Source organism: Canis lupus, chromosome 23 (assembly GCF_011100685.1).
Source record: "Canis lupus familiaris isolate Mischka breed German Shepherd chromosome 23, alternate assembly UU_Cfam_GSD_1.0, whole genome shotgun sequence".
Lineage (NCBI taxonomy): Eukaryota > Metazoa > Chordata > Mammalia > Carnivora > Canidae > Canis > Canis lupus.
In genome coordinates this window covers 23,083,911-23,155,999 of record NC_049244.1, presented here as the reverse complement: position 1 = coordinate 23,155,999, position 72,089 = coordinate 23,083,911, and positions in this window count along the sequence as shown.

The window sequence follows — 72,089 nt, the reverse complement described above, 5'->3', positions numbered from 1 at the left end:
CAGAGAGGAAATGGGGTAGGAGCTTGAAGGGGATGGTGAGAAGTTCTTACTCATATTTTTGTTACTCTCTCAGAACATGCTTTTTGTGACCTCTAAGCTAAACCAGTTGTAGGCTATGTTGTAATCAAGGATGGCTGACATACTTGGATTGAGAAATCTATTTGACTGACTGATGGAAGACTGAACTTGTTTTTGGATAGAGATTGGGGAGAGAAACAGAAGACTATAGAAAATTCATTTGCTGAATTTTGGGTCTCTTTCTCTTAACCAAGTGAGGCAAATTTTCCAATGTGTTTGGGTCCATAGTTTAGCATAAGTGAAAAGGCCAGAAGGCACTATGGCAGCATTTCTGAAGTCCCCACTACCACTTAATGCCCAGATAATATTGAAAACTTTTGGCCATCGTGTTGCTTTTGGCTCAGTCCAATGGTGTAAACAATGGCTGTAGAGTGTGGCTGCCTTCTCTTAGTTTCAGTGTGGCACCAATTCCATGTGTATTGAGAGAGTGACATGAGTTAGATATCGGAATCCACACCTCTTCACCTACACACAGGCAAGAGGAAATGACTGAATATACTCAATCACTTTTGAAGCTCTCAGCTAGATCAAGAATTAAAAACAAAGTTTTCAGAGATCTGAGGAGACTGGAAAAGAAGTTTCTTTGAGAGCTGTTGTTAAGTCTATATTCACACTGTGCCTTGAGGACAGAATGGCCCTGTTACCTTATAATCATCTGCCTAATGAAGGGCCCTCAAGGATTCACTGAAAGCATGGACAGCTGCATGTCCAGTTACGAGACTTACATCTCAAAAAACAGATTGTAACATGGGATATGACTGTAACCTGAATCTCTAGCAGATGTGGGCTTTTATGGAGGATCCAAAAGATTGTTGTTATGTTACAATTGTCCTGCCTACTCAGAGTGTGTTTGGGCTAAAGATATTTATATGTTTCTGAGGACCATGGGGGCAGTGTGGGGGAGAGAGAGAACTATAAAGAACTGCATTAAGTTCTGTCAAATAGAATAGCTTTATTAGGGGTAAGGAGACGTCAGCGGAGAGAGGAAGGAGATATACCACTGGATGCCCATTAAGGGAGGAGAAGGAGCTAAAGAGATACAATAAAAGAAAGACCTTATCTAGAAAACTCTTTTCCTAGTTCCATCGTTGAGCGCCTTTTCTTGCATTTTCCTAACTCTAGGCAAAGGACTATTGAAAATAGCGATGCCCAGGTCATGTTCCTACTGGAGTTTTGCCATGTAGAGGCAAGGTAGATTACCCCTACTGAATTTTTCAGAAATTGTGAGAGATAAAAGTTGGTTTTTGCCACATTCCATCTGTCTTGCTTGCTTGACACCAATATTTTCTGAATGAAATGGGGTTGAATTTGGTGCAATTCAGTTAAACATGAATTGAATGCCTTTAATGCACAAAATCCTGGGAGAGCTAAAGATGAGTAAGGTACCTCTCTTTCTCAAAGATGTAACTTCTTTTTTTTTTATTCATTTATTTATTCATGAGAGACAGCGAGAGAGAGAGAGAGAGAGAGAGAGAGAGGCAGAGACATAGGCTGAGGGAGAAGCAGGCTCTCTGCAAGGAGCCTGATGTGGGACTCGATACCAGATCCCGGGATCACACCCTCCCTGGGCCAAAGGCAGACATTCAACCCCTGAGCCACCCAGGTGTCCCTCAAAGATGTAATTCCTAACCTGCTCAAACTATGGGAAATTTCTGGGAGGTGAAATGACCCACACATGCTGCTTATTCTGTTCTGTGTGGCCTTCACTGACTCTGCTTCTACAGAATAGATTACTTGAATAATTACTACCTATTGCCCTTACAAAGTTATCTTTCTGTATAGATGTCTTTCCTGTTGTCAGTCTTAGGTCTGCTGTCTTCAGCTCTATAGGGTGTCCTTCACTTGCTCTCTTCTGTGTTATAGAAGGCTGATTCCAGTAAGTTGCATCCCTCAGGCTTCCCATTAGGTTTGGCCAATGGTAAGTGCTCTTAGAGTATTGTGGTAGATGGAGGGTGTTGGGAGTCAGAAACTACTAGAGCGTTTTATATAAAACTTGCCTTCTCATTCAATGGAAATTTGTAATTTCTTTGAAAATGAAGACTTGGCTCATTCATGCATTCATGGCTGACTCCATAATATTTGGGACCCAATGCAAAATAAAAATGTGGAAGTTCTCATTAAAAAATCAGCATAAGGGGATCCCTGGGTGGCGCAGTGGTTTGGCGCCTGCCTTTGGCCCAGGGCGCGATCCTGGAGACCCGGGATCGAGTCCCACATCGGGCTCCCGGTGCACGGAGCCTGCTTCTCCCTCTGCCTGTGTCTCTGCCTCTTTCTCTCTCTCTCTGTGACTATCATAAGTAAATAAATAAATATCAAAGTAAATAAAAATTAAAAAAAATCAGCATAAAAGCTTTTTCCTTTCCTCTACTATCTCACTCTTGACCTGTCAAGGTGTTTTTAATTTATTCCTTAATATCGTAGTCCCTATGGTGCACAGATATTCAAGACAAGTGTGGAACCTCACAGGTACCAGTGGGCCCCACCAATGCCTTGGTGGGCACATGTGGGACCAACAGGCTAGATTCTCCTTCTTACCAGTTGCTAGACCAATGTCTCTGGAAGTTGGCCCATGTCCCCAAAAAGGGATGGAGAGTAGCAATGGAAAAGAAGAGGGCACCCAGGATACTGGAGGACGTAGAATAGGTGGTTGAGAACACATCCTGGAAAAGTGGCTGGAGATTGGATTGCCCATGAGCTAAATCTGAGTTCCTAGAGATGCTTCATTGTCCTATTGGACTTCACTTATAAAACACAAATTTATTTATTTTTTTAAGATTTATTTATTCATGATAGACATAGAGAGAGAGAGGCAGAGACACAGGCAGAGGAAGAAACAGGCTCCATGCCGGGAGCCCGACGTGGGACTCGATCCTGGGACTCCAAGATTGCACCCTGGGCCAAAGGCAGTTGCTAAACCGCTGAGCCATCCAGGGATCCCTATAAAACACAAATTTAAAGATTACTAAAAATTTCAAGACAGTGGCTGCAGAGCATTACATCCCAACTGCAGGACTCTTGTGATTATATCTGGTCACATACCTATAATGTGGGTCTTACAAGTATATATAGTCCTGAGAGTTCTGTCCTATGTCAGCTGCAGAGAAATTGGAGACGTGTGGGGGAGGCAAAAGGAACTAACATTATTGCTCTCTTTCTATATGCCAGACGCTATCTTGGATATTTCTCATTTTTATCTAAATTGGATCCTTATCGGGATCCCTGGGTGGCGCAGCGGTTTGGCGCCTGGCCTTTGACCCAGGGCGCGATCCTGGAGACCTGGGATCGAATCCCACGTCGGGCTCCCGGTGCATGGAGCCTGCTTCTCCCTCTGCCTATGTCTCTGCCTCTCTCTCTCTCTCTCTCTGTGTGTGTGTGTGTGTGTGACTATCATAAATAAATAAATAAATAAATAAATAAATAAATAAATAAATAAATAAAAAAATTAAAAAAAATAAATTGGATCCTTATATTAACCAAGCCAATGAAATAGCTGTTAATATATCCATAAAATCAATGAGGATAATGGAACCTTAGAAAAGTCCAGTAAATTGATTAAAGTCTCTTGTAAATGGAATACCAGAGATTCCAAGCCTGTTATATACTATTTCAAAGTTTTAAAGTCTAGGGTTTTTTTTTTCTTTTTTCTTTCCTTTTTTTTCTTTTTCTTTTTCTTTCTTTTTTTTTTCTTTCTTTTTTTTTTTTTTTTACAAATACTAAATGAGTAATTAAATGCTTTAGAATTGTTTATTTGGTTGTATTTGTTTTGTTTCTCTTTTGACACAGGAACACAAAAAGTCTTTGAGGTTTTGAGTAACTCCTTTTTTAAAAAATTAGGTCACAAAAAAATAAATGATACAACAATTAAAACAACAAAAATCTAAAGTGGTTTTTGAAAACCACCATTAGTAGCACTATTTAACACACACTGAACATTGAGCTCATTTAAGCAAAGAATTTGAAAGAATCAATAACCTTAATATGTGGCCCTCCCTCATTTCCTGTTGCAACAGAATTAGAATTTCTTCCTTGACTACTATTTTGTCTTTTGCCTTTTGAAATATGGATGATTGGCACCTCCAGGGTGTTATAAACAAATTAGATATACAAATAGTAATGAGTGATTTTCCCTGTCATATTTTCTGGGTTGTAAATTTTGCTTGAGATTTTATTAGGTGGATTACTTTCACCAAGATAGAATTCCCTTTGCTTTTATATATATATATAAAAAAGGATGATTGTTGCTCATTTATCAGTCATGATCTCAGTTTTTGGATTAGATGTTACGAATGGTTAAATGCTGCAAAACATTTGGCCTTTGATTGGAGAAATTATATAATGCCTCTATATTGTTTTCTAAACAGGCCATTGCATTTATCAAGCCCTAAAGCTATTAGAATAAAACTATTAGAAAAATGTCAATCACAACATTCTTCTCTTATTTCCCAGAATAATGATTTGGTACCGTGTCTGCATAGGGCTCTCTGATGAGTACAGAAGATGAAGTGTGGGGGTTCCAATTACAATGTGAATCATCTCCTTAAGGAATCTGTGGATTAGTACATGGGATAAACTGCTATGAAGAGAGCAGTCATGGAAATACCATAGACTGTGCGGCATATAAACAGTAGAAATTTATTTCTCACAATTCTGGAGGCTAGAAATCCAAGGTCAGGGTGCCTGCATGGTTGAGTTCTGGTGAAGGCTCTCTACCTGGTTGCAGACTGCTGACTTCTTGCTGTGTTCTTACATGGTGGAAGGGATGAGGTGATCTCTGGGGTCTTTTTTATAAAGGCACTAATCTCATTCATGAGGGTTTCATCCTTATAACCTAATAACTTCACAAAGGCCCTATCTTCAAATACTATCTTATTGGGTTGGGGGTGAAGATTTCAACATCTGAATTTTGGGAGAACACAGACATTCAGTCTATAGCAAAATGCCTTTCTAAGGACAGGCACAGATAGAGTCCCATGATAATTTAGGTGCCAGAAAGATTATTGCTACCTGGGACATTGAGAGGGACTTTAAGAAGTTTATGAAAAGGAGACAAAGTAAAAATGCTAGGAGCCAGTCATTTCTTTGAGTCAAGGAAAATACCCTTGAAGACTTGGAAGTTCATCATTGGAGGAAGAATGATTTGTTTTGGTCACTGAATTTATAGAAGCATCAGAGATTGTAAAGAAAGGACCTATGGGTTCTGAAGTATGTATTTCCAGTGTGAATTTGATGACTTATGGGACTTTGGGAAATTGCTTTATTTATAGTCTAGCAGGGCCCTGTGTGATAGGAGAGTAATTGATTCATTGTTCATTTGCTCACTTATTCATTCTTTCACTCATGTAGTCCCTAAAATATATTATATGAGTGTCTATTAGGTAAAAGGGACTGAACCAGGTCCTGGGGATAGTCTGGGCAATGTAGCTGACCTGGTTGTGTGTTTTATAACATTAACTTAGATATTTGCTACTCTAAGTGTGTCTAGTAAACCAGAAGCATTGGCATCACCTGAGTATTTTGACAAGTGTAGAATCTCTGACTGCCTTAGCTCCATGAAATCAGAATTTGCATTCTAACTAAATCTTCAGATGATTTGTACACATATTAAAAACCAGGAAGTTGGATTTGTAGCCCTAAATAGAGTCAAGCAAATATTCTGCAAGCTGGGGTATCTTAGCCAAATCCTCAAGAGAACAAGGAAATCAGGCTTTTCTTTATTGAGAAGGGGCTGTGGGTTTCAAAAGAAACTTCACATAAAATGACTAACTGGAGGGAGAAGCTAAATCCCAAATGTAGAAAATGTGAACAATACAGGGACTGACAAACTGATGAGCTCAGATTTCTTACCCTACATGAGACTAGAGAGAAATTTGCGTGCCTCCCAGCAGCATAATAGCTTGCATCCCTTTAACCAAATATGATCAGCATTTCCTTGCTTAGAACCTGTCCTAAGACTAGAGAGAAATTTGCATGCCTCCCAGCAGCATAATAGCTTGCATCCCTTTAACCAAATATGATCAGAATTTCCTTGCTTAGAACCTGTCCTTTGTCAGTCTCAACTTGTGCAAATATTATCTATCCTTTAGGAACCAGCCTAAATGAGTCCTTTTAGAGTCTTCCTTAATACCTTAGCTAGAACCAATCTCTTTTCCTTTGCGTGTTCTCATTCTGTATCACTCATATATCTGTACCTCTCTATGACACCTACATATTTCTGTATTTATGCACACATTTGCAATCTGTGACTTATTTGCTTCCCAATAATGCCTTTGAGAAAAACAGGCCCATGCCCTATCTCTAAAATATACATTTGGCATATTATCATGCACACAGCAGGTCTTCAACTGTGCTTAATGGGTGAGCTGAGACACATAAATCACCACTGCATCTTCCTATATGTTAAAGTAGAGGTGCAAACACATTAACTATGCTTAGTCAAAAGCCTTGAAAGCTACCAGATGCATCATTCAATACAGTGTGCAGTGAACTTAAAATGAAGCCTATAAGGTGTTTTGAATTTTTGTTAGGGAAGTGAGACACTCATCCCCCAAAACAGTTAATAGAGACAGAATGAAGAATATAATAAGTTACTAACTTAGCATAATTAAATGCCAGAATGCAAAATAAAAACTATGAGGATTCTAGGATAAACAGGGATAGTAAGCATTGGTGAGCATTTCCTAAGAATTGGGTAAATAGGTGAGGCTTGAGTAGGACTTTTAAGGATAGTTAGTATTGAAGAATAAAATTACATAAAGTATTAATACACAAAAACTAGAAGTGTCTGAAAAGTAGGATAAACAGGTTATTCTCCTCAGAGAATATTCAATGTTAGTTCTGAAAGGAAGACTCTTGTCAGGTTGAATGTTCCAAAAATGGCTGCAGTAACATACACAAGAATTTCCCATGCTCTTCCGTAATGTGATCTTGTTACTTCCTCTTGAAAGGAGAGTCTGTTGTCTCCTCCCCTTGCATCTGGACAGGCTTATGGTTGCTTTGGCCAATGGAGTAGAGAGGAGGTGATGCTGTGAGACTTCTGAGGCTAGGTCTTGAAAGGCCAGATAGTTTCAGCATGCATCTCATGAAATGCTCATTCTCTGATACTGTCATGTTTAACATGACTGCCATGCTATGATAACCCCAAGCCACACAGAGAGGTCTTGCATAGGTGATCCAGTCAATAGCCCAGCTGAGCCCAATCTTTAGTCATTCTGGTCCAGGTACAAGACATAGGAGTAAGTGTCCTCAAGATTATTCCAACCCTCAGTCATATTGAGTCACTTATATCCCTGATAGGCTCCCCAGCTAAAGCCTCAGACATTGTGGAGCAGAGATAAGCCATCCCTGCTGAGTCCTGTTCAAATTCCTGACCCATAGAATACTTAAGCACAATGTGGTGGTTTTATGTATACCATTATTTTTTTTAATGCAGCATTAAATACCTGAAACGACCCTGTTTTCCCATCATTCTGGTGTAATGATAGAAAGGGCATATATTTTGGGATTAGGCTACCCTGGGTTTAAATCCCAATAATCTCATTTACTTAGCTACGCATGCTTAGACAAATTTAAATAGCTTCAGGGCCTCCTCTCTATTTCCTCATTTCTAAAATAGAGATAGTCATACCAATATTACAGAGTCATTGGCACAATTAAGTGAGTTGTAATATATAAGAGTTCAGATACAAAATAGTAACCCACTATGTTATAGATGTCCTTACTAGTATTTAAAATCAGAAGTGGTCCTACCATAGGGATCAGCACCATTTATATGGGTCTAGTAATGAGAAGGATACTGGAGGAGCATTCAGGGAGATAGCAGTTCTGGAGGGGGACAGAGAGGCAGGATATGAGGGCCCTTTCTTTGTAGGATTTTGCTCAGGAGCCGTTAGCCCTAAATTTATGCATATAATAAGATCAGCAATAACTAAATTTAAATTATACTTTAAAATTTATGCAGTACTTTTGTAAATGTGACTTCGAGTTTGGAGCAGCCTTATAAGGAAGATGATCAGATTTATACTGTTTTTGTAAGTTTTTATAAACAGCAGCTATAGGTTAAGGAGTTCAGCATTTTGGTCATGATGCCAGATTTCCTTAATTCAAACTCACCAGTCATGTGATTTGAATGTTAAGTTCTCCTGGTCCTCCGTTGTATCATCTCTAAAATGATAATACTATACCGATTTTTTGTAAGATGGATTTGAGAATTAAATAAGATCATACTTGTAGAGCACTTAGAGCCTGGCATGGAGCAGAGTGTTTAGTAAAGTGCTGCTGTCATAGATTTGGCTCAGAGAATTAGAGTTTTTAGGGTTGCACAGGTATAAATCTCATCAAGCCCAGGACTTTTGCTCGATCTTATACTACAGTTATTACATGTGTCATATATTCCTTTTAATTTTTGTTTAGGTGAGGGATAACTACCGTGCCTGTTGGAGTTTGGCCAGTATTTAAACACACTCGTCTTTATACTCCAAGAGTTCTCATGAAAATCACTTGTGCAAACTCAGACTCTATACCACCTCTGAATTTTGCCCCAGGATGATGTTAATAGATAGCTCTTATAGTTTATGTGTCACTGACAGGAATGGTTTCCTAGAAAAACTGTCTTGAACACAAACTCATGATGCATGACTTTATGACTCATAAAAATCCCTTTATGGCTGCCTCATCTTGATAAAAAGCCAAAAGACTTTGTTTCTTCTTAGGTATTGGGAACATTTTCCCCACTCCTACTATAGTCAGGATGCCTTTTAGGTCATCTAAGGGATAAAATTATTCCTTGAAGCAAGCTTTCTGTCAATTCTGGTGGCTCTTTGTTTCGATTCCATCCATGTCAGAAGCCTTTACAGCCACTGGTTTGTCAGTCACACTAATGCATGGAACATACTAGGAAAACTTCACTGGACTACATCATCATCACAAGCTCCTGTTCAAGCATCTCCTTCCAAGCAAGTATCTTACCTCTTTCCATCTTCAGCTTCCTTTATTTTCTCTTTTTTTTTTTTGACTAGCCATTTAATTTTCTCTTAAACTCTTATATAAATAACCTCCAATTGGTGTGTCAATATCTTTTAATATTCTCTGTCTTGTGGTGTTTTCTAAAATACATATGACTTCTTTATGCTTGTGCCTTGTTATTTGTGGGCTGTTATGCTACCTGTCAGTGGAATGGTGTGCAAATACTTAGCTGAAGGTGACTTATCTTAGACCTTGCTTCTCCCACAGGGGGGAGAAAAAAAATTAGTCTTTAATGAACTTGGTGCTAAAGTAGATTAGCCATTTTCTTCTGCTAAGATGGATGATGCTATCAACGTTATTAAGTCACTAGGTCTGAATTTCTCTCTGCAAATCCAATGTAATAAGTGCTTTTAAAAACCCTGTCAATCCATCTCACTGACATATTTTAGTGTTTTGGCCAAAAACTGAAATAATACTAGTCTTGATTAAACAGTTTACTTTGTTATCTATTCAGTTTTCTTGCTTCCAAGTGGTTTGACCTTACCTACTGTTGTTTGGCAGTGGGCTTTATTTATCAATGAGTTCATAATATACTAGATAACATACAATTTGTCCAATTACTTAATTGAAAAATCACTAGATTGAGAAACCTCTCTTATAACCTCATTTTAAGGAGTATAGTTTGAGTTTTTGCTTTTATACATATATAAAGCATCCCTTTAGCATTTTGGTAACCCCCTTGACTGAGGGAACAGCTCAGAGTAGAAAAATTGTAAAGAATGTTCTTGGCTCTGATGGCAGGAATGAATAGGTTGGCCATGCCTCTCTGGGAGAGACTGGGAGGATATTTCTCACAACCAGAGAACCTATTACTGCAAATCTCCAGAGCAGAATGAATAATCTAGTAGATTTAATCTTTGCAAGATGTGTGAGAGGAAAGAGAGTTAAGGTAGTTTTCAAGGAATGTAATAATATCTTCTGTAGGATAAGGTTTCCTTTGCTCACTTAAAATAACATTTTCCTGTTAATGACTTAAGAAATCTATTTCATCCATATTCTTAAACAACAACAACAACAACAACAACAAAAAACAAGTGAAAATTTTAAGGAAAGGTTTTAGAGTTTTGCTGGCATGTGCAATATTTCTTATCTGTGTGTATTGAGATATTTTAGTAGAGTGTAATGTTTTCCTTTCAATATCATGCAGACTCCTTAAAGTTAAATTTCTTCTTGAGTGGCTCTGTGTAATTTTGAGTAAATTTTACCTTCAGATTTTTAATTTTTTTTTAGTTTGAATCCAGTTTAATAATTGTGAGAGCCACTTATGGTGGTGAGTACTTACCCTTATTTGCTAACATTGGTAAGTTGGGATGACCCTTGAATAATTGAATTGAAATTTGCTTCTTCTGACTTCTAACAGGAGGTAAAAGTTGAAATTGCAATACAATGTAATTTCATTCACTAAAGAAATGTGCTCCTGTTAATATTATGTAGTGCAGAATTCTCTTGTTATTATTAGAAATAGGCTGGGTAGAGAATTAGCAAAAAAAAAAAAAAAAAAAAAAAAAGGAAAGGTAGAAAATTGTTCACTGACTCATTCCTAAATTTACTTGCAAGGAAAAAAAAATTAATGGAAATCAGTATTCTGTTATTGTGTTTCCATTCCTCAAAGAAATGATGAGCTGTGCAAAGAAAGAAAAAGTCCTTGCCTGTATTTTGTCTGTCATTTATATACAAATAGGGTTCTGATTAAAATACATTTTGGTGGCTCTGACTAGGGAGAATTTATCTGTGAAGAAACGTGAAAAGGATAACATTTTATTGTTTGGTGTTATCAATGCTACAACTCCAATTCTTTATCAAGTTCAGTTCCATACAGACTCTGTAGAATTGCTAATGCTTCCTTATGTGGCTCACATCTGTACAGGGAAGCTTAATCTGAAGTTCTGCATGCTTTTTTCATCTGGTGTGTGTGTGTATGAGTGTGTGTGTGTGTGTGTTGTAATTCCTTCTAACATTTTCTCTTTTCTTCTCTTAGCAATGTTTTCTCTTTTGTACAGAATTGTAATCCCTTGAGGTTATAAAGCTTTTTAGTGCCTTCTGCAATGCTTTAGGCAAATTCAGGGTACAGCTTTTCTCATGGGGGGAATAATGGGAAAGCTGTTTCTTTCCAACTGTTAGAGTGGGGAACTTGAATGACAACTAGTTTGGTATATGTATGTCCATCTATTGTGATGGCCAGGTGGTGCCATATATTCAAAGCAGTCACCTTCAGTGCCATACTCTTGATGCCTGTCTAAACAGTATAGGAGATTCGAGATGTTAAGTGCTTTTGCTGCAGTTTTTAGACTATATAGGCATGGTAGGTATGTAATCTAGAGCTTTGTAACTCAAAATGTGATCCGTGGACATTAACATCACCCAAAAGTGAATTAGAAATTCAAAATCCCCAGTTCTACCCCAGAATTACTGAATCAGAATGTACATTTCAATAAGATTTCCAAGTATTTTGTACATGCATTAGTTCAAGAAGTACTGGTCAAAAGATACTTCTTTATTCTGTCAGCAAGTTCTGCAATCATAATAGTTGTAAAACAGTACTAATGATAGTAGTCTCTAGTAGAATACAAGTTTGGTGAGGTAAAAACCTATTATTTAGCCAGTCTAATAATGTCTTTTTTTCCCTAATAATGTCTTGATCAAGAATTTCATCCTATCTTCAGAACTATTTATTTTATTTTATTTTTTTTTATTTATGATAGTCACACAGAGAGAGAGAGAGGCAGAGACACAGGCAGAGGGAAAAGCAGGGTCCATGCACCGGGAGCCCGACGTGGAATTCGATCCCGGGTCTCCAGGATCACGCCCTGGGCCAAAGGCAGGCGCTAAACCACTGCGCCACCCAGGGATCCCTCTTCAGAACTATTTTAGTCTATAATACATCCTCTCTCATCAAGAAAACCATAATCTAATTTAAACAATTTTTGAACATCATATAAAATAACTACTCTACGACTACTCTACGTTATTTTTGTTTATTGCATTGATCTGTGTGTACCACAAAATTTTATGGGTCTTATAGCAAATAGGATTATTTATTTTGCAGTAATACTTCTTATCTTCCTTAATAAAGAGAAATGATTACATTTAAATTCAGTTTCTTAAGAAGTAGATAAAGCTGCATTAATGAAATCCCTAATCTCTTAATAAAATTCAAGATCTTTTAAAGTATTCATTTATTTGACAGATACATATTTATACCTACTATTTGCCTGGCACTGTTTTAGGCCTGTGGGGGTATTAGGTAAACAAAATGCACAAGAATCCCTGAGATCATAGAGATTATTTTCTTGTAAACATGTATAGAAAATAAAAAATTAAATAAACACAACTAAGGATCTAATAGGTTAAAATCAATAAGTAATACTGAAAAAATTAAAAGGGGAACAGGGAAATACAAAGGAATTCCGGTAAGTGCAAGAAACAGGATTATGTTGCTGGTTTGTGTAGACTTCATGGAGAGGAGAAGTGTTGATTAAAGAATTGAAGAGGGAGATAACCAGGCAAATATTTGGGATAGAACATTCAAGGTAAAGGCAACAACTTCAACAAAGGCAACAAATAACAAAGATGTCAATGTGGTTTACGTAGAAAGAGAAGAAGAAGAGAGAGAGGAAGTAGTAGGAGACAGATTAGAACAAGTGGTCAAATCATATAGACCCTGGTTGGCCCTTAGAAGTATTGTTGGTGGTTTTGAGCAGAAAAACAACAGAATTTGACTTATACTTAGAAATATCATTCTGGATAGTATATTTTAAGTAAACTATAAAAAGGTAAGAGAAAAGTCAGTTAAGCAATTACTGAGATGATTCTTGAATAAGGTAATGGTGACTTGAATCAGAAAACTAGCAGTGGAGGTGGGGAAAAGTATTTAGATGATGGGTATATTTGAAGATAGAGCCAATAATTTTTGATGAATGGAATGTGAGGTATGAGAGAGAGCAGTCAAGGTTGACTACAAGGTGTGGGCCTGAATGTTTTCAGTGATGGCGTTAACAACTGAAATGAGGAAAGCTGAATGTGAGGTTAACAGAAAGGGATAAAGATGAAAAATGCAGTTTTGAACATGTTGAGTTTGAAATATCTAATACATGTTCAAGTGTGGGTGTTAGTAGGCAGTTGGGTATACAAACCTGGGATTTGAGATTAAAAAAGGTTGAAATGATAAATTTGCAGTTTTTGGTATATAGATGGAATGTTATGGCCACAAGACTATATGAGATCACCTAGGGAGTGAGTGTAAAGAGAAAATCAAGAACAAAGGGCCCAAGCCCACAAGTACTACAATATTACAAAATTGAAGAGAAGGAAGCAGCATCAGGTCCTGGGAAGGAGCAGTCACTAAGTAAAAAAGAAAATTGAGATCATGTGGTATCCTAGAAGTCAAGGTTGGAAACTATATCAAGAGGACATTACCTCTGTAATGAAGAAAGTTGCAAAAGATTCTTCCATCTTAACTATAAAGAACTCGATAAACTATAAAAGTCAAAGATTTTTAAAAACCCATCAGAAAGTTTAGCATCCAAGCAAAAATTAATTCAATTTTAGAAAGCGATGAGCTTTAAAAAGTGATGACGGATATCAACCTATATAGCTAAGAACTTCAACAAATCTCAAGCAGTACAAAAGGAAAATATATGTATGTGCAGTACAGTGCAACTTACAACAGCCCAAAGATAATAAAATTTTTAATGTATTTTTTTAAAAAGTCCCCAAAAGATCATTTGCAAGAATGTTCATAGCATCCTTAATTATAATAACTAAAGAGCAGAAACAATGTAAACACTACAAAAGCAAAAGAATGAATGAACAAATTATGGTGTCGAATCTCAAAAACCTATGTTTAGCAAAAGAAATGACACACAAATTCATATTGAATCATACTGTTTTTATGAAATACAAGGAATAATCTATGACATGGTGACCTATGATAACTGAGGTCAGAAAGTGGCTGCCCCTAAGGGGTGTGGGGTCTGACTGAAATGGGACACAGAGGAACATTCTGATGGAAATGGTCCATATCTTGTTTTGGGTGGTCTTTATGTGATGCCTACAGCTGTCAATGTTTATCAAGCTGTGTACTTAAAATGTTTATATTTGAGTATTTGTAAATGATGTTTCAGTTAAAAAAATTTATTCCCTATGTCAACTGCTGCTATCTGTCTAGTTAGAAAAGGATTGAGAATTTATCTTTGAATAGAGAAACAGAGATGTCTTGGTGATCCTGAGGAAGCCAGTTTTGGCGTGGAGTGTTAAGAGCAAAAGCCCAATCTCTTAGACTTACAGTCTCTTAGATGAAGACTTTCTCCCCTCCTCCAATGTGATTAGCTAATGCGTTGAGAAGATGTGCTTCATGGAAAGTCCTCAGGAGACATTAGTGTTCTCATTTCTTTTTTTTTTTTTAATTTTTATTTATTTATGATAGTCACAGAGAGAGAGAGAGGCAGAGACACAGGCAGAGGGAGAAGCAGGCTCCATGCACCGGGAGCCTGATGTGGGATTCGATCCCGGGTCTCCAGGATCGCGCCCTGGGCCAAAGGCAGGCGCCAAACCGCTGCGCCACCCAGGGATCCCTCTCATTTCTAAATATGACAGTTTTCATAGAAGTTAGGGTTGAGATTTTTTTTTTTAAATTTTTTTTTTAATTTTTATTTATTTATGATAGTTACAGAGAGAGAGAGAGAGGCAGAGACACAGGCAGAGGGAGAAGCAGGCTCCATGCACCGGGAGCCTGATGTGGGATTCGATCCCGGGTCTCCAGGATCACGCCCTGGGCCAAAGGCAGGCGCCAAACCGCTGCGCCACCCAGGGATCCTAGGGTTGAGATTTTTAACCTTTCAAATCCCCTCCATGTATTGTCAGTCTATGTTTAAGGACCTATTTTTTGGACTCCTTAAAAACTTGTTGCCAGTTCACTTTTAAGTATAAAAACAGGGACATGAAAATCAAATGATGTATATACCACTTTTATGAGCCGGTATATGTGGCTTTAGTCATAGCACTTGGTTAATGAAGCCAAATACATGAGGAGTATACATGGGGATTTACTCATCCTAAGTATTGCTGTTGTTTAGACAGCACATAGATATTTCCGGTTTAAGAGCACCCAGTTTAACCAAAATTGGGAAGATTATGATATAATCCAGTCAAGTGTAGTGAACAAGAAGAGAAATTTAACAAAATCTTAAAAGTAAAGATAAGGAAACAAACGCATTTTTAAAAGTAAAAGTTATTTATCCTGGAGAAATAAAAGGTGGACTGATGAGAATATTAACTTTGTGAGGCATTAAAAGATAATATTATAAACCTGGCCTAGTTTTATAGCTGAAAAAAAAGATAATATTTAGGTAGGCTGTTATATTTCAGTTGAGAAGGAGGGAAAGAGAAGTATCTTTTCAAGATTAGGTCATTTGATTCACATTTGAAAATTAAGAAATGGACTACTTATATATCCAATGAGGGGGAGAGCTCTTTAAGACCTTTATTTCTTAGTTTAAATAGTAAATTATGACACATACTAATATAAAATTCAGTATTTATAAAGGTAAACCTTCACAAGAATATGTACAGTCTAATTAAAGCCCCTGAATAGAACTGATGCTCCAAGTTTTGTCCTGTGATTAATGGATATATGAACAAAACTGCTACACCAGCAAGCTTGTTCTTTCACAACTAAAGTGTATCGTATCAACTTTACTTTTATATGGCCTTTTTCTGCTTTGTCTTTCCTCAGAGATTTTGAAAAATTCTGCCCGGTATCTGATAGGAAGACAGTGTTACTGATTCAAAATTCATAGCAGTGGTAGAGTGTCCAAGGAGTTCCCTGAAACTGAGCCAGCCTCCAGAGTGTTACAGAAGAGCTTATTTCCCTTCCATTTTCTGTATCTGATATAATCTTGGCCTTGAGAAACCTAGTGTCAGAGTTTTCACAGCTAATAAATTCCATGAATGAAGCACACTGGCGTTGTAGTTATAAACGTTTGGAATACTGTGTTTGGACTATCCCATTAGTTCACTCTTTTCCCTACAGGTTATTAAAGACAATTAAGATGAAGGATAGGGCCATCTGGTGATTACACCTCATAATAATAGAAATGCTAATATAGGTCAAGAAAGCAGACTCATTTCTAACAATCGAAAGAGAGAAAACATTTTTATTTATTGTCGTTATATACCTACAGTACAATATGTGAGATGCTGAACTCTTTGATTGTGTTCCTAAAAAATGGGACCCAGATCTTTGAATGACCACCATGCTTTTAAGGCTTTGTTAGCTGGAAAGGTTGCATGTACACTTTTGCAAATTTCAGTAAATTTAAAAAACTTTTCGTGAAGACTAGTTTTTAATTGACTCCCAATGTATGGTTAGGCTTTTTTTCAAAACTCCAGTTGATATATTATTTAAATTATTTCAGTTCCATCTAAACTCATTGATCAAGTGTTCAGGAATTCAGCATTTATGAGGCCTTTCATTGAAGTTGATAACATATATTTTATTCTGGGCCCCTTAGGTTTTATTTTTACTTAAGGTTGAAATAAATTAGATAATAGTAATTTTAATTATTTTCTAATTTAACTATCTCATTTCTTATGCCTATTTTGGTGATAACCAAGGAAAACACCATCAAAGAAAATAAACATGCAGTTAATTGTAATATAATGAAATAGCAACCTTTACCAAATACTAACTCTGGGCCAGGAATATGCCATATATTTGCAAACATTCAATTATTTAATCTCTATAACAATCCTACGATATTTTATATTCTCTCTATATAAACAGTCCTATGATATTATAAATTTAACCCATGAAGAAACTGAGGCTTACAGAATTGAAGCAGCTTAAGAAGCCATGGCTCTAAAAAGCCAGAAAAAGACTCAATACTTGGTGTAACTAATCCAAAAGGCCACTTACCTCACCAATAAATCACAATACCCAGAATCTTGGCAACAGCGTTGTCTGCTATATCCTCATGGTCAGGGTTGTTAAAGCTTATAGGGACGGAGTACTTATGGATTTTTGTTTTTTTTTTTTTTTTCAGTGGGTTATAATCTGTTTCTACCATAGCTTAACTTGATATTCAGAAGGTGATTTTAATGGGCAGCAAGTTTGAGAAACTCCATATTAAGCCAGCTATTCTGACCCATCTGTTTTGTTTTTTCCAAAGTTTGTCATCACCTCTAGTTGAATTACCATTTCTTCCCATTCTCTTTTACTAAAATCTTAGAGGAATTTTAGAAGATAGTGGTAATAATGCTGTGTTCAATATGCTATTGTTAACCAGAAGTTGTTAGTTATTTCAAAAAATAAAATTTGACCATCTTGTCTAATTAATTCACCAGTAATTTTAACAAATATAAGCTAGATTTACTTTCACTATTTATGAGTAGACTATATACAGTATTTTGCATTATGTGTGCATACACATAAATATATATTTATTTTCCAAAACTTCTAGACTTTATCAGTTTGTACTAAGGCAGAGAAAGCATTGCCTTGGCTTGAACTGTATAAAGTGTGTATAAGGGAGACTCACCTAGGCTTATCTTGCTAATGAAAAAATTAGTCCAAATTCCATTTGAGATGCTGGGGCTAGTTAGCAATTCAGATCTGCTTTTCAAAAACTGGTAGTGACTCTTTGATGTCTCTGAAATTGAATAAGCTCAGCTCCTGAATGATGTCACCTGTTTATTGCCACATTTCAGTATCTGAATAATGCAGTGATAAAATACCAAAAATAGCACAAAGGGGAAATAAACCAGCCAGAGAATTTCAATAACAAGTAAACATGATTACTCAGACTCTTTCTCTCTATACCTTTGTCTAATTCCATTTATTAGCATGAAATATTGGGCTACCTATCTGTATGTTATAATTATCAAATTGATAAATAATTATAGAATACTTGTTATCTGTTCAAAAGTATAGTTGTATATTTTGGAAGAGGACTCTAATGAACTGGAGTGATTTACTCAGGGGTCAGCCTATGGTATTTAGGGTAGTAATGTAGAATCTCTTAACTTGAAAGTTAATTGACAAAATGCTGAGCCACCGAAAAATTCACATTGACTTTATGATGAATGGTTAAGTCTCCCAGAGGTTCAGTAAGCTGAGATATTCCCTACTGAGAGCTTGTTCCGACATTCTTATGCGGGCAAAATTCTTTCTGAAATCAATGCCCTTCACCAATAGAAGCCAACTCTTTTTCCTGTCAAGTTATCCCTGACAATGTTTCCTCCCTGTAACGTGTAGTTCGGATAGCTTTTGAATAGAGTGTCCTTGGGGTTGATGCTTCCAAAGTGATTTTTCTTATTTCTAGATGAACACTTCTAACGTCCTATCTCCGCCTCCACTCCCCACTCCAGCTCCCCTCACTTTCTTACTCTGAACATTTGGGAAATATGAGGTGTCTTAAAAATCATTTTTGTTCTTAGGGAAATCAAATCATAGGTGCTTTTGTCTTAAATTCAAGTCTGTATGCCATGAAAAAGAGAGTAAGAACTAGAATGTGAATATAAAAAATTAAAAATAACACAGGTGATAATTCTAGGTAGGGACTTACATCTGAGAATGGATGCTCTTAGTTTCATTTTCCCTGACTTCCCAGTGTGAAAACAATCAAAGTTGAATCAGATGATACCTGCAGGCAAACTTTTAGAAAGGTGTATGAATGATTTAAAGGTATTCTCTGCCGTTAAAGATAAACAAGCAAGCAACCCCACAGTTTTTAGGTAGCCATGAAAGTGGATAGATCTTCTGAAGAAGAAATTTACAAAGTAAGATCCATAGAAACATGTAAGCCAATAAAGACCATGATAATTAATATCTCCATATACATGAGCTCATGTGTAGTGTTCTTACAATGGAAGACTAAAATTGAAGGTGTTAAACAGGAAGATCCAACAAGTTGTAAAGTAATATTTGAATTCTGGAATAAAATTTCTAAACAAATATTTCAAGGATGAATAAAGGGACTTTCAAAAGTAATTTTGACAATATACAATTTTTACTTGTGATGCCAAGTTTAGAATCAAGCATCTTATTACAAGATAATTTTCATAGAAGGGTAAAATCATGAGTTTTATACAGATATTAAGAGAAACATGTGTTAAAAGTTTTAACTTATAAGCAGAGTACCAGGCAGATGTTATGTAAGTTGTTCAAAGGGAGTCAAAAGACTAGAAATATTTATAGATCAGGATTATTTAAAAAAATGAACAAATAGAAGTAAAGCTAGTTTTACTACTTTGAGGAATGGGTATCCCTCCACCCACAGAATTCAGTTGCATATTTATAGACAAAAATTATTTTGCATTGCCATCAGTTATTTATAACTTCATCAAAATCAGGTAATACAGAGAAAGGTGCTATAATCAATGCATACTTTCTTATGAAGCACATTTTTTTCCCCAATACTGTAGTATGAAAGTATCTCCTCAGGGCTTTATAGCCTTTAGTGCTGTTAGAATAAAAGTCCCAGGCTAGGTAGATGCAAGTAATCATTACACCCTTTATGTACAAGCTAGATTTTGTAAAATGGGGGTACCTGCAAATGTGAGATGACCAATGACTGGGGAGAGAGCTTAGGGTGGAATCATAGGTGTTAAGGATAAGTTTTGCCTATTTTACAGTTTTCCTGAAATTTGTCTAGATTATTTTTGTTTCTTCTTGGCTCTCCTGAAGTCTATTTTACTTTACTCAAATTGAAGATTGACATTTGAGTTAATGTTTTTAAAGCAACTCAAATGAGATATTATACACAAAATTTTTTTTATAAATTGAAAAGTGCTAAAGATATAAAGGGTTAACATTTTATAAATATTTAGTGAAGGCTCATTTCTCATTTATTATCGTTCCCTCCATGGCTCTCTATTACAGTTAAAATCCCAACCTAAGTGCTTAGGTAAATTGCCTGCAAAGGTGGGCACAGTCATTCCTCCAGTCTGCCCGACAGCCTTTTGTGTTCTGAATTTGTTCTCCATCGAGAAAGAGGAGGAGTCTACTTCTCCCTTCCCAAATCTGAGGCGGCTTTGTAATTTACATCATGTAATAGAATATAGCTAAATTGACATTATGCACTTTCCAGGCCTGGCCTCAACATGCCCTAAAGCCTTTGCTTTTGTCTCCTGGAATGCTTCTATAAGCATTTAAAGGCAACTCAGTCTTGCCTGCTGAAGCTGCATGACTTCCCTGACAGCTGTCACCAACCACAAGATATCTGAATAGAGCCATCTTAGACCATTCAACTCCAACTGGGTCTCCAGTTGAGATTGCAGAAAATGAGTGAAACCAGGTGAGAAAAACCAAGCAAGATACCATGCAACCAAACCTAGCCCCACATGCTGAGCAAATCAACTTGTTGCTTTAAGACCTTAATTTGGGGGTGGTTTGTTTTACAGTAACAGATAATTGAAGCGGGGCCTTCAAATTTCACTTACTATAATCTAGCCCCTGCCTACCCCTCAAAATCTTCCTCCGCTCTTCTCCTCCTTGTATATTAGGCTTCCCCACATCAAGTCACTTCTCTTTGATCTTAGGGGTACCAGATCATATTTTGATGTTCTATATTCTTAATTTCCTCTTCTTTTCTATGCTACCTCAACCCTTCCTCACCATACACATTCATAATTCAGATTATGGTCTAAATATTACTTTTCCAAAGCTTCCTTTTTTTTTAAAGTAAGCTCTGAGCCCAAGCTAGGGCTTAAACTTATGACCCCAAGATGAAGAGTCACATGGTCTATAGACTAAGCCAGCCAGGTGCATTCTTCTAATCCAAAGATTGTTAGGGTTCCCCATGGTTCTCTTAGAACTCTCACTTTTCTCTTATAGCTCTCATCACAATGTTTTTTAAAACATTTTTCTTCTACAGTTGCCAATTCCACAGGGAAAGGATCACATATCTATCTCATTTACTTCTGCATGCGCAGCACCTAGTACAATGACTGCAACACAGTAGACTCTTTGTATATATAAGTATTTGTTGAAGAAGTAAGTGCTTGATGAGTATTTTCTGCAAAAATGTGTAATATTATCCTTACTATTGTGTTTTATCTTCAAATTTATTTTCAGTCTTGGGCAAAGTGCCATGTATTGTGTGGTTTCATAAAGTCAGTGATTAAATAGCTGTCATAAGTTAACTTGTTTTTTAATCCAAAAGGAATTGACAGCTCTATTCTATTAATTGTTACATAGGGGAAAGTGGAAAGAGATGTTTTTTGGGTGAGCAGATCGTGGTCATCGATGTGAATACAAAATATACTCTTAAAGGCAAAGACTAAGAATGTAAGAATATTCTAGGTGAGAGAGCAGAGTTTCTTCACCAAAGAAATGATTGTCACCAGGAAAATCTTAGAAAGAGGTTATTATTTAGATTCTGAACTGGAATGTTCAGATATACCATAAAAAGTTTAATCCCAAAACATGGTATGTCACTATTGTAGAAATGGGTAGCTGAGCTTAAAATTCTGCTCTATATAAGAAATATGGGTGCAGAAGTGAAAATTCATAGCCCTCAAGTCTCCAGCAGATTGCCAAAGCAGCAAAGTCTTACTACCATTCAATAGGATTGGTGGGTTTATGGCCTCTTGAGAAAATATGGCAAGAAAGGCTTTGCCTTAGTCCAAATGATACATAGGTATAGTTCCTGCCTGCCCTCTCCCACACACTGAGAGAGTATGGGGGTGAAGGGAGGTGAGAAGGAAAGGGAGGAAAAAATCTTATTAAGCAGGCTCTATGCCCAGTGCAGAGCTCAACGATATCAGGCTCTGTCTCAAGACCCTGAGATCATGACCTGAGCCAAAAATCAAGAGTCAGATGCTTAACTGACTGAGCCACCAGGTGCCCTAGTGTAGATTTCTTTCAGATGAAGTCTTCTAAAATCTCCAAAATGATGGAGGAAATGTAGTTCTGACTGCTGACTTTTGTGCTAATTTTGTGAGATTGGGCAGTTCACTCAAGTTTTATTTATCTCCAAACCATGGGTGATTGTGTTAAGTGATGATTAAAGTCACTTTGGCCTTTGGATTCTTGGCCCATCTGCATCTAATAGGGTCAGGTGTTAGCACACAGATTCCTGGGCCCTTGCGCAGATCTTAAAGCAAGTGTAAAGGGGGTGGAGGATGGGATTGGAATTAGAGCATTTGTGTAATTAAAAAACAAACAAACCAAAGCCTCTTCAGGTGATTTACAAGAATGGTTTTGCCCAAGAACCTTCTCATCAGGATTTCCGAATGTTAGATAGGAGGACATTTAATTTTTATATAGACTTGAGAACTATTATATAGAGGAAACACCAATACTTTTAAAACACTAGAAGAGATGTGACTCATTTGTTCTGATTTTTCTTTAGATACTGAACTTGAACTCATTAGAGGCAAAATCTTACTCACATAATTTTTATCAGGTTCGGATATTATAGCATTTAAGGTCTTGAAACCATTGAATCGACACCAAGACCTTCACAATAAATAGCCAATTAATGTAAGTGCTCCAACATCCACATTACTTTGGTATTTGTTCCTCTCTCTACCATCTTGTCAGATATTATGAGAAGCAGAGCAGTGACAGAGCCAGACAGTGTGTGGATATATATACATATATACAAATGCATACAAACTTATACATGTATGTATATACATTGAGTTCCTGTGCCCTCAAAGATCCTCCCAGCTGAACTGAGAATCAAATTGACATGAGATAGACTGACAGCAGAAAGTCAACTCTAATAGACATATGGGAAATTCACATAGACATGGAAATTCCAAAGACAGGCAAAATTAGGTCTATATGTTATTCTGAACTAAGGAGAAATGGGGGCAGGGGTCTGGGACCTCAGAGCAAAGAATGTACTTCTCTAGGCAATAAGAAGAGCAAATGTTTGATAATTAGATGTTTGCCTTACCCTACGGATAGGTCACTCAGATAAAATTTATCTCTGCTAATAAGCCTTATTCTGAGAAAGACCCTCCATTTGGATTCTTCTATGTAGCCAAGGGAGGGACGAAAGTTCAGCTCAAAATAATCCACATGCTGAAGTGGGACATTCTGGGGAGAGGGCTGTCCAGAACCCCTCAACATAGATACATATACATACCCACCCACACAATTACCACATAAAGACACTTGGATTTCCAATCCTGTTCCTGGGCTGCTTCCAGGGTTAATTTTTATCTAACATTCTGGGCTTAAAATACATGCTAAAAAAGTTTAAAGACCCTGAATCTCTTCCACAGGAGAAGTCTCCACAAAAAACACAATACATAAAGTATTTTGAGTTGACATCTTCTAAACACTTCCGTGAGGTGGGCAGCATAGACGTTACCATGCCCATTTGGCTAGTGAAGACTTTCAGTGACAATAGAGTTATACAGTTTGATATTCTGCTACAACAGAACTAAACCAGGAATTGTTTTTGAGTTTTGACTTTGAGCCTTGTGCTCTGTCTTCCACAACCCACTCATGCCATGGGTCAGAAGTTTGTATTTTTCTAGCTTAAGTCCCCTTGTAATCTGAAACATCCTTGTACCTAGAATGAGGGAAGCAAAGACTTATCAGGGTTTACTGATAAAAATTTATTCAAACCTTCCCATTATGATGACTACTATATGGACCTCATGGTGTGAAATTACTAGTAGAAAATAGCAGCAGAAAGCAGGCTGCAGCAAATCCATTAGATCCCAAGGAGATGAGAATGACCTAAGGAGATCTGTACTACTTCAAAAGATGTCAGTTCTATTTGCAAAATAACAAATAGCTTTTCTGTCCTCTATTCTTCTTCCCTTCTGCCACTGCTTCAGTTTAGACTTTGTTGAGTTTTTAACTCACACCCTGTAGGTACCAGGAGACAAAGTGTATCAAAAGAAGGAATGATTGAATGATATAGCAATTGTCTCTTACTTGGTTTTAGCTTTCTTTCTGAAAAACGCTTGGAAGAAGCAGCACCAAGATTTGAACCACAGTTAGAGGGGCTCAGAATAAAAGCATTCAACCAGCAATCATCATCATCATCATTGTCAGGTTTAATCCTATAGGTAGTGAAATGAAATAGAGAGGCCAGGCAAAAGTTGGTTGAAGCAGGCTTTTAATGGGACGCACTCTTGGGCGAGGTTCCGTGGCCAGTAGGAGAGGGAGAGAGCAGGGAAGTCCAGGGCCAGGGAAGTTGAGCCCAGGCAAACCGCAGGGGGGTCTATAAAGAGTTTTCAACTGGAAGAAGGGGGTAGGGTGGCATTCACAGTTAGGGCAAGGGTTACAGGTCTTTGTAAGCTAAGTTAGGGTAGGGCGGCAAGGCGGCATTGTTGGGAGGTTGCTGGCCTGGGGTCGGCCGTTTTGAGGTCCCCAGTCTCGCCAGCCCAACAATCATCATCATCATCATCATCCTAGATTATTAGCCATTTTTGGAGTCTATATAATGGACTTGAGGGGCATGACTTTGCAGCACCAGTGAGGAACTCTTCAACACTGTCAATTTATTATTTGTAAAATTTAACTTTGTACAAACTTTGCACTCCATTTGGCTGTCATAATACTGACGTTAAGTTACCTAGGCAAGAAAATTACTATACTTGATGAGTCTTTGAGACACATCTTGGTACTTCTTGAATGTTTATCTGTTGCTTTTGTTTAGATCATGATTTCACAAAGAGGAATCTTTAAGAATTGAAGATTCAGTTCTGTGAGACTTTGGCACAGCCTTAGATATGGCATGACTTGCTAACCTGCTCTGTGCCCAGGGCTCTTTCAGAAACTCTTCAATCACTCCTTTGGGAAAAAGAAGGCTGTTTAATATTCCTTTATAATCTGCAACCCTCTCTGCAGGAGAGCCACCCTATGGAGATCAGTAAAAAGCAGAGCCAGTCAAGCTGCTTTTTACTTCCTTTATTCAGCTAGGTCACTTGCCAGCTGTGACTGGGAAGGGATGTTATGTAATTATAGCAGATCTCTGTAGAACCTCAGTATTAATATTAATTAAAGACACTAATATTACACTGGAAACATTTCTGACCACCAATTATCCCCTTGCCACAACTTTAGTTTCAAGAAGGGCTCAAAGTCATTTGGATTTGAAAAGCAACATTTTTAGTTATGTGAAAAAAAATACATAAATCACCCTAATAAGACAATACTGTGTGAGGATTCTTGGACAAGTCCACTTCAATCAAGAAAAGAGATATATGTCTGAAAGTACTTTGTCCCTGTGTCCATTCACTTGCCGTTTTGTTTATGTTTTTGTTTTTCTTTTTTTTTTAAGCAATAAAGATTTTAATGTATCTTAGCACTGCCTATAGTGACCCCAACTAGGGACTCTCTGTGTCTTGTTTTGGTCATTCAGTTAAAATTTGGACAGCGAATATTGAGCCTAAGTAATCCATGCCCCTTATATCTCTAAAGAAAAAGCAGGTAGCCCTACATTCCTTTTTCACAATTTCTGTGGACTAATCTTTATGGTGCTGATGAACTTCAGCTATGACTGAGTGGAGGAGGGCAACCCCCCAAAGTGTAGTGGTGATGAAAGGAACCTGAGTATCTGGCCACCACCTATAGCAGAGGTGTGCTTGCCTTTTCCTTCCCCATCTACTTCAGGACTATTCTTTTGAGACAGAATCAACTTATGCTTTGTTAGAGATTCTGTAGTTTGGAGACTGTTTGGTATAGAGGCTTAGTTTTACCCAAATGTTTTTTTCTATAGCCCTAAATCTACAGCTCCTTTTATTGATTCAAGTTGGCTTTGGTCTGATCATCTTAAAATATGGTCACAGTTGAATCAAAAAGTGGTGTATCTTGGGAAAGTTAAAACTTTTGAAAGATAGTATGGTCAAGTGGCAAAATACATGTTATGTCATGAGATGGACATATTCCCTGTATACTACCTTTTTGATCTTGAGCTTCACTGACCTCTGTTCCTCATCTGTAAAATAATAAAAATAATACATGCCTTACGATATTGCTATGGGGATTCAGAGCAGTGATATGTGAAAAATGTTTGTCAAGAATTCTACTTCTTTATCTTCTAGTTTTCTACTGATTTCTGCTTTGTTTACTGTGGCAATACCTAGAATACATTCTTATTAGAGTCAGACCATAGACTGTTTTATGGAGAAGAAAGGTTATTTTTCTTTTTTGTATAATAATAATTGGAAATGTTCTGTGGTTTGGAGGCTGATGAAGGGAGTGTATGAGCTGAAGTAGGCAGCGGCCACTCATCAATTTCTCCTCCTTTCTCATTTCATGAATACCAAACTTTGGAGGTGTATGTAAAGGAGGAGGTAACTGGCAGGATAGTGCCCCTCTTGAGGGTTGGCATCACAGTTATCAAGAATCCTTTTAATAGAAGTTCTTTTCAAAAGGCTCAGGAGCAACTGAAAAATGACGACAGACTCCAGAGTTCTATCCACAGCACAATCTATTCCTTTCCCCTTTGGTGACAAGGTCTTCTCTGCTTACAGATTTGCTGTGTTGACAAGGGAGTCAGTATTGATCAGAGCTAATCTGGTAGTCAAGTTGACGTCTCAACTCCCTGCGCTTTGTTTTATTTGAAGAAAGCCTTTATAATCTAGTCACTTCTTGCCTTCTCTTTGATCCAAGAATCCCTGGGGAGGACCTTGCATCAGTCCGAAGGGATGTGGTTCATCTAGGATGGGTCAGCATCTGGATTAGGAAGAGAAACTAGGCAAACTACGTTGCAGTACACAACTTTGGATGACACACTGCAATATGGTCTTCTGTGTGAAGAAGAGCTTGGAACATAGTTGGATAATCACTCTGGGACAATAGTACAGTTTAAATTCCACCTCTTCTTTACTAAAACTAAACCCTTGAAGTTAAGGGTACCCTGTGAAACAGTTCTGATAAATAACATGCCAGGGGAAATCTGCCCAAAGCATGTGGGGACCGTTTAGAAGTGCAATAGCCATCCTACAGATTAACATGCTAAAAATAACAGAGCTAAAATATAGAAAAGACGCGAGCCTTGATGTCATTGACAGACATCTGAATCAGTGCTTCCATTGTTTATTCCAATTTTCAGCAAATGTTTACCAGGCATTTACAGGTTACAGACATCGTTTTAGATTTTAGAGATGTAGCAGTGAAAACAGACAACATGCCTGTTCTCGTGGATCTTATATTCTAGTATGAGAAGAGACAGAAAACAAATTTCTGTATGTGTGTGTATGTATGGTGTGTCAAAATGACAAAAAAAATTATCAGAAGTATAAAGCAGGAAAAAGAGGGCTAGGAGTGCTAGGGTGTGAATATGTTTCACTGCAGAATGAGCTATACATGAACTAGAATCTCAAAAGTGAGTGATGATGTGTTCTGAACTTGATGTCATGCAATGTAAATTAAGAGTGTGAAATTAGCCTTGGTGGTAGCAAAGCAGATGGTGTGGGTACATATTAGGATGAGGAGGCTTGCTAGGATAAGTAGAATTTTAGGGACCCTCTTCTTAACTGATAGCAATGTAGAGGCTGGGGCTGGAGTGATTTTATTCAGAGCCATAAACATGAAGAGCTGATAGGTTTTCTCCTGGCTCAATACAGTGGATGTTAGGAGAAAGTCACCAAATTTGCTTACTTCTGTACTGCTTGCTATTTAAGAAAAATAGGCTAGTATTTGTTTAAGGCACTGTATATTGGGTGTTCTGTTACTGGCAGCTGGTAATATTACTAATCGAAATATACAGCAGGAAGAGGGAATGAATCAACACTGATCGAACAAGTACCCTGTGTCAAACACCAGGCTATTCCTTTAACACGTTACTACTCTTAATTTTCACAATAACCCTAAAGAGTAGATACTTGCATTATTACCATGTTATAGCTGAGGAAAGCGAAGGACTGGCTCCAGTCTTCAAGTTAGTAAATAGTAGCCTGGATTTAAATCTAGATATTTGTATCTAAAAAGCATTCCTGTTCACTTTATCATTTTTTTTCATTCTGCTAGATGCATGAGTTAGAAATAGTATAATAAATAAAACATAGTCCTAGTTCTCTAAGTAGTGAAGAGAACAGTTATAGGCACAATTTATTTATTTATTTTTTTCATAAGCACAATTAAAAAAATTATGTTAAGTTGATTTCAACATTTATGGAGTTCTTGTTATGTTCCAGAGCCTGTACCAGGCACTGAACTGGTTCCTAGCAGTCTAACAGTATCCCCATTGTTGTATATTTTATTATCCATTTAAGCCCTGAAACAAGAACTGCCAATAAGACTCAAGATATCGGGCACTGGGTGGTTCAGTGGTTGAGCAACTGCCTTTGGCTCAGGGTGTGATCCTGGAGTCCTGAGATCAAGTCCCACATTGGGCTCCCTGCAGGGAGCCTGTTTCTCCCTCTGCCTATGTCTCTGCTTCTCTGTGTCTCTCATGAAGAAATAATTAAATCTTAGAGACTCGAGATATCTTTTAGAGAGGTAGGTGTGAAGCGTGAAAGGATCATAAAGGAAGGACTGAGTGGTAGAGAATGAAAAAGCAGAGAAGGCACTGGTATTCCCAGCAGAGAGAAGTTATGTGAGTCAGTATTGAAGAATGAAAGGACATGAAACCTTGTGGCTGGATGTTCCTAGGACAAGATGAAGGCTGAAGTTGGAGAGACAGTTGGGGCCAAGAGCAAAGTTTGTATAGGTTAATTTAAGTGGTTTGAGTTGTCTCCTATAGGCAAAAGTTTTGAACCAGATGGATAAAATAATCAGATTTGGTTTTAGAAAGGTAGCTCTGGGAGGCACAAAAGGGAGGTACACAGGACCCTGTATACCTCCCTGTACTTTGAAAATTCCTCCTTTTTATGTAATTTAGGACATAGTCTTTAGATTGTCAATCAGTTGTATTATACTCAAGAGACTGAAGGTTCTTCCTGTGATGAAATAAATTTTGTCCACTATTAAACATTTGCAAAATGGCATTAGACATTTAAATTTCAAACTTCTTTCACCTCAGAAACAATCCGTTACTCCTTTTTTTCTGAGAAAAATGATCGTTAGTTTTTAGATCAATGATTGGCCAACCAGCTTAGAGAAAAACAGACCAGAATCATTCATTCCTTGTGTACAAACGCTTCATGCTTAGTTTGAGCAGCTTCTTATATTATAGTCTACTTACTTTTCTCCCAAATGTAAGAGTGTAATGAGCATATGATATGTTTGGCTACAGTGATAAAATACAGTATGTTCAAAAATATTATTGCCTTCTGTTATAAAAGAGTAAAAACAAAAGCAAACTCATGCATTTGAAAATACCAAGGCGTCTGATGTCAGTTTTATCCTCACCAGGTAATTTTCCCAAGCCCCAGTTCAGCTGAGATTTGCCACCATCCGTTATCTCATTTTATGAGCATCAGGATTGCTTTATTGTTGCAGCGCTTGGCAAAATACTCCTCTTTTACAAGTAATCTAGATCCGTCAAGCTGTCTAGTTCTACTCCATCAGTCACTACTTTGTAGTTTATTTGGTGACAGTGACTGCCAATAAAATAATGCTGTAAAATATTCCAGTGTGAGGAGGCTAATTCAATGTAGGTTAATAAACCTGCCGTGATTCATCTTGCCATGTAGCATGCTTTTTATGCTGAACCTTTTAGGTGGATGTGCAAAATCACATTGAGGTTAGCTGGAATTTATGCTGCATGTAGGGGTTTACCTAATTTATATATTTACTTTCTTTCAGACCTATGTTTGAAATGAAGTATATAGGTTTCTTCCCGGGATGATGGAGTATATCCAGGGGTGAATTCTGAACAGGCTCATGAACTCGAGTAATAAAGTAAAGGCAAAGAGGCAAAAATGACAGCCCTGGGGCCTGCTTTATTATGCCTTCTTTCTAAATATATGCAAAGCAGAAGTGGTACCCAAACCCTTGTAGAGAGTATTTAAGCAGGCTTTTTGAGAACCCAGCTCATGAGTATTTTAATGACCTCAGTTCAAGCCAAGAGCAATAAACATCTCAGAAAAAGGCTGTTAATTGAAAAGACCAGCGATTTCAGAGGGATTAATATTACTGTCAGACATGGCTTGCTTTCTCTCCCTTTTAATTTAGCCTTCTGTTTTAATTTACAAACAGCTATGCAGATTTGGAACTTTCGAAGGCAGGAGCAGGAGTTGTAAATAGACTACATCTGGGGCCTGTGGACCAGCGCTAAAATGCTGGGGTAGAGACCTATTTTCAGCTCTGTCATTATTTTCCTCATCTATAAACTGGGTATATTATAGTGTCTTTTGGAATACCTTATATGTTACTGTGAAGATGCTTTATCTAATTAATGCTAGAGTGTTCTGTAAAGCACATATGAAATAAGAAGAAGGTGAATGGACAATAGAAATAGAAATAGAATTTTTAAAGATTTCATTAATATTGTATATTCAGTTTCACCAGCTTGAGGCACAAATATGTTTTGATCACTTTTGTTATTTTGGTTAAATACTTGAGCTCGTACAGATTCTATTAACCAGTAATCCACTGATTGAGACCTTCCTACCTCTCCCAATTCTCAAATTTTGTACAAACCCTAGTTGCTAATCCAGCCTAATGAGACAGATGCCAGGCCTAAAGAATTGGCATCTTTTCCGGATCTACTCCTTCGGTGGCTTCTGCTGCAGCAGCAACATGGGGGTGCTGTTGAAAATATATCTGGCGTAGCTCCATGAAGGACTACCACTGCAACAGTGCCTTATTTGTGTAGATCCTTGCAGGAGCTACAAGTGGCACCCATAATTGGGCTACCGAAGTTAAAAATATTTTTGTGTATTGGGCAAAGCTACAGTTTGGATGAGTACCATCATAAAGAGAACTCTGTCTAAACGGACTTCTGTACGTGCACACTGCTCTCAGGTACTCAGTGCTATTCCCGAGGCCAGGATCTCCTTAATGCTAACAGCCCTTTTGAGTATGTGAGTCCCTTTCATGGTGAGGACCATCAAAGAGGCTCTACATCCATTGATTATCTGATGGATTTATGATCCCTTTCCCTCCCAGAAGGCTCTTCAACCCATATGCAAATATCCATTTACTCTTCAGCAGTTTCTCTAGCACCCAAATAGATTGGAAGGATTAGCCTTCCTCAAGTGCAAGGGTGTACTGTTCCCTCCCCCCACCCTCCCAGGTGGATGTGTACTCTCCTTACATTTGCCTAAGCAGGTACTGCTACATAAGTGTTCTTGGATGAGTCTAAGATGACGCACACCAGGATTTCTCTGTGGATGAAGAAAATAGTTTGAACTTATTTTAGTAAAAGAAAATTCTGGTTGTTTCAGGAAACTTTCACCTATATAAATAATTTTTTTTTTGCTGTTTTTGTTCTATTATTTTCAAGTCATTCCCTGAGTATTCTGTTTCTCTTTCAAAATCTAGTTCTAAAATAACCTTTCTCTAAAAAAATAAATAAATATCTAAAGGATTTCTCTCTTACCATGCACTAACATTCCTTGTGCTGAGGCTTGATATGTTACGTGGGGGAAACAAGTTATGTATTAATGAATGTACACATACGGAATTAAATTTAGCCTATTATATTTCCTGAGCTAAAAGTGTACAGTGTATATAAGAGAGATTTTATTTATTTATTTATTTATTTATTTATTTATTTATTTATTTATTTATTATTTTAGACATAGAGAGAGAGAAGCAGAGACACAGGAGGAGGGAGAAGCAGGCTCCATACCGGGAGCCAGACGCGGGACTCGATCCCGAGACTCCAGGATCACGCCCTGGGCCAAAAGCAGGCGCCAAACCGCTGAGCCACCCAGGGATCCCCACCACCACCTTTTTTAAAAAAAGATTTTATTTATTTATTCATGAGAGGCACAGAGAGAGAGAGGCAGAGACATAGGCAGAGAGAGAAGCAGGCTCCATGCAGGGTGCCCGATGCGGGACTTGATCCCGGGCCTCCAGGATCACGCCCTGGGCTGAAGGCAGGCACTAAACCACTGAGCCATCCAGGGATCCCCTCCCCCCCCATTTAAAATTCTCTTTCTCCATTATGGGGTTAGATTCCAGGCTCTGCTACCTCTTGGCAACATTGCTTGAGGAAGATATTTAACTTAACAGAACTTTTTTTTCCAGCTATTTTTAATCATTAACTACTGATACATTTTTTTTAATTCCCAATATTTCTTAAGTCTTTCCTTTTATTTCCATTTTTAGTTCCACTGTGAAAATTCAGCTGTGTACGTTCAACTGTGTACCACCTCTTGCCTGGATCATTACAATGATCTAACTGGACTAACGATTTCTTCTGTCTGATTTTGCTCCTCTCAGAGTCCTCTTCCATCCTGTAGGGAGTGGTCATTTAAAGTTCTGATCTCACTACTATTTTTTTTTTAAGATTTTATTTACTTATTCATGAGAGAGACAGAGAGAGAGAGGCAGAGACACAGGCAGAGGGAGAAGCAGGCTCCATGCAGGGACCCCGATGTGGGACTCCATCCCTGGTCTCCAGGATCACTCCTTGAGCTGAAGGCGGCGCTAAACCGCTGAGCCACCTGGACTGCCCTATTTTTCCTTTTCAACAAGTCCTCTTCTTCCTCAGACAAAGCCACATTTCTTAACATGGTTTACCCCACTTATCATCCCAGACCATTCTCCTACTTTATACTCTTTAAATTTTTCTCTTTTTAAAATTTCTCCCAGACACTATATAATTTTGTCTCCATTTCTTATCCCTGGAATTCTTCTACTCTTCTTTGTTTAACTCCTACTTACTGAGACTCAATTCCACTACCCCTTCTCAGTTTCCAAATATCTTGTTTTCTATCACTGCATTGCCTTATTATTTGATCTCTGTCCCTGTCTCTCTCACCGTAGAGAATGAGTGATCTGGGGGTACAAAATTTCTTTTAAAGTTTTCTCTTTAGGGGTTAGCACATAATAGAAGCTGCATAACTCAGTTGAGGGAATGAATCTTCCATGTGGAAGTTATAACATCTACCTCATAGGTTTAACAATCTATCTCACAGAAACTTAAATGAGATAATATATGTTCGAATGACTGGACTTGTGTTTATCACGTAGCTAGCGTTCTATACGTGTTTTATTTCCTTCCACGTACAATGAGTTGCACCAGGCACATTGCTGAAAGTTCATGAAGGAAGGTTTATAAGTAAAACCATCTTGACTGCCCATATTTCATCTAAGCACTGCTGGATATTTTGACTACTGGTCCTTAAAATTACCTATTAAAAGATTTAAAACATTGTCCATAATGACATTGTGGATGGCCATCTGATCAAAAGACAGTAAACCAACCCTAAATTGATGGCTGTTGAATCTCATTTCTCCCTTGCAACTGATTTTATTGTCTCTGTGTTCCACACCACAGTCTCTGACATGAAAGATGGACCACTTCTCAGGTCTGCTGCATGCCTCTAAGAGTTATTCTGTGAAGCCCAATCTGGGATGAATCACAGGTGGCTCAAATTAGCCAGTAGAAAAGACTGGGAACTTGAGAAAATAGAAGCACTAGTATTTCTGAGTTCTGTTCACAGCATTTCCCCCTCTCCTTTCAATTTTCCTTTTCTTCAAGAAGCAGAAATGAATGGTACCCTTCTGTGTCAGGGTGTGAACTCTACCATTTATTAGGTGTATAACTTTGCCAAGACCTGTAACCTCTATGAGCTTCTGTTTCTCATCTATATAAATGGCATAATTATGCTCATCTTATCTGCTCTACAGAGTTATTGTGAAAGTGTGTATATGAAAGGCCCTTTTAAAACCACAAAGCACAATGAACAGGTAAGGGGCTACTATTAAGTTTTTCCTTACAGGAAAATTCCTTCCTCCCATAGTATTTCAAAGGCTTTAGAATATAGATTAAGCCATGACTCTCTTTCATGAATTCTGCAAGCTGGCATATAGAACATGATAATAAATATAAATAATCACAAAAACTTTGTCTCAGTAGGTAAATTGGGCCCCCCTCAAAGTGTCTTTTGTGTAGTCAAATGTTGCCTTTTATCCAAATGTCTCACAGCATTTTGCAAACAGATTATGTATGACACATACCAAAAATCATTCCATCCCCATCACTCTAATATTGCCACCTTTCTAAAGAAACTGTTGTTTAAAACCCCAGGCTACCATCAATCAGAAGAACAAATAAAGAATATTTTCACTTCTTTGAAAATGATTGCAGTAGGCAGCTAGTAACCGCTTAAAACTAGAGCCAATTCTTTGAGCAAGAATTATGTTCAAAAAAAAAAAAAAAAAGAATTATGTTCCAGGTGGCATAAAGGCTTTTACAGAAGCACATGACTTACTTGTCTGAAGAACTTTGGATGACTCTTTACTTCAGAATTGTAACAAGAATGGGGATGGTGCAGGAAGGACAGCCAAAAGGAAGGCCTGAAGAGCATCTAAGACCTGTGGCAACAAGATGACCTCAGTGTACCTGGAGTTAGGAGCCACTGAACCTAATGCCAAAGTGTGCCCAAGGTCACAGCTCTTAGTTAATGGAGTCACAGTTGCCCTGATATTAGCATGGATGATCAGAATTGAAAGCCCCCACATGTCTCAGAGTTACTTCTGAAATCCTTTGCATTTAGATTCTGTCCTGACTTTGTCATTTCTTCAAGATAAAAGTATCCCGAAGGGAAAACTTTATTTTTCTTTTTCTGCATGAGGAAAAAGCAGAAAGCGAGGGAAGGAAAATGTAACTATCTCTGATGAGACTGTCCAGAGATTTCTCCATCTTTCAAGTCCTTACATCTCATATCTATATTTCCTCAGTCAAGCTTGATATAATTGAGAGCAGTAAACATGCGTGTATATCAGAATCACTTGGAGGACTTGCTAAACCAGGATGGCTGGGTTGGCTGGGCCTACCCCCAAAATTGCTAATAGGGCCTCAAAATACGCATTTCAAATGAATTCCTAGGTGATACCAATTCTTCTGGTCCTGTAATTCTCTGAGAACTACTGGTTTAGAGTCCACTGAGCAAACCACAGGCTTTTTATTTGGGGGAAAGATCAATATCAATATAAATGGTCTGATCATGTCTTTTCTCAGTAATTATGTTCATTTATATAGTGAAAACCTTGAGGAGTGAACAGTAACCCTTTAGGTAATTGGGAGTCTGAATATAAAAAATTCTTATGAAAATGGGAAGCAATTGGTGGGAAGCAGTGAAATAGAGCTTCTTCAATTCATGCTTCAAGAGGCTGTTTGCTCTGTCCTTATGTATTTTTATCTCAGTGCTGGAATGTTCTTGGTTGAAGACTTCAACCAAGAACCTCCTAGAGATTTTTAGTCTTGACTTTGCTAATATTCAGACCATGTCATGATGGATTTTATTCTTTCCTCTGGGCAAAACAGTGCAATGACAAAGTTTACTTATAGAAAAAATAGAAACTGCTCCTGTGCCTTTTGCATGATTATAGGCATTGGGAAGTGGAAAGAAATTGAGACATCAGGGAGGCCAAAGGGTTTCAAAAACTTTAAGAGAACACCTTTATTCAGATAAAATCTTAAAACTTCAATATTGAAAACAGGTAAATATGTGTCTGCTTTGGTAAAGCACCTAGGTAGAACCCCAAATCATCTCAGACCTATTTTTAAACTCATGATGCTATACAACCTCTGCAATTTTCAGATGCAATGCCTTGTCCTCACAGTGACTAAGGGCTTGCCTTTGTTTGAGAGACTCTGGGAAGCTAAGGGAGACTTTGAAGCTCAGATCAAGGGTTCTTTGAACAATGCCCAAGTGTTTCCGTGTTTGATTAGACCTGGAGGTCAGCATATCTTGTAGTTCCTTCCTAAGCAAGTGTAACATCATCTTCCCACAGAGGTGCCTAAAAAGGAAGCAGGACTCCAGGGGGAAATGCAGAAACAAGGACCAGGAAGTCCAGCTGTCAATGATCACAAGAACATTCTTTTAGCAGCAATGCATACACATATAGTTCATTACTACTTAATTTGAAGCTCTGGGTAGCTTTCTTTAAGTTTACAACTAGAGGGAAATATGAAAGCAAAGAAATTGTTTGAATCTAAGAAGCAAAGTTTCAATTTTTAATAAAAAATTAAAACATACCACTCAGAGTAAAATTTTTTAAAATGGAGGAGAGCAAGTATTGTTGCCTATTGATTGAAACTGAAAGAGAGCAAGTATTGTTGCCTATTGATTGAAACTGAAAGCACTGATGTTCTGACTTAGCTAAAAGAGTTTTGATAGATCCATAAAAAAGACTAATAAAGAAGAATTAATAAAGGGAAAAGAATCGTACTTCATTCAGGACACAACTTGGAAAATATTAGAAACCATACATAAATGTTAACATAAACATGCATGTAGGAGAAGGAAATTATTTGCTGTATGTGTTAGAACGCCAAGGATATATCTGATTTACTCAGATCAGTATTGCCACTAAAGACCCTTGGAAATCACCACCATGACTCATATTTACTAAATTAAGTGGGAAGTTGAGAGGTTACGAATACCACTGTGAAAGTTTACCAAATCCTTAGGGGTTTGTTATCTTGAGTCTGACTTTTGAATACAGGGAATACTGTTTGAAAGACACTAACCTATTTTCAGGGTGAGAGATTTTTTCATATTTGCTTTTATTATCACCATTGACTATTAGTTTAATAGAATTTCTGTTTATGATCTTCAAAAGACTCTTGCATCTTTATAAGTGATTTCTCTCATAACCCATTCCAGATAACACTTCCTTAGCAGCTAGTCATTTTCAAACATCTCTGGGAGATACGGGTAATTTGTGAATGCTTCTTAAAGTGACTTCCCTTAAATATTTTTTGTCAAAATGATCTTTTTATTCTGCAGAAAATCTCCTAACCCCTATGTTAAAAGCTTTGAAAGTGATATTTCTATAAAACCACATCTAGAACAATTCATGCCTTTTTTGCATTTTTACATGTTGCATTGTTTATCTAGAATGTTCAGATCCTTATTTTTTGCTGGCAAGGCTGTGCCCAGCTTCCAAAACTCAACTAAAACATTGCTTTTTTTGTGAAGCTTTTGGAGAGCTAATGCTCACTTTCAGGGATTGTTCTGGTTCCTAATACCTTAAATGAGCCCCTAACCCAATATGCTAGGATGCAAGTTTCCTGAAAAACTTGAAACTGGGACATAATCTCTGTTGTGGTTCCCCACTTAGAGATGACATAACACCAGGGCAGTGATGGCCATGCTTGCTCAAGTTCAAATGCACCAAGAAAAGTCACCAATGGAAAAAGATAATTGAAGCTGAGCTACAGAAGCAGAAGGTTGAAACTCTATGTGGGAGGTGAGGGACTCAAAGAGAGAAGAGATTACTTCTTCAATTCTTGGTGACTTTTCCAGTGCCTTTGGAATTGTCTCACTTTTGCTCTGGATTTTGTAAAATGTGTTTCTATCCATACAATAAAATCTCTTTTGCTCAAGTTAGCATGAGTGATTTTTGTTATAAAAGCAAATAATTTCTCATCACCTATTATCTATACAACCTAGTAGAGGAGGTGCTTTGACAATTTTAATAATCTGTGCCTTTTCCATTACGATATTATTATTTTTTAAAAAGATTTTATTTATTTATTCATGACAGACCCAAAGAGAGAGAGGCAGAGACACAGGCAGAGGGAGAAGCAGGCTCCATTCAGGGAGCCTGACGTTGGACTTGATCCCAGGTCTCCAGGATCACACCCCAGGCTGAAAGTAGTGCCAAACCGCTGGGCCATCAGGGCTGCCCTGATATTATAATTATTTACTAGCTTTTTCTCCCATTAATCTATGGCACCCTAAAAAAATAAGAGACTACAACTCATTCTTCTTATATTGTCAGAATCTAACATAATACCTGACCTTTAGTAGGTGTTCAATCAATATGTGTTGAGTGAATGAATAAATGTACTATTCATTCTATAAAAAATGTATTTTTGAGGAATAACAATAATAGGTCTATAATTTATCATAATAAAGTCTAGTGACTCAGACAAGTGGCAGAAAGCTTTTGAAAGTGCTTGTTTTTCCTCTGTTGCATCTTCTTAAGTTTGGAGTGCCTGTATAGTTGCTCAGTGTAGTTCCTGTTGCCCCCTCCTTGTTGGTTTTTTTTACTTGCTATGAATGAACCTTAGATGTTACTGTTACCTCTTGAACTTCCTCATAGCAACCCACTTATCTGTGCAGTTTGCTTCTGCAAAGCATAATGTAGAAGTATTTGTGGTAAAGAACCTAGAATCACAAAGGAGATGGTAGATTAGCAGAGAAAAGTTCTACCTCCCTTTAAAAAAATACAGTTCATGAGAAGAGGCTGGAAGTGTTTCTAAGGATGCAATATTTGTATGACCTTTCCTCTTTAAGTTAGATATGGACCTGGACATTTCCTAAGTCTTTGGCAATGGGCAGGCTACTGCCTAATAAAAATCTCTGGTTTCTATTAGATAAAAACCCTGTTGCCATCCCATTTGTCCCCCTTCTTATTCTTGCTGCTGCTGCTGCTTTTAAAAAACTAATTATTGTAGTATGATATGCATACAAAAAGTTGCACGTTATAAATGTAGAGCAGACAATATACTTGTACAACCAACATCCAAGAAACCCTCCTCACGTTCCCTTCTCATCACTACTAATCCATCCCCAAGGGTAACTATCACCTCGACTTCTAATATCATAGCTTTCTTTGCCTGGCTTGGTACATTGTCTAAGTAGAATAACACAGTATATCCTTTGGTGTCTGGCTTTTTTTGCTCAATGTTATGAGGTTCATCCATGGTTTTGTGTATTGTGGTCATTGCTATATATTACTCCTTGTTTGAATATAGCATACTTCAATTATCCATTTGGCTGTTGATGAACATCATGGGGCAATTATGACTAATACTGAAATGAACAATTTTAGTACATACATTTGATGCCCAATTTCCCTTTCATTTGTTTGAAGCCTCCCAGAAGGCCCACGTTGAGTCACCATAACAACGACTGTAAAGAAGACATGCTCTCGGTAGTTTTCTAGAATCTTATGAGTGAGATTCATTGCTTGAGGAAACTTATATCCAATATCTGTCTTCAGGAAAAAATGTGCTGTGATCTCTGATTCTAATAGGCCACTGGAGGATTCTGCTACTTGAGTATCATAACCCTTACAGATGATGTACAAACTGATAAGAGATGAAGGAAGTGCTTCTTGAAAAGCCAAATTATCTGTGGTTGAAAAGGCAGACAGATTATGACAGTTGAGGAGGAATGGGGCTTTAGATAAAGGGATGATCTGTGGCTCTGTTCTTTTTTGCTATAAGAAATGAGGTTGAACTCTGCCTCTCCTCCCTGTCATCATCTCTATCCAGCTCCAGCCTATGCATCAAGTGCATTTTGTTTTTCCACACAAAAACAAGGCAGAATAACTTTTTGGTGATAGCACACTTTGCTTATCATGAATCCCTCACTCAGCCCCTAACTGGGTAGGATTAAAACAACAACAAACCTCTTTTTAGAATTAGCTTATGGGGAGAGAATGAATTGAAATTCATTTAAAATGAAGTATTATAGAGGATGGTAATGCAGTTAAGTCCTACTAGAATCTCTGGGCAACATATTTTAGATGCAGAGTCTGCTCCATCCCAGGTGATGGGAGTTATGTCCTTAGGGTCCCTATGTTCCCATACTGTCATCTTTCTGAACCTGGGTCCCCTACTTCTTGAACTTGGGACACTCAGTTTGGATACTTTGTCAAGTAAGATGCTATAGGCGTCTGTAATTACACTACCCAGTAGAAATATAATGTGAGCTACAAATGTGAGTCATATATTTAATTTTAAATTTTCTACTGGCCATATTATATAAAAATTAAAAGTTACAAATAATTTTAATATAATTTATATAACCCAATATATCCAAAATATTGTCATTTTGTTATGTAATATAATAATTACTAATGAAATAATTTACATTGTTTTATTTCTGTGTGTTTGAAATATGAGGTATATATTAAACTTATAGAATAACTCAATGTAGACTGGTTACATTTTAAGTGCTTAATGGCCACCTGTGGCTAGAGGCTACCATATTGAACAGCACAGATAACAATCTAATAAATAGTCTATATAATCAGATGAAAATTATCAAACAGGTTGATTACTGAATACGTAAATAACTGAATATAACTTCTCTCAGGTCCTGTTTTTGTAATTTATCTTCTATATATCCCCATTTCAGCTGATTAGGGTTAGAGTGTATATGTATGTGAAGGAAAAAGAGGCAGTAACCAAGGGAGAAAAATGCATCAGATTTTCATTTTTTAAGGCTTCTGTTTGTTGCCATTTTTTTTTGTTGTTTGTTTCTTGAATTTTTCATTAATGAAGAAGGAGTAAGGGGGGAAAAAGGAAGAAAGAATGAAGCTGCAGTAGAACAGAAGGAAGATTTAAACAGTATTGACTCCAACTTAATTAGAGCAGCAGCTTACCAACTATAGTGTGACCCATAATCACCTGGGGAGCATACTTAAACTGCAGTATTCTGAATCTCAATTCAGAAAACAAATGTAGTAAGATTGGGATGGGCATTTTCACAAACGCCCTTGGCAGTTCTGATGTAGATTGGATTGGCCACAATTTTCAGAACATCAGCTTAAAAAAAAAAAAAAAGAACATCAGCTTAGAGATAGGACCTACTAGCACTGGTTCACAAGAAATCATAAATCTTCCTTTTTTAATGGATTATTCTACGGTGAGGACAGAATGGCAATTATTTTAGAGTGACCAAAGAGCCTTCTAATTAGAAGGGAGGCCAACTGGACATGGTATTACTTGGGCAAAACAAATCTTAAAGGACAAGATTATGCTTATTATTGCCTTGTAAATGCCATCAAGAAGCTTTTCAGTGGCATATATTTGGCAAGGAAATGTTCCTCTTAGAGTAAAAAAGCATCAATCCTAAAATCTGACTGAAGAATCAGAAGCCATCAAAAAGCATTATCTCTCATCTTTGAAATTTATACTGAAAACGTTTATGTGTGCATTGGTTCTGGTACACTCAGAGATATCAAGGTGAGGGGTGGAGCTTTCCACCTCAAAAGACCAATGAGATGCATGGAGTTTGGAATGTCTGCCAACCCACACTGGCTTTCACAGCCGGGTGATTTATAAATGTATGTGCCACTAAACCAACTCTAACATGAAACTGTATACAAGATGTCCTGTACTGGAGGCAGCCAGTCTTGAACTGTGGAGGTGCAGAGGACAGGAGGCTCCTCAGGCAGACTGCTGGCAGTGGGCTCCACTAGACCTGTCTTGGAGGGTGAGAAGGATGTTGTCATGCAGAGACAGGAAGGACATTTCAAGCAGAGGTTTGGTGTGGAAAAATCTATGAACCCTGGGGAAAGTGGTCAGGGTGGCAGAGGAATAGCATGAGAGTTAAGTGGTAATTCACCATGGGGAGAGTCATTGTTTCCTGCCCTGAGAACTTGGGTAAAGGTGTCACATATATAGGGAGACAATTTGACCCAGTTTGTACCAGACCTGCTTTTTGTTCCTTGTCCTGGTAAAATTATTAATAGTGCTCCCTTCATCCTCACAAGTCTCCATTTAGGTGTAAGTCAAATGGCAATTCTGTGATGTTAGGATTTCCTCTCAGGTGAGAGAGTCAGGTGACTAAGGAAGACGGTGGGAGAAATTGTTGGCTTAGGCAATGAGGCCTAAAATACGTCTAACATTCATATAGTTATGTGCACTGGCCCTGTATCACCTAGACAAAGGAACTGATCTTTTTATAAACACTTTCTGAAGAACAAACAGTTTAACCTCTTAGAGTCAGTTTCCTTATCTTTGAAGTGTAGATAATAATAATATGGCAGGCTTACATTCTCTTATCCAAAACCTCGGGGAAATACAGATTTTGAAATTTAGCATTTTTCAGATTTTAGATAATTTTATTCCAGAAAGCTAATTATATACCTCCCTCCCCAGGAGACCTAGCACCCTGTAATTATCACAGTCTATTTCTGTAGCAAATGGATGAATATTCACACTAAGTAGAGTAATAAATAAGTCTTTTATGTCCTCAGATCAGTTCTGGTCATGTTTTGCCGCAAATAGGTTTGCCAGAAGCTTGTGGGGAAAGTTACTTTGTTTCTAAGTTCACTGGATATCACAGTTGTTGATAAGGGGTTGGCTGTAGAATTGCATTTCATGCACACAGTGATAAATATATTAAATTAGATTTTTCATGTAGAGTGCTTAACAGAATGTGCAAGGAATGTAAGCTACTAACAATGATTAGTAGTATTATTTCCTAAAGATCCTAGAGAAAAAGTTACATACGTTGATCTGCAGCTGCTCTCTGGTATTGAATATCTGTCTCTGCTTAGAATCGCAGACTTTCCTCAGATGATCTCAGTCTCATGGCTCCATAATCCATCAGCCAGCACAAACACTGACCCTCAGTTGGCTTTGTGAGTCCGTACTCCCTAATGTGATAAAGTGAAAATAAATAAGGCCCTATGCAAATTCGATTAAAATCCAATCAAGGAAAATAAACTGCAGACATCTGTTCTTCTCTGTCAGTTCAGTGTCATTGGAATATTTTCTCTTGGTCTTAAAACAAAAACAAGAACCAAACAAAATAACAATTAAAAAAAAAAAAAGACTGCTTATTTTTCTTGAGTCTCTGCCAGACTGGCATTCGAGCATTTGATCCACTAAATAACTATTTGAACAAGAGCAGAGGAAAAGTAAACAGTAAGGTGAAGGGCACACAGACTGTATATCATCTGGCTCTTGTTTCTCATTCGGCAATGTATTATTTGGTGAACTCGCTTTTCTTTCAAATAATAGTAAAACAGGATTTTGAGTCTCTTCGGACATGGTGGTCCATTTTTGTATTCGATTCTGTCAGCTGTGATTGAAAAGAATGTTACTTTGAATGTCAAGACAAAAAATTAAGAACATATCCTGACCCAGTCTTCCTGAGTGAAGTAAATATTGAATAAGTTTATCTGTAGTGGCATTTCCATCTAGGAGAGGTTTTTGTTCTGTTTCCCCAAAGTTTAGCTTGATATGCTTTTTGTGTGTGATTTCTCCAGCCACTGGACAAGCAAGTATCCAGTGATATGTGAAAACCACAAGCCACAGTGCTGAGAAATCAGAGTGGGAACCGTGCCCTGCAAAACTTTAGAGAAAAATCCTGCCTTAGTTCACGATGCTATAACAGAACAGCATAGACGGGGAGCTTAAACAGCAGACATTTATCTTTCACAGTTCTGAAGGCCAGAAGTCCAAGATCAGGGTGCCAGCATGGTTACATTCTTGAAGAAGGCCCTGTTCCTAATTGACAGATGACTATCATCTTGTTGTTTCCCCACATGTGAGATAGCAGAGAAAAAGGGCTAACTCTCTTATGAGGACACTAATCCCTTAACAATTACCTGGCCCTTATGACCTAATTACCTCCCAAAGCCTGACCTTTAAATACCACCATATATGAACTTTGTGGGGTGGGGTGCAAACATGCACTGCATAACATATCCCTGTTATCTGGGACACAAATATGCATAATGATGGTTCTGCTAGACTAGAAAGTCCAAGCAGACCATCCAATCTAGATTGGTCACTTTGGAGAGGCTTAAAGATATGGCCACACTATGGCCCAAATATGCTGCTGGCCCCAGTTACATTCTCCATTCTGGACTGAATATCTACTCAGGACAAATTGATCACTCAAGTCACACTGAATGGACTAGAAACATAGACTGGCCTGAATCAGTCACAACTTGCTTTATCCCGATTTTTCAAATTAGTTGGTGACAGGCCGAACACAGCCACCTGTGAAAACCCTAATCAATAATACAGGCACTCTGACCACTTTAGTCACATGAACACCTGAGACACACACTATCCAAGATACTCCAAAGATACAGGGCTCAGCTCATTCTTACTGCCTAAGATAAACTTATGTTAAGTATTCATCACTCAGACCCCCAGACCACTCCCTCCCACCTGCTCACTGTTTCCCCTCAAGACTCCAGGAAGACCTCTGCTTGTCCAGCCGAAGGTATTCCCCAAAGGGGAAGGAATTAAGGTAGCTAGAAGTTCCCTGTGGCTGTCTTCTCTAATTTACAAGCCCTAAGACTCAGCTGAGGTAGCTGAACAAAATGCATCCACTTATTTGTAAGACTTATACGAGCTTCTTCTTGGTCTGTCTCAGGGACAGATGTGTTTTGTACTTTATTTTAAGGATTTGATCATTGAACACATTAAGTGCTGTATCTGGGAAGAATGGGGTTATTAATTATGTTTATAATATAAATTAATAAAATGATAATATTTTAATAAGAAAAACTTATGGATACATTACGTTGTGCTGAGTAGAGCTAGTTGAATGTAATAAATTAATATGGATAAATAAACCAATTAGAAAGGCAAACATAAAACACAAGAATTTGTTTAGTAGTTGGCTTTGGTTCTATCCAAATCATTAAATTACTTGCCCCAGTCCACCAACTAGCTTCTTCTGTGTAAACATATTCTTTGTCAAAGCAAATGGTCTGCCAAAACATGAATAGCTATAAATCTGTTTAGCAAAAATCTCCTGTGAGGGTTTAATAACTACTTTCTCTGATCGTTTGTGGAAGTGGGTAGAATAACCCTCTTCTTTTTTAGTCCTCAAAGTTCTGACTTGATACTGAGATTGGAAGGGAGTAGATTTTGCACCCAGAAGGACATCTGGTAGTATCTGGAGACCTGTTTTGTCTGTAACAACCAGGAGATGGGAGGAAGGTGCTACTGGCATCCTATAATGCAGAGGACCCTCATATAACAATTACCTGGCCCAAGTGTCAGTATTGCTAAGGTTGAGAAACTCTGGTGTAGATAATGAAACAAAACATTTAAAATTTCTATGGCTGGTCTGTAAACAAGCCTTCTGACAACTCAGTGGCCTCCATCTAATACATAACCCTTGCTTTTCATAGAATTGGAGAAGAGACAAAAGAAAATAGAATACCAAGAAGTGTGCTAAGGAGTTAGCAAACCCTCTCTTAGTAATCCACATTACAGCTCTCTGAGTTTGGGGATGTTGATGCCCCCATTAACCAAATGAAAAAGTGGAGGCTCAGTAAGATTGAGAAAGTTATACATAATGGTAAATACTGCTTTTGAAGATCATGCCTTTGTCTATTACACTGCATTGCTGTACAGTATCAGGGAGGACAGAATCCTGGGCTCTGGCAAGATTCATGATTGGCATGCTCCAATTTCCAAAGCAGAGAAATATTTCTGATAGTCTGTGGGATCATGAGTACTTACTTTTGTTAATGAGGAGACGGCAGCAGTGACCTAACACTCTTCTTAAAACTCTGCCTAATAGCCAACATTGTGGAAAATCATCCTTTTGCCATTCTTGTTCAGGTAGAGTATGTGTACAGAATAGTACAGTCTATAGGATATCATGAAGCCAGTTTTAATTCTAACTCTTCTACTTTTCTGACTCTGGAATCATGACATTTGTCTTATTTACAATTTTTAGCTTAATTTTTTAATCTATATATATATGTTGATTATAGTTTCTGATTCTATGGGTGTGTGGTGGGAGTTAATAATTTGTATTTCTACATGTGCCCAGGTGGTAAAGATGCCACTATTTGGGGGAGTCAACTTTGAAAGCCAAGAACATGAGGACTTAAATCTACCACAGAACCTCAGTTGAGCTCCATAACATCTAGCTGTTTTTCTTCAGTAGTTTTTCATCATATTTTATATGTATTGTATTTCCTTCCTCCTTGATGAAATTTGGAAAATACATTATCCCATAAAGATATTTTGGTTTGTGTGTGTGAGATGGCTTTGAATCTTGGGGCTGACACTGATTTGTCTGCATGAGGCTGTGTATTTTAGCTTTGGAGTATTTCTCTCTTGTGTTGTTCATTACCAATATGGAGTATCTATGGCCTCTTTGCCAGGCCACCTGCATCTTTTTCACACTGATTGAGGCTGACTATGGAGTGTCCTTGTATCAGTTGTCCAACATACTATGCCCAGGAGCCAAAAAGCAGGAAGTACAGAAGGCCCAGTCACACTTCAGTGCCGTATATGTCTTTAGCATTACTCACCACCTGTTTTCAGAGAGAAAACAAATTCCTTTTCTGTTTGCACCAATAATCCCTGAGTAGGGAGAGAAAGACCTGTGCCAGAGTGACTTCCTCTTAGTAGCTTCTTTGAAAAGGATCTAACTCAATGTATCTTTTCATCATAAAAACTCTCTACTTACACAACTGTTATAAGAGAGGGAGGGCAGGGTGGAGAGCGGCTGCTATGACCACTCTACCTCTATTTTTTTTCTTATCATTCATCCACTCCTTCCAGGTCCAGTAGAAATTCCATCAGTTAAGATACAACCAGAAAAATAAAACCACTAGGCCAAGTTACTCAGTAGAAGGAATGCAGTATGGGGAATCAGTAACAAGGTGTTAGAAAAGCTGAAAAAGGCACACAGGGAAATGAAAAGAAACCTAGAAAATAGCAATTCCTTGAAGCTGTCTTCAACTTCAGGGCTGAGGGACAGGTGGTATAATCATGGGTTAGAGCCACTTCGTAAAAGCTGCAACTACATTGGACAAGTCTGATGGGAGCTAAAACAATAGTGAGGTCACAGGCACTACTGCTCAAAGAACAAAAACACTGAATAGGAGGAGGACAAATATCCTGGCTTCTGTCTCTGTTTTACCTTCCCTTCTATCATCCATTAGTAAGTACTTCCCATTGGCCAAACCTGGATAAAAGAGGGGCCTGGGAAATGCAGTTTGCAGGGTCAGCCCTCTTTGATGCAAAGCAAGGGGAGGACCATGATGGATCTAAATGCAAGCATGCAAATACCACAACACCCCAGCCCATCAGCCTCGTATGTAACCCAAGTAAGTTAAAGTAGCATTTGTTCAGTCAGTTTTTCATTCTGCCTTGTCTAATTGTATTTGTTTTAAGCTGATAATGCTTTATGCAAAAGATATTGGAATGGGAAGAGTACCAAGAGCATTGAAATGTTTCTGCACTTCAGAAATGTTTTAGACTCAACCACTCAAGACCAGATCTAGTGCTAAACTTGGAGTTTTTCTTGGTGAGCTGGTCTTTGATGTGAGCCTTAGAGCAGTGTGAAAGGTGCCATTTGGATACCAATTATGTTGTCATTGCTGTTATTACTTTAAAAGATGGAGTCAATTTGCTTTTTTGCTTGCCCTAAGAAGTGCCAGCCAGGTCAAGTGGGTCACCACTTTGTGTTATTTTGTTTGAAAAATGCACAATGAGAATGTTTGTGATGTAGAACAATGAACACCTCCAATTTCAGCATCTCATTGTCCTAAGGTGTCTGTGCCTGTGTAGGGTCATGTCATTTAGGCATTTAAGGCTGGCTTTCAGGTTTAGAAAGGGCTGGGCAACTTGCTTATTTATATGAAGATACATTAAAAGCAAGAAGGATCAAGGGGACAACTATCCTTTGTTTGGGTTCTGGCAGAGCCTAGAGTCATCCATTTTGGAGTGAGTTAGGGAAAAGCCAACCCAGTTTTGTTGTTTTATGGACAATCATTGGCAGCATGATGGTAAATGGATGGTAAAATGTAACTGCAAAATAAGAGTAAAAGTCGAATTTTAGGTTGTTGAATTATAGTTGTTTTAGGATGAATGCTGTAGCTAAAACATTTATTCTTGTTTGTATTACCATGTTCACCTAGGTCAAAGGCCCACTTTTTATTCTCAACATAACATTTTTAAGAGACTATATTTGGCAGATTTAGAGGAAGGTTATTTTAAGTTGAGATAACCTGCAATTTGGAGAATGCACTGGTAAAATAAGAAAAAAAACCACACATACACAAAGGTCCTAAAGTCAAGTACAAACTCTTGATGCCTCAAATTCAGAATCTAGCATTGCATTTTATGTGCCATTTAGAGAGAACAGGTTCTTATATTTGAACCTTGACTCCACAAAGATGTGCAAGGCATTATTCTTCTTTTTTCATCTTTTGTGTTTTCTTACCTTAAATGGGCTATCAAGCTCTGCATGGTTTGGACCCAAAACTCCACACTGCTCAAAGTATACTGAGCATGGCTGGGTCACTTAGGATATAGCTTCGATGCCAGGAGTCTTGTTGCCTCTGCTGGATCATAAGAAGTCAGCTTGGATTTGGGCTTCTGGGTCTCTTGGAGAATGCTGTACTTCTTTTGCTACATGCAATTGAATCAGTGGAACTCTCTTCACCAATGTCAGATATTATTATTTTTGATAGTGGTAATCCTTTAAGGCTTAAAATATTCTATTTTGGAAATATTTGGAAAATAATTGACTGGTTCACAAGAGAGTGTAAATTAAAAGGCTTCATTCTGCAGAAAAACTCAGTTCACCCAATAGTGCTTGAATTTTTGTTTTCTTTTTTTGATCAGAGTGACCATCCTGGCTAAGACGTCTCTGGTTGCCTAAGACCTTGCTGGCTCTGACTTCATTGTATCACACCTAATGCAGAGCTTATGTTACATTGGACATTAAGGCTCATTCTTAAAGTCTATTTGGCCCTTTACTTTCATTGTTTCACTAATTCAAGCATTCTTCTGCTTACATATGCACTAATTCATCTAACAAGTATTCACTGAACCCCATTAATTGCCAACTTCTCTAAGAGACAGTGGGGCTAGTCTCTCAGCATACTCCACTTTTCAAACAAAGCTAAACACTCAACTCAGGGAGAGCCAGTGGCTAGAACATCAAGCATGAGAAAGATGGCAGATGATTCCAGAAAGAAAGGCACAGATATGACTAAGGGGATAGTGTAGGTTATGTTGGGAATTTTGGCTGTTTATCCTAAGGTGAACTGGAGATCATTGTGTCTTGGAAGGGGTCTTGGAAGGGTGAACAGTTAGTTTAATGTGGGAATAAGCAATCAAGAGGGTGTCTTGTTTAGATCTAAATTCCAAAGGATTATTGACTGTAGCATAGACTGGATGCACCAACAATGTGCATGCTAGAGCAGTAGTAGATATTTATTATATTTATATTTATATATATATATATATATATATATAATAACTTGGGTTAAAATAATCATGGATTAAATATGGTGAAGTGGGAAGAGACCAGAGTTAAGGTTGCCTGGTTATAGCTTGTGTAACTGAGTGCCTGAGAGTGCCATTAACAAGGAATTAGTGAAACAATGAAAGTAAAGGGCCAAATAGACTTTAAGAATGAGCTTTAATGTCCAATGTAACATAAGCTCTGCATTAGGTGTGATACAACGAAGTCAGAGCCAGCAAGGTCTTAGGCAACCAGAGATGTCTTAGCCAGGATGGTCACTCTGATCAAAAAAAGAAAACAAAAATTCAAGAACTATTGGGTGAACTGAGGTTTTCTGCAGAATGAAGCCTTTTAATTTAACACTGATCTTATCACCTTATAAACAACTTCCTCTATGACTTCTTTGTAGGATTCACTGAAGAAATAATTGCCTGTTCTGAAATCTGGTATCCAAAGATCTATTAATAGTTAATGGTTTCAAGATTAGGCAGCTACTGGCTACTGAGGGAAGGGGAGCAGGTTTCACCCCAAAATATATCTTTTTGGCATAAGGATGATTTTGAGCTAAAGCTAGTCAAAACCCAGTGGTTTTAGGAAAAGCTCTTGACTGGCCCCTCAACTGCCTAAATTTACATTGGAAGGGGCCTGTACCAGGAAAACAGTTGTTATCAGAAGACAGCTTTTTCCTAAGAAATGTAACTGTATAACAGGAGAACTGTTATGGGAACCTATGTTTTCCAAATGTCTCCACTCTCACCTCTCTGTGAATGGTGTTCCTTCTCTTTGTATCCCTAGATTTCTACCCCTTTCCTTAGGTCAGCATGTTATATAAGCCTCAATTACCTGCTTACCCTTTGGGTCTCAGATTTTTATAGGGCTGCCATTTGTACAAAATTTGTTTTTTTCCCGTTAATCTGCCTTGTGTTCATTTAACTACTAGACCAGCCAAAGAATCTAGAACGGAAGAAAGAAAAGTTTTTCTTTCTCTATAGTTGGTGACCAGGAAGGGACAAACTTCACTGTCTGGACACCTTGCTCCTGGGGCTGTTACAGCTCAGAAATCCTGAAACTTCAGATAAAAACCCAGCAGAAGGTAAGAATTCTTGTCACATCAGTCTCTGAATCTCTCTGCCTACAGAGAACAACGGAAATGAGAGTGTAAGAGTCCCTTTTTGTTTTCTTATCTATTTTTAAAAACTTTTTAAATTTTAACTCAGTTTCATTAACATAGTGTATTATTTTCAGGGGTAGAATTTAGTGATTCATCAGTTGCATATAATGCCCAATGCTCATTACATCTTGTGCCCTCCTTAATGCCTATCACCCTATTACCCCATCCCCTCACCTACCTCCCCTCTAGCAACCCTCAGTTTATTTCCTATAGTTAAGAGTCTCTTATGGTTTGCCTTCCTCTCTGTTTTTATCTTATTTTTCCCCTCCCTTCCCCTATGTTTTATTTCTTAAATTCCACAAAGGAGTGAAATCATATGGTATTTGTCTTTTTCTGACTGACTTATTTTGCTTAGCATAATGCCCTCTAATGCCATCCATGTTGTTGCAAATGGCAAGATTTCATCCATTTTGATGGTGGAGTAATATTCCATTGTGTATATATACCACATATTTTCTTTGCTAAATTTAGGTTAGTAGGAGGAAATATTTGTGGAACTAGATCTTTGGGTATAGCAACTCCAGTAAAGATTTCTTATAATCACTCTTGGTTTTTATTTATCCTTTTCCTTCCAGGCGTGGTCAGTTTTATCTCTGTTGTATCATTTGTCATAATAGAAAAACCATAGTGTGGAATGCAGGCATAGGTCCAATGAACCTCCTGTTTGAGACTCATGAGTTTATGGTTCTTAGGAGACTGGTGGATGTCTAGACTAACTTTGCTGTGAGTTAATATGCATATGTGATAAAGACTATTGCTAAAGGATATCTTGGAAGCCCAAGTTGCAAAATTGGTGGGCATAGTGTGAGCATTAAAGACAGAGTGCTTACCATCCAACTCAAAGACAACTCCCATGTTAGAAATTGGTCATAGGTTAGATTGACACTAGGTCATTTTTCAACCTCAAGAAAACTGTGCAATAAGATATGCTATAAAACCACACAATCCCCAAGCCAGAAGCATATCCATCTTTGGTATTAGTTTGGTTCTGCAAGACCCAAGGCTTATCTAAAGCTGTTAATGTGCATGTGAGAAAAATTAGGATGAGATTTTCTTTTATCTTCTGTCTTGAGAGCTTGGCTTTGTGACCCATGACCACATTCTCTCTGGTCTCCACCAGTAGGAAGGTATACTTACTGGTGTATATCTTGGTGACCACTCAAACAGACATAAAGTCACAAACAGAACTCTCATTATCTAAATGTGATAGCTGTCAAGGGGTTTGTCTTAAGGGGTCACAGCTAAGAAGTTTTTGTCATTTCAACTTTTGTTGTCTCATAAGTGCTGGAAAAGTCTCATTCCAGTAGTTCCTGCCTGGGGTCACGGGTCAGTGGGCTATGACTGGAGATGTCTTACATTCTGATGATTAAACCATAGACTGTTTTCACTGCACCATTCTCACTGCCTACAATAACGAAGGAGTTTGCTTTTTTAGGCTAATTCTGGGAGTGAGTTTTTAAAATCTTGTAAGGGTTACATCTTTTGTACTCTTTTGGGATGCCTCTTGCATCCATGTTTAAGCCACAAAGAGGCTTATTGGTTTGAGTCACCACTGAGGTAAGTATATAGTCCTACTTATCAGCGGCCAGATGATAGATCATTTGAGTTGGACAGACTTCTATATTTGAAAAAATTTGAAAAGAATTCTCATCCTAAGCAATTGTCTTATTGGTACCTATGGAAAGGTAAAGTTGAAAAGATGACATGAAGTTAGTATAGCAGCTAGTCTTATGGACTCCCTTAAAAAGATGAAATTACAAAGCTCTTTTGCCCTACTCTGAGAAGATTTTACCACATTTAGAGAAGAGTTAGAAAAATTAGTCCTTAGGGACGACTGGGTGGCTCAGCACTTAAGTGCAGCTGCTCAGGGTGTGATCCTGGAATCCTGGGATCAAGTCCCACATTGGGCTCCCTGCATGGAGCCTGCTTCTCCCTCTGCCTATGTCTCTGCCTCTCTCTTTCTGTGTCTCTCACAAATAAAAAGAAAAGAAAAATTAGTCCTTCACACTCTCACTCACAGGGACCTTGATTGGCTACTAAGGAGAGTTCTTCCCACCCATAATTGCACTGTAACCATCAGATAAGCCAGACAATCCCCTGAAGAAAATGCCCCCTCACAGAAGAAATGGGTAATAATAATTTTTCCAAGTCGTTCTACAAGTGATTAGCTGAAGGCCAATGTTCAGGGGTTGATATAAGCAAAGTAGAGTTTCTTCTCATTAAGGTGAATTGGTCGAAGGTTGAATTGTGCACTCAGAAGGCCTTTGTTGAATACTTTATACAGATTTTTTTTTTTAAAGGACATACAGAATTAAACCCCAAAGCTCTAGAAATCTTTTGATTCCCATCTTAGTTGGAAATTTCCCTGATAAAGAGAAGCAAGTTAGATAGGTGAATCAGTCTCTTGATATTCAGGCTGTAATCCAGTTCTTTGGGGAGTTGGAAACAGCATCTTTGTCTTTTAAATCTCTACAAAACCATAAAGATAGCTCTAGAAGCAGCAACTTCAAATACCAACTATCTTTAACAATCTCTAAACCTCCCCTACTTATCTCAAAATGCTTGTAGACATTGTAAAAGATCAAAGCACTGGAAACAAAATTGTCTTGTACTTAAGGAAAGGAAAAATTTAAATAGTAACTTTTCTAGACCTCTGATAATAGACAAATATACCCCAAAACTCCTTGGAGGAAATTTGAATACTTTCTCTATGCCTTTGTGATGTATATTTTCTAATCCCATCTTCTCTAGGAACTAAGAGCCATTCTTTTGAAATACAAACTTTAGAGAGATATTTCTCCTAAGGGGGGGCGGAAAGGTATTTGGAAACTGGGCTAATGAAAAATCTTACTTGCCCACAAATATTAGTAGAAAAAGTTTTAACTATCAAAGCAGATATTCTTAATATAGTCCACCTTCCAGAAACACAATGTGGAATCAACTGCTCTTTTGTAAACTAGAATTTTGCATAATCATACTTGTCTCAGGGCTAAATTTTTAAGACGAAAGCTGTATCTGTGTCTGTATGTTTCTGTGTGTTCATATATGCATTTTCTAGATTTGTGATTTTTTTTCCTACAGATGGTATTGCTAAAATTAACTTGTAAAGCACCCTTTTTAATTGGCTTAAAATTTTGCACTTATAAATGAAGTATTCCTGCAGTTCTCAGAAATATAACAGAAACTAACCCAAGTGAATTTCACTTTCACATAATCTGGAAAAATATTTGGTATTAAAGCTGCTCTAAGTTCATTGGTTTAATTTAAAAAGTCATCTTTTTAGAGTCACCGACGTTTAATGTGATGCAAACATACTTTTATTCTGCCTGGCTTACTAGTCAAATAAATTCATGTTAAATCTCTTAAAAAATTTCTCAGCAAGAAAAATAAATTGGAATGATGGCTGACGAAGTTGTCACGAGTAATCTAAACATAATTGGTGGAAGCAAATGATTTCAGTAGATGTAAGTGGGATAAGAGTTTTAAAGTAAACTCTTTAGCAATAATTATATTTTACCGTATATGTACTTAAAAATAGCTTCCAAAATCGTTTTGGTAACTTGAAACCTCAGAGTTTTGCTGAGTAATATGGAATTAACACAAGCATATTTGTGAAATGCTATATGGTGGGAGACTTGGTTACCATAGAAATGGCCTCTCTTTCGTCATATATAAAAGAAATTGTGCTTGTAGAATTTTCTCCTTTAGGAGAACGTTCTCCTTTTGGAACAATTAGATTTATGACAGCCTATTGTATTAAAAATTTGTTTTGGCTTGATAGGATTTATAGTGACTTTAACCTCTATTGCTATTTTAACTTCAAATAAGTAATAATAACAACTGTGTTTGTTTGCTAGCATTGCCATACAAAATACTGCAGACTGTGTAAATAACATAAATTTATTTTCTTATAGTTCTGGTGGCTGGGAGTCCAAAATCAAGTTGCCAGTGGGGTTGGTTTCCTCATTGACCTTTCTTCTTGACTTGTGGATAACTGCCCTCTTCCTGCCTATTCATAGAATGGTCTGTTCATGCACACCTCTGGTGCTTCTCCATGTCCTGATCACCTCCTCTTATAAATACCCCAGTCCAGATTGCATTAGGATCTACACTGATGGTCTCATTGTGACTTAATTGCCCCCGTAAAGGCTCTATCTCTTGGGACACCTGGGTGGCTCAGCAGTTGGGTGTCTGCCTTTGGCTCAGGGTGTGATCCCAGGTCAAGGAATCTAGTCCTACATCAGGCTCCCTGCAAGGAGGCTGCTTCTCTAGCTGCCTATGTCACTGCCTCTTTCTCTCATGAATAAATAAATAAGTCCTTAAAAAAAAATACAGTCACATTTTGAGGCAGAAGGGTTTAGGGCATCAATATGTAAATTTTAGGGGTATACAACTCAGTCCGTAGCAGCAACCCTTTTTATTTTTACTGTTTATAGCATTTTAACATATCACTAGATTAAACATTCATAAATTTTCTGTAATCATGACAAGATGTAATTCCATTTTCCATGCATAGCCTGGGAAAAACAAATGAATCAATTTCATGGTTTAATAGAATGTGGGCTCAAAGCATGTGTCATGGAACTTATCTGTTAAGTTAGTGCATTCCTATGAATGGTTAGTGCATTTCTATGAACCCCATGTAGTTGCCTATTATTCTGAACACAAGTTTTCCATGATGAAGGAAATCTAATATTTCGGTTTGTGTTGCTCTCTGAGAAAGATGGATCTGGGTAGTGACATATGAGCAACTATTGTAGATTCTAATAATAATAATAATAATAATAATAATAATGTCAGATTTTGAGCTGTTTAGGGTAATCTAGAAGCTAATTGTATGCCTGACTTTAAGGACAGATATCCCCTGCAATCTGAACTCTCTGAGTATTTAATATAGTAACTTACAAAAATTTTTTTACTGGGAATTTACTCACTGCACAAAATAATCTTTTGTAACAAATATACATGAGTATACTACTAAAATAATTTAAGATACACGTAAATTCCAGATGAGAGAATGTAGAGTGCATTGAAGTCTTAATTTGGCTGTTTTTTCAAAAGGATTTAATATCTTACTCTTATTGTTTAATGTACTATACATTATAACTATTATCCTCCAATATTCATGCAACTATCTTCTGAGCAGCTAGAAATGCTTTTGAAGAACATAAATGAGTCTAAAGACCTAGAATAGCCCACAGATTAAAAGGAAAATGGAAAATAAGAGCTATTGGGAGAGGGGCACTTGGGTGGTTCAGTGGTTGAGCTTCTGCCTTCAACTCAGTTCATGATCCCAGGGTCCTGAGATCAAGTCCCACATTGGGCTCCTTGTGGGGAGCCTCCATCTCCTTCTGCCTATGTATCTGCTTCTCTCTGTGTGTCTCTCAAGAATAAATAAATGAAATCTTAGGAAAAAAAGAGCTATTGGGAGAAATTTGAACCTAAAAGTTATTGAACCCAAATAAAAAATCTTTGGTCTTGCTAAGGAGTCAGAATTTAGTGAATTGAACAGTGAAAATGCTGAAGAACTGTTAACATCATATAGTGAAGGAATTACTCCTTAGAAAATTCCATCAGTTTGATTAAGTTCATCATTGCTGTGAGGAAGATGAAGAGCAATCCTGATTTAACTATAAAGTCTCAAAATAAATTTTAGGAAGTTTATATAAAATAGTTATTGTTGAAAGTGAGTGTGATTGTGTCCTGATTAAAAACAACATATCCAAAAGTTGCAAATACTGTGTATTTTCAGTAACAAATGGAGCCCAAATAGTCTATTTTGAAGATTTTGTTGGTGTCTTTAGCCCATTGCTTTGTTAAGTGGCGTTAGTCAAAGATTCATGGCCATTCACTTCCAGAGTCCCAAGAACCAAGGGGGAGAAGATTGCCTCTTATTCCTTAGATTCAGAAAATTAGCAATTTACTGTTTTACAGTAAAGTCCTCTAGCAACTCACTTTTGCTCACTCATATCCCCACCAAACAGCAAGTATCATCACAGCTTCTAAGCCCTTCTTCTTGCCACCAAACTTTACTAGAGAACTCTTCCATTTACAGGTAACCATTAAAAAAGTGCTTTACTAAGAGTGATTTTCAACCATTAGTTACTTATAATCTCACCATTTTTATTATATTACATTTTCACTGAAGTACAGGTAGAAAATATATTTATACCTGATATTGTGTGGTATCCAGTTGTCTTAGTGCTAAATAATTAGGAACTGGTATTTACTTCTGCATCCCCACTGTTTAAATATTGTAGGAACTCATGTTTTGGATGGATGGATGGATGACTGATAAAAAAATAGCTGTCTCTGACATTGCCAATTTCTGGGCAGGCTGGGAACTTGATCATTGTGCAAAATTTTCTTTCTATGAAAAAATGTATTTGGAGTTACAAATAACTTTCACATAGACTTTTGGAGCACAAAACTGGTGTACTGTCCCATTCTATATCACAATCTTCCTGGTAGAGTTTTCTAGGATTCCCTTATGGAAACCTGACTTGTATTTTCTCTTCCTATCTGATTTGTAATTACTCACTTTAGGACCTTACACTTCAGATGTAGCCTTACTTTTACTCTCCAGCTGAAATTACTCCTTCTGGGACTATGCCTAATGTGCTATCCTACATGCCAAAAGATCAAATAGGCATGGTCTAAGAGAAGAGTCATAGGCAATTGTGTGCTGCACAGATGGCTTTGAAGGATGACAGGAGAGGCTTTATTTCATTCCACAGACTTCACAACTTATGCTATGGTTCCAGCCCTATCACTCCTTTCTACAATGCAGACACAGTTCCCTCTCACTATAATGAGAAGAGCTTATAATGAGGCTTCTCCTTTGCCCCCTGGTACCAGCATTATGGCGGGGTATCATTTCATTTCCATGTGCTCTGTCCTCTGGAGACTTTTTCTGGTGCAGCCTAACTAGGAGAGTGTCTTCTCATTAATGTCATTGCTATATCTGATAAATTCTTTCCTTCCTGTTAAGGTTGAAGGTAGAAATTGTCACTCAGATTTGCAGTACAGTGAAAAAACATTTTCAAAGCTTTCTTGGAAAGGCTGATAGACTGAATTTCTCAGGAAAGTACGCAGGAATGTTGACTTATTTCTACTCATCTATGTTTATTTGGTTTCCAAGAATGGGGAAGTCTATCAGACGAGTGTGTTTTACCAAGGCCACAACAAAATTAAGTACTTTAAGTATGTGCTACAGTTTTATTTTCTCATTTACCTTTCTCTTTTCCTATCATGGCCTTGGAAATTATTTTTCATTTTAAATTACTCAAGCAAAATTGTGCATTTCTATCCATTTCATTTCTGTTGATCACTTCTACTGACCAAGAATCTTGAGAAATAGAAATGTATAGTTTTTATTTAATAGAAAAGGAAGTAAGGACAAATTGAACACAAATAGCTTCTTACAGCCTCACCATATACTTTGAAACTGTCCATCCAGAACAAACTTAAAAGTATCTATAGAAATTATAAACTGGGCAATGATTACCAACAGTTGCTTACATCACAAAAAGAAAAGCAGACAGACATTATGTGCCTCTAGGTAGAAGAACACAATACTACCTAAAATATTTTTTTCCAAAAAAATCAGATCTGCTTTTAATTAAACCTACATTTAACTCACATTTTCCAGGAAATGCAGGGACAAAGGGACATGCTAACACTACAGGAATGCAATCAGCAAAATACAGAACTTGTTTATTCAACAAATAAATTTCAAGGAGGAACAAAAATGTTGGAGGGAAACCTACAGATTTAAAGGGACTTAAGAAACTTATCATTAATCCACCATTGACTAGATCCTGAGAGAGAAAAATTTGGAATTGTTGCCCAAATTCGTTATTCAACTAAGGAAGGAATTCAGTCTTAGAAAGGCTAACTAACTTGGCCAAGGTCATATATCTACAAGAAACCTAACTGTCAAAGCTCTTGTTTTCTGATGCCATAGGTCTTAGTAGCAGCGTGGAGTATCTTAAAATATACATGTAGGCCATGATATCAGACTTAACTAGAGCTCAATAGAAAGTAAGGAATAGGGGATCCCTGGGTTGCTCAGTGGTTTGGCGCCTGCTTTTGGCCCAGGGTGTGATCCTGGAGTCCCGGGATTCAGTCCCACGTCGGGCTTCCTGCATGGAGCCTGCTTCTCCCTCTGCCTGTGTCTCTGCCTCTCTCTCTCTCTCTCTCTCTCTGTCTCTCATGAATAAGTAAATAAGTTTTTTTTTTTTTTTAAAAAAAAGGAAGGAATAAAATTTGACTTGGTCACATAAATAGGTAGTAGTATTTATTTGTCTTAATTGGAATTTTATTATTGGCTATATTGAACAATTGTCATACTCTATCATATTCCACATTTGAAAAAAGAAACTCAAGTACACTGGAAACAAAAACTTCAGAATTCTTTCCCTCCAAGATTAAATTTACTCTTTCCAGGTGTATGACATTAACTAGAGAGGAGATACATGCAATCTGAATTTGCCTTTGAAACAAATATATAGTAAAGCATAACCAAAACCAAAATAACTTCATTTGATTAGCATTCTAATTCATGAGCTAGAATTAATATAGACCAGAACACTCCTAATCCTCCTTTTGCATATACATATTTGAAAGTAGATATCATAGTTTATTGTATGTATAAGGAGATAAATTTTCTCTGTACTTAACTGAATTAGGATTGAAATCTCTTATGCAAGAGCTCATTCCTTATACCTTCCATGAGAGTGAGCAACACAAGAAAGTCAATCCTGGCAAAGAAAACATACTCAGGGCAAGATATTGTGTGGGAATCTTTTTTTTCTTCTTCAAATATATCTCTGCATTTATACTTATCCCACATATGTAAACCGTGGAAAGATTCAAGATATGAGAAGATTCAAACTATGAATGGAGGAAAGATTTTGAATGCTTTATCATATAGACAGAAAAGAATATATATTTCACAAATATGTGAAAGTTATTAAAGGGGCGCCTGTCTGACTCAGTCAGAAGAGCAGGTGACTCTTGATCTTGGGGCTGTAAATTCAAGCCCCATTCTGGCTGTAGAGATTACTAAGAAAATAAACTTTAAAAAATAATAAAAGTTCGAACGCATTGTTTTCCACCACTTCTCTCCCATTAGTGAAAGTCTTCCCTTAACTTTTGAATTTGATGAAATTTCCATGACTGTATTCTAGTCATATATTGAAAGTAGAATGATGATGCCTGTGGAATAGTTCAAACCTAAGTCATATTTGTTCATCAGCTGTGTTTTAAAAGAAGCACACAGCCTCTGGCATATAAAGATACAATTCGTTTATTGAATAATTTCAATGGTTTATCTTAATTTATTATTTTTATTGGTATTGCAGTCAGGAAATCTATATTAAGTTGCTAAACAGAAAATCTGGAGTGATTTTGAAGTAAGCAAATAAATTTTGATTGAGCATTTAATGTGTGTAAGACACAAGGCTGTATATTCTCTTTTGGGATAGAGCAAAATGAGTAAGTCAACCATTCTAATAAATATATCTTTAAACCATTTATAAAGAGTTAACTGGAGTATAAGAAAATGTATTCTCTCAATTTTTCTTTGAATGCTGATCATTTTACCTGAAACAGAATGTTGTGGAATTAGGAGTCATAGGACTTCATATATTCCCATTCTATATTAGATATGTGGGCATTATATTTTTAGATTCATAATAAAGCACATCTGATAATAAAATATAATATTTGAAATCAAGACTTACAGAATTCATTTCTTTGGGGAAAAAAACAACCATAGTTTAATTCAGGACATTAGTTTATCATAAATTTTCTACCTTTGTCACTTTGGGGCAGTTTAGACAAAGAAGGCATGCCAAGGATGAGTCAGGGAGATTGAGATCTGAAGAGCTCAATATTGTGTAGAGGAACTAAGCAGGAGGATTATCTGATTAGATACCATATCTGTACAAAGTCAATTAAAGTGCATATCTTATTCTTCCAGAAAGTGATTATCAACATTTTCATTGGACCAAAGTGAACATTTCTATTGGATTTGCATCACAGTTGGATGGGAGTCCAAATCTTCTCTTCATCATTATATAGCCAGGTTCTCAGCTAGCCTGCCATGTTACTTAGATCATACAGTATAGCCCATTTCATAGCTAAGTCATCCATGGTGAATACTTTTGTTCCAGCTTGCCTTTTGTGCTGACATCTGGCCTCTGTTTATACCTCAGGTCTCATCTCAGCAAAGTGACCTGAATTATGAATCTCTGATTTTGTAGGTCAAATCTTAAGGAAACTACAATTTCTCTGAAACATTCAAGCCTAAATATGGTATACAGAGTGGGAGACAAAGGTCAAAATAAAAAAAAATTAAAAAGAAAATGAAGTATTCAGTTACAATAGAAGAATGCTCCAAAATGCCACTGGATTCACTCTCTTTGTTACAAAGGTCATTATAACTCCGATGGCATTTTCACTAACTGAGGGTTTTCAAGCATCTCGTACCCTACAATAGAAAGCTTGTGCAATGGGAAATACTGGGTATATTGTACCGTAATCACATTGTTAGAGATGATTGAGGGGGTGCACATTGTTCCTAATTCCATGCAAGGGAAGTAAACATAAATGTTTGCATAAATTTGAAAACCGTGTGACATAGAGGGTGTATAAGAACAGATAGAATGTAGTCAATAAGTGTAAAACTCTTTAATGAATCCCAACATCCTCTCAGTGTAGCACGTCTTAAGCCCCTGTTCTGTGCTTTGTTACGCATTTATTGGGATGAGAAAGCCAGAGTCCTATGCCAGGAAAATCACAGAAACAGATCATGAAAAATGAACTATAATAACTTATTCATTCTGGGATGGGAGTGTGCCTATGGTACATTGAAATATAGATGTATTATATTGAAATATATATTATTATGTATATATATAAAGTTATTCTTTGGAGGAAGGATGAAATCAGAGAAAGTGACATTTGAATTAGACAAGTAAGACACATAAGATAAACAGTGGGAATGTTAGCATAAAATTGTGTGCCTATTTAAAAACTGATGTAAACATGTCATGGAGAGTCTTACATTTATTTCTTATATTAACATTGGGTCCATACAGCACATTCACCTTTCAAGGCTTTTGAAAAAAGCCTTTCAAATGGACCGCCTCATTTGTTTCTGTGTATAGCTCTGGGCAGGTGGCCATGTGGTATTTTATCATCACTGATATCATCAATATTTTATAGATGAAACACCCAAGGTGCAGGGAGGGTTTGTGATTTCTCACAAGGCTTTAGTAAATAAGCAAGGGAATTGGGCCTAGAAACAGTGCTTTTTTGCCATCTTGAAATTGGGTACTTTATTCCATACTTCAACCACAGTATTCAGTTTGTTGCCTTCACCACTCCACCCAGGAACTGTGAGATACAGTTAATGACAATTGCTGCTGATCCCCTTCACATGCTACAGAATGAAGCAGAAAAGCAGCAAGTAGTCCTGAAGTCTAGTAGAAGTATATTTTGTTCCTATTGAGAGCATTGAAGGGAACATTGTTTGGTGGCCATGAACATAAAACAGTTGATTCTAAACATAATACTAGAGAACAGTTAGTTTTGTTGTGTTTTTTGTCTTTATTGAATTAAAACATATGTAGGGAAACACAGATATGATTCAGTTATATGAATTTTCACTGAGTGCTGTGATAAGCAGTGCGATCAAGAAGCAGAACATGACTGACAATCTCAGAAGTGTCCCCTTCTAGTCACCAAGTCATGATCATTTTTCTGACTTCTCCTATTTTACCTGTTTTTGAACTTTATGTAAATGGGATCATTCACTATGCCTTCTTGTATCTGGTTTCTTTTGCTTAACATGGTGTGTAAGATGAATTCACACTATTGCATGTAACTGTACTTCATGCATTCTCATTGCTGCTTAATATACCAGTATATGAATATATCACAAGTTATTTCTCTTTCAGCTGTGAAAAGCATTTGTGTTGGACTATGAATAATGACTTTAAAAACTCTGTAGTGCTAGCTTTTGTTTTACCTAATTTTAAAATTTTATAGGAAGAGCTTTATGAGGTAAGTTAAAAAATTGTAAGTGAATTTTGTTACTTTTTTATAAGTACTTCAGAAGTAGAAATAGAAAGGTGATGAAGTAAAATGAGAGAAAGGAGAAAAAAATGGGGGTACTGTTGATGATGTTTCTCCCTGATTTACAATTATAGTGGTAATTGTGCTAATGGTAATTATGGTCATGACAGTTCTAACTATTGAGCATTTGGAGGGTACCAAGCAATCTACTAAATGTTTCATGTCTGTGATCTCATTTAGTCCTCAGATCAGTTCTGTGAGAATTTTACAATAATCATATTTTATGGAGGAAACTGAGGCTTATATACATCAGCTACTTGTTGAAGTCACACAGTAAGAAAGATACGGAATCAGAATTTGAGTTCTACAATCCATCTCTAAATTCAGTGAGCTTAACCACTGTCTTTTCCATTACTTCTAAAAATATAGGAAACTTTATTCCTATTTCACAGTTGAAGAAACTAGATCAGAAAGGTAACTGACTCAAGGTCACAGAGATAGGAAACTGGGATACACAAAAATATTGACCTAGAAGTCCAGACTTTAAAAAATACTGAACCAGAAGAAGGGACAAGAGGAAAAGAGCTAGAATAAGGATCAAAATCACTAAGCATACTTATCCCTTAGTGTTCAGCCTTGAAAAGAGACAGCACTCTAAGTATTTAAAAATGGCAGAATTTAATACAAAGAATAAGTTATGCAGGTGATGGTAGGGCCAAGCCAAGAAGTGAATATAGTACCCTAACTCCAAGATTAGCATTAGCAGGAAAACAATACCCTTTGCAGACTATAAGGACAAGAGGAGTAAGTGATATTGTACCTCAAAGGTCTCTATTACCGGTAACAGCTGGAATCACAGGCATGTGTTTGGTGTACCAGGATAGAAATGACCAGACATAAAACTGGACATCCTGGATGGAAGAGACCCAAGAATTATCCAAGATGCTTCCAAGGCTAGGGGAAGAATCTGAGTTTATAGGAGTCTCTGCTATAAGAAGAATATTTAAATAATTTACCCTGGTAGAAGAGAGAACAGTAGGAAGAAATGGTGAATGCCAGCCTAGAATCCTGGGCTCCACCCCAGAAATTCTGATTCACTAAGTCTTGGTTGGGACCACAGATTCTGCATTTTTAATCAACTCCAGGTGTTGCTGATAATAGCTGGCCCAAAGAAGGTGCTGGAGTAGTACTGCTATAACATTTAAATGCAGACATTTACTTATACAGTGAGTTATACAACTGTTCCATCAGAAGATCTTCTGATCATGAGAATATGGTAAATATATCCAATATATGTAATATCACCCACCCTCACTGTAGCAGCATCCCCCCCCCCAACACACACACATAAGTGTTGGCATATGGTAGAAGCTTATGTATTTATTCAGTTACAGATAAATATCTGTCAGCCAAAATCTCATTTCTGTAACATTTTTCATTTAAAAATGGAAATAAATCAGACATTATTTCAGTCTTTTCATGAGCATCTTTAGTAGTTAGAAACAGCATCTTTATTCTTTAGATTATCATATTGTGGACACTGTGACATGACTATTCTTACACTGACCTAAATTCTTAATTTAGGATTTGGCACATGGATGGGCAAGTGTTGATTTTCAGTGAAAGTGTAATGCTTCCCTGAAATATACCAATAGTAAATTTGCCAATCTTTAGTAGTAAAAATCCATATGGTGATTTTAAATGCTACAGTTGTTATGTTATTCCCTCTCCTATACACAATCAAGACTTCACCCATAGGAATAAACACATGTTGCCTAATTCCAGTAAATCTTTATATACATATACAACTTCTCCTCTTAGTTTTCATTTTCTTGGTCTCTCTTATAGCAAAGGACTCTAATTTCCTATTCCTTCTGGAATTACTCGGTATTTTTAGCTTTGATTGAACTTCTGTTGTCATTTGGTCAAAAACCTTTATTTTTAAAAATATTTATTTATTTATTCACAAGAGACACAGAGAGAGGCAGAGACATAAGCAGAGGGAGATGCAGGCTCTATGCAGGGAGTCGGATTCTGGATTCAATCCCAGAACCCTGGGATCACGCCCTGAGCTGAGGGCAGACGCTCAACCGCTGAGCCACCCCAGCATCCCAGGTCAAAAACCTTTAAAAGATAGGAATTTACTTTGCATCTGGAACTCAAGATGCAATTTCCTTTACAAATTAGGATGTTATTTCAGCTCTTTAATCATGTGTTCCTTTGCTAGGACTAACATCCATTTGTTTCCTGTTCTGTTTTCTCTGAGCCAAATTTCTAGTTTATTTTATGATTGTGCTTGAGAGCACAGGCATTGAAATATTTTTGCAACACATGTGTCATGCTGGAAATATTATGGCTTAATGTGGAATTATTTATTTTCAAGTTTAAGTTATTATGGATGATGAACATTTTAAAAAATAGTATATCCCCAAATACAACCATTCTTTACTGAAATGTTAAATGCCAGTTCTTTCTTTTGAGCCATGAAAAGTTCAGAAAAGTAAAAGCAGAGACTATGGCAAAATTTAGTTATCGCTTTCAAAAGTAATGGGCAAAATACATGATTCAGCAGAACTCTAGGACATAAGACACTCATGTAGAATTATTTTGATCTCTTCCAGGTCACTAAGAGTTACAAAGAGATATAAATCCCATGCAAAGCCATGCTTGAATTCTAGGGAGAACAGATCTCTCAGGAATGACTCCTCCTGTCTTTAGGCAAGAAATTACCTAGGCCAATTTGCAGACTAAATTAAAATTATTTGGAAGAAAAGACCCTACAGCCTTCTTTGCAACCCTTATTCCAATATATAGGGCCTCACACTGTTTTCTCTCTTCCATTGCACCTGCATGAATTTTCTATGCATATATGCAAGGCTTGTGCTGTTCATGCCTTATGTGCTTTGTATGGTTGATACTGAGAATGACATTGCTTCTTTCCTCCTATAACATGGCCAAATTTTTTTTAAATTTTTATTTATTTATGATAGTCACAGAGAGAGAGAGAGGCGCAGAGACAGAGGCAGAGGGAGAAGCAGGCTCCATGCACCCGGAGCCCGATGTGGGATTCGATCCCGGGTCTCCAGGATCGCACCCTGGGCCAAAGGCAGGCGCCAAACCGCTACGCCACCCAGGGATCCCACATGGCCAAATTTTTTTTTTTTTAAATTTTTATTTATTTATGATAGTCACACAGAGAGAAAGAGAGAGAGGCAGAGACACAGGCAGAGGGAGAAGCAGGCTCCATGCACCGGGAGCCCGACGTGGGATTCGATCCCGGGGCTCCAGGATCGCGCCCTGGGCCAAAGGCAGGCGCCAAACCGCTGCGCCACCCAGGGATCCCCAAATTTTTAAGGAAAAAATACCAATAATGGGATTTCAACACTGTATGTGGGATAGATAAATGGAGAAGTTACATGCAATAACCAGAGTATACAATTTTAAAGTAGGTATCTTTGAAGGCCAGATCCCTTCCTTCAAGGAACCAGAGACAATGACCAAGATACTTAGTGTGAATATTTGCTGCTGTGTTTCGGGGTTTTTCAACTGGGCTAAGATTTTTAATTGTTTCTCAGGAGAATCTGTTATATAATAGTATATCTTTAGGGTCAGGAAATAAATAAAGGTAATATAAATGTGGCAGCTCTGTCTTGTATGCAGTCTGCATGCCAGACACCTCAAAATCAGTCCTCACTGTTGGCTAGAGGAAGCAGTGGACATAGTCCTCCAGAGTTGAAAACCATTTGAAAACAAGTTGAGAAGTTTGAGAACACATGGGATAAGCTTGAAACCCTGGCTCAGCTGCTGAAGTCTTGCTGTGAATTATATTGCTTTTTTTTTTTTTTTCCTTTTTTTCTTTTTCCCCTACTCTGGCATAGAACTGACTGACTTTAGAGTTGGATTGTAAATTCCATAAATGCAGGAACCATATCTGGTTCTACACTTCTGTATGCCCATCATATATGATACCATCTGGCATAAATTAGAAATGTGTCTAAGAACTCAGTTAAGCAAAAGATAGAATCCAGGAACTGAAGAGACAGAAAAAGGAGTTTCCTTGACTTTTTGTATCAACTTCTCTTACATACTAGAATTTTCGTTTTTAGAACAATGATCACCCCCTTTTAAAAAATGAGATATTTATGTAACATAAAAATCACCTTAAAAAGTATAATTTGGTAGGCTTTAATACATTCATGAGTTCATACAAATATCCCCATTACCTAATTCCAAAACATCTTCATCACCCCAGAAAGAAACGCTGTATATATTAGTAGTCACTCCTTATTTTCCTCTCCTCCCTTACCCCCAGGCAATTATTAATCTTCTACTTATATGAATTTGGATTTTATATTAATGGAATAATATGATATATGGCCTTTTAGGTATGGTTTATTTCACTTAATTTCTAAGGCTTATCAGTGTTGTAGCATGTACCACTTATTGAAAAGACTATCCTTTCCTCATTGAATTCTCTTGGCACCCTTGTTGAAAATTTGTTTACACTTATTCCATTAACACAGTCTTTATTTCCATAACTTATAGTTTTGAAATCAGGAAATGTGAATCCTTCAACTTCCTTCTTTCCTTTTCAAGATTATTTTGTCTATTATAGGACTCAACGTTTCCATATAAATCTTGGGATCAGCTGGTCAATTTCTGTAAAGAAGCAAATTATGATTTTGAAAGAGAATATGATAAGTTTGTTTATCAATTTTTTAAAAAAGATTTTATTTATTTATTCATGAGAGACACACAGAGAGAGGCAGAGAGACATGGGCAGAGGGAGAAGCAGCCTCCCAGTAGGGAGCCTGATGGGGGACTTGATCCTGGACCCTGGGATCACACTGTGTGCCAAATGCAGATGCTCAACCGCTGAGCCACCCAGGTGTCCCAGTTTGTATATCAATTTATAGAATATTCCCATTTTAACAATAGTAAGTCTTCCAACCCATGAACATGGGATATCTTTACCTTTACCTAAGTTATTTTCAATTTTTTTCAATGATAGTTTTTAGCCTTTAATGTACTACTCTTGTACTAACTTTTGTTAAATTTATTCCTAAATATTTTTGATGTTATTATAAATGAAATCATTTTCATAATGTCATTTTCAGATTATTTATTGCTAATGTGTTGATATGCAATTGATTTTTATATATTGATCTTGCATCCTAAACTTTGCTGAATTCATTCGTTAGCTCTAATTGTATATAGAGTGCATGTGTATTCTTTTTCTTGCCTAATTACCCTAGCTAGAACCATCAGTACAATGTTTAGTAGCTGTGGCAAGAGCATGTATCATCATCTTGTTTCTCTTTGAGCATTACTTCTTAGAAATCAACACTATATACATTTACGCCAAACTTTTTTTAGTTCATCATTAAGTGTTCTTCTCAAGCAAACTTTTAATAAAACTTCTGAACATAGCAGCATTCAGGGAACATATGATAAAATGTAAAATACAATTTGTCTTTAAAACTCCTCTCTTGGGGATGCCTGGGTGGCTTAGCAGTTGAGTGTCTGCCTTAGGCTCAGGGCATGATACCGGAGTCCTGGGATCGAGTCCCACATCGGGCTCCCTGAATGGAGCCTGCTTCTCCCTCTGCCTGGGTCTCTGCCTCTCTCTCTCTCTCTTTCTCTCTCTCTCTCTCTGTATCTCTCATGAATAAATAAAATCTTAAAAAAATAAAATAAAACTCCTCTCTTGGGGCATGTAGGTGGCTCAGTTCATTAGGCATCTGCCTTCAGTTCAGGTGATGATCCCAGGGTCCTGAGATTAAGCCTCTATCAGACCCCCTGTACAGTGGGGAGCCTCTTCTCCCTCTCCCTCTCTTGTGCTCTCTCTCTTGCTATTTCTCTCTCAAACTCATCTCTTACTAGGGAAAGAAAATGCCTTCTCACAGAGGGCAAAAATGTTATAAGAGAATTGCAGGTAAAATACTATGGGCTTTCACAGGACAGAGAGAAGATATTCCATGAAAAATCATAGAAGGTGCTAAAAGGGAGGAAATGTTTGATTTGGGTGTAGTAGGACAGGCAATACTAGGAAATACAGTGACAGAGAACTTAGGTTTTTAAGTGAGGCAAAAAATGTAAACAAAACATAGCAGTGGGAAACCATGAAGCATCTTTGGGGACCCATGAGAAATTCAGCTTAAGACACTTAAATTGCCCCTGGGAGGTAGTTAGAAATAAGGGTTGAGTTTCTGAGACCATGAAGGGAGCCAATGCCAAGGACGATAATTTTTAAATAGTGGGATTTATATAAATTTTTGAACTGGAGTGATAATATAAATTTTAATAGATATGTACAAGGCATTATTGCATATTGATAGGTATAGAGAAGACTCTTAGTAAGCATTCACCCATTTCCACCAGAGGCTGCTTTCAGAAAATACTTCTGGCTATCTGTACTTGAACTACTTCCTTCTGGGTGTACAGGAACCCACAAATCACACCTATAGGACAAGACAAATTCTGGGTAGTTAATGACCCTGGAAGCAGACCTTAACCAATGGCAGATTAAACAAACAAACAAACAAAATACACAGATAAATACTTCATCATCCTTGACCTTGGTCAGAATAACTCTCAGCTGTGTTCTATACGGTCTCCCAGTGGAATGAAGTCCTAGATGATCACATCAGTAGCTTTCTTGATATCACACCCTTAATTTGTGTCCTTCTCTTCTCTGGTTTACTTCCCACTCTCATGCTAGGTTTCCTGAGATCACTTCCCAGATAAACTATATGTACATGCATATTTTTCTCAGGGTCAATTTACGGTGGAACACATCCTAGAAAACATGTATCATCTCCTTTATTACTTATAATAACCCTCAAAGTGTCCTCATTTTACAGATGAGGACACCAAGGTATAGAGATGTTTGGTCATTTATTCAGGGCACAAAATTAGAAAATGACATAGACAAAATTCAAACCCAGGTGGTCAGTCTCCTAACCTCTATTAAAGACTAGGACTTCTTCCCCCATAGTGATAAATCATCAGCCACATCTTTAATACTTTGTGTTGGCTCCCATGTCAACAGACTGAGGAAGAATAGCCAGGTTGCACTTGGTTGTACAGTGTAATAAATAGAACCAACCATAGAAGCTCACAGAGAATCCATGTTTTAGTAGCCCCTCTCAGACTTTCCTGTTACTCAGGGGTGGTGGTGGGGGCAGTTGGTGGGGCAGAGTGTATCATAAATCCTTTTTGCTACTCATGAAAAATACTAGTAGTGAACCCAAAGATATTTCTATTTTTCTGGAAGCTAACAGGGTTGTACTGATAAGATCATTCCAACCAGCCCACTTGACCTTGTCAATTTCAAATTTTGCACCCACTGCTAATGAGTCTTTGCTATAGTTCTGCCTTTGACTTGAGAAAATTGCAGGTGCTTGGGAGGCTGCAGGTGTGAAAATAGAAAGGGTGATAGTAGCCATAAACTCCAGAAAGAACCATGTTTTGTGAGCAAAGTCTCCTGAATGTGTCTAGAATCAGTATGCTCAGTTATACTTGGGTCCTGCTATAGGCTTATAGGCTCTCTCTCTTTCTCTCTCTCTCTCTCTGTATCTCTCATGAATAAATAAAATCTTAAAAAAATAAAATAAAACTCCTCTCTTGGGGCATGTAGGTGGCTCAGTTCATTAGGCATCTGCCTTCAGTTCAGGTGATGAGGAAGAATCCAGAGAATCCAAACCTCACAGTCTTGGAAACTTACTGTTCCTTATAAGCCAAAGAATACTCTTACTAACCTGGTCAAGCTACTTGATGTATCTATGTTACAGATTCCTCATAAGTAAAAAGGAAGTGCTAGCTGTTGTTGAAAGATGTAAGCATTTGATGCATTTTTGTTCAAGCATTTTAAGATATGGAAAGTAGCATATCTTTTTTTCTTTTAGTGCTGTTTCTCAGAAAGAGTTACTCTCAATATTGTGGGACCCAGGAAATTTAACAAAAATCCCCTACCCCTGGACAAGCAGAGCAGGACTAACTCCATTTTGTGCTGCACCTGCCACCTCCTGTATGACCCCCACATGACCTGCTTATTGCTTAAGGTGCTGCCCCACCCTAGTCAAGCCGCTGAGCACACCCTTACGGGAAATCCGCTCATAAAAATGCAACCCCGAAAAAAAAATGTAACCCCGCCTTGTGCCCGCCAAAACTGTGCGCCAATTCTGACCAGAGTGATATGCCAGTTCAAGTGGTCACTATAGGGTGAATCATGATTCAATTGGCCACCTACGTGTGGACTGACACGACTGTGCAACTTTCTGTGTGTGTTAAAATCCCATTGGCCACTGGCCCCTATAAAGCTGCTACGCCTCTTAGCCTCGGGGTCCAAGTCCCTGCTCCACTGTGTGGGGTATACTTGGACCCAAGTTCGAGCTTGTAAATAAACCCTCGTGTGTTTGCATTGGTGTCGGCTCCTTGGTGGTTTCTCGGATTCGCAATCTTGGGCACAAAAAATATCAATTCCAAGAGATTATAAGAGAGAAAAAGATTCTGGGGTCAAATAAATTAGGAAAGTGCTGCATACACTATAACCTCGCCTGGGATATTCACATTACACATGAACACAGAAGAGGTTCTAGAAAGTCCTGCAGTGGAGAAACCTCTTAAACTAGTACTTCCTAAGTTTATTTGACTACAGAATATTTTATTCGGCTAAAAACCATTCACATGCCACAGGACTCATTTTCTGTGAATGTATTTTAGGAAACCATATTCCAGAGCAAAGAATGGATTGAGAGTTTTCTTTAGAAACAAAAAAACACAGTGTGTTTAAAGTTTGAGCTATGAAGCATGTAAACACAATTTGGTGGCTGCAAATGATTAGGAAAATGGTTTAATGAAAAACAGCAGAAGTGAGAAGAACTGAAGAATTTTCTTGAAGGGGATCTTGCTTTCCTCAGCACCATGTTGGTTCTGCTTATTTGACTGGATGTCACTCCTCCCCTAATTGGTGTCCTTTTTGTGCAGGTCCTCTTCTTGCTCCCTAACGTCCCTATCTGCATAGCAGAATACCGTTAGAAAGGAATGTACTCTTTACTAAAGAATTTGTAGGTTAGATAGAGGGATAGGGTTTTATCATTCACTTCAGAAAACATTGTTATTATTCCAGAGCTTTTAGTTTGTGTCCTCAAAGGGGGATTCTTTACCCTTCTCATCTAGTCTTCCATTTCTTCCTCTCTCAGAACCTCCTAGAAAGCTCTGGGTGAATTCCCTGTACCATGTTGCAAATTCTGCTCTCTCCTGCTACTACTCCAGATTTGTATCCTGCAGTCTACCTATGTACATAGACAAATACAGAAGCACTTCTAGTTACTATGATGCTCCATGATTCAGGTAGCAATTTAATGGTTTTCTTTGTTTATTTGAGGAAGATCTTTAGGGTCTCAACCCCATTCAGCTTGTTCAGGTATCCCCCCACCCCCAAACACACATAGTAGTATTCCCATTTAACATTCTAGAGAATGCTTATCAGTTTCTAAATCCTTATCAGTTTCATCTTAAAAATTAAGAACTAACCATTTTTCACAAGTTTTCTACTATTGCCCTCTTTAATTCCTTGACAAACTAGGATTTTACATTACTTTTTAGTAAAATAAAATTAAAAGTGTCCTTCAACTAAAACTTTGGTGTCTTTAAGATATTCTCTCATTAGAATTTGACAAATAAAGTATCCCTAATGTATAAAGGAATCTCTTTGGGATTTTACTGATATAGGGCTCCTAATGGAGTATCTTAAAAGTATTTC